Raw genomic sequence first — 72,089 nt, 5'->3', positions numbered from 1 at the left:
AAGAAGGGATCTCGCCAATAACCGCTGAACTGGACAGCCTACTGTGGTGGGGGAGATACGTCTACCTGTCTATCAGGAGCTGCAGCACGACATGCAGCATCCACAAATAAAAAGGACGTCAGTACGAATAAAGTACTAAGTATGTGAGGCAAGAAAGCATAAGTAAGAACAGTAATGTAAACAGGGATAGAGAATATACAACCTGTGACATCTGGGTACCTCTGAGGGCTACTGACATGAAATACATGATACATACATATATATATACATAAACTTTTAAAACATATGCCTTTGTGGGCATCACCATCATCATATCGTACCCGGCCATAATAGGCTCGGTAAAACGTACCCGGCCATCATAGGGCTCGGTAGAATCGTACCCGGCCACGTGGAGCTCGGTAAAACCCAACTGATCAGTGGTTGCACAATAGGTGCCGTACCCGGCCGACTATAGCGCGGCTCGGTAGAGTAAAATAGATACATATATATGATGCATGCTGGACTCATTGGAATCACATTTTGAACCTTTCGGAGTGACATAAGGTTGGTATCCTTCGTACACGTTATTAGGATTAACTCTTCATCAAGAATCTTATAAGAATCAGGAACTACCAACAACATTGATAATATAAGAATAAGAGAAGTAACATCAATATCAATCGTTTCATAAGAAGGGCAGCAATGTAAGTACTGCTAGCTTCTAAGAGTAGAGTATCTTTGGGAGCTCGTTCATTACATTATGTACAATCGGAGTCGTGCAAAAGAATGAAGGGGATAGCCTCACATACCTTGTATATACTGCCCAACCTCAAGCTATGCAAATGTCACGACTCCTTAGTCTACAATAAGACAAATGACACTATTATTATCGTTTAAGCGTCGTAACTATTATGTATCGACCACAACCTATTTTACGATGAAACGGACAGCACCTCCCCTATTTATATGACTTCCCACAAGTCAATACAATCACCAAACAGCCCAAACAACATCATTAATAATCATATTGAGCCTCCAAAACAGTCCACCAACCAACAACATTACTACCAAGCCTTTCGATATATATTTCACAAGTTCTAGCTTCAACGACTTAGCTGCAACTTGGATAATCTTAAATATATATAGAGTAAGAGGTTCCTTACCTTTAAACAGAAAGAACAACTCCAATTTGACCTTAATTTTCCACGAAATATCCCTTCAATTCTGCCACAAGAACAAGGAAGCGAAACTAGCAATTAATTCGGATTTTTCGGCACTAGAATTACTTTAGAAGACTTGAAATCACCTAGGGTTGATATTAAAAACTTGAAGGTGTATTTACAGGACATAAAACACTTAAAATAACCTCCCACACGAGCTGGAACAACACAAAAATCAGCAACAACAAGAAGAACAAGAAACTTACTAGCGCCACGGGATTCCCGACATTTGATTTGTGTTGTTTGCCCTTTGTTTGGGTCTTGGATCATGAGAGAACCTTGAGAGACTGTTTTTAGGGTTATAAGGTCTGAATATACTAAAAAATAATGACTTAAAACGGGGTTGAGGTATCTTATATATGTCCATATGTCTTAAACCGCCTTTGTGGGCCCCATAGAGAGCAGCTTGGCGCACTCTCGCAAAAACGCGAATATCTCTCTATTTCGAGATCGTATCGACGAACGGTTTAATGAGTTGGAAACTAAACTCATAGATCTTCAATTTTATAGGTAGATCACCCCATAATTCCAAGCACATTGAGAGAAAAATGCAGTAACATTTGACCTAAAGTTTAAGTAAAATTATAAACCTAGGTTGCGACAAATTTTATCGACTTTTGTTTCATAACTCGCTTGACTTCAAGACTTATGATGCAGATATTATATGATTCAAATACATTAAAACAAGACCTCTTGGGACAATTAATCACCTCTAGTGTTACCCGAAAATACGGGTTACAACATCCTTGATTCGTTTAACTTCAAATACTTGTTAACCACTCTTATACAGCCTTGTATCGTTTAAGACCAATAGGATTAACTTCTTATCATCTCAAAGATAATCTCTTCTTGGATTTACGTCGACTAACTTACAGCGTGATCTATGGTACGCGAATTTGGGTTGTAACACCCTCTCCCCCTTAGGAACATTCGTCCTCGAATGTAAGGGTTTATGGGGTGTCTAACTCATTGTGGATTCCGATGGAGATTTCCGGATGAGTTTCCCCTATAAAATGGACACTAGCCAAACTTGCAAGCAGTTAAACCTAACCTATGGCCTTACAAGACTATACAAAGCATTATGGATATGTACATTATCTGCATATTACCATTTTGTATTAAAAAAAGAGTATTCACAAGCTATTGCTTACCTCATAGAGCCGTTTCACCTTATAATGCGTCCTTCTTTCCCCCGGCATCCTCGTTATCTTCACTCTGGAATAGGTAAGGGTATTTAGACTTCATCTCCTCTTCTGCTTTCCATGTCATTTCTTCTATATTCTTGTTCCTCCATAATACTTTCACGGAAGCTACATCCTTTGTTCTCAGCTTGCGGACTTGTCGATCTAATATAGCCACTGGCACTTCATCATATGATAGATCCTTTGTAACTTGTACATCTTTGATAGGGATGACCCGAGAAGGGTCTCCAATACATTTCCTCAACATAGATACATGGAATACCGGGTGGACAAATTCCAATTCAGATGGCAATTCTAACTCGTAAGCAACCTGTCCAATTCGTCGAAGAATTTTGTACGGCCCAATATACCGCGGACTCAACTTACCCTTCTTCCCAAAACGCATAACACCCTTCATCGGCGAGATCTTTAGGAAAATCCAATTACCAACCTCAAATTCCAGATCACGACGTCGGACGTCGGAATAAGACTTTTGCCTGCTTTGTGCCGTCCTCAGTCGCTCTTGTATCACTTTCACCTTCTCAATGGCTTGGTGAATCAAATCTGGCCCATATAATTCTGTCTCACCGACTTCGAACCATCCAACTGGTGATCTACATCTCCTCCCGTACAGTGCCTCATACGGGGCCATTTTAATACTGGAATGATAGCTATTATTGTAGGCAAATTCTATAAGTGCCAGATGGTCATCCCAATTCCCCTTGAAATCTAGAACACATGCTCGTAGCATATCTTCAAGCATCTGGATGGTACGTTCAGCCTGTCCGTCAGTCTGCGGATGGAATGCAGTGCTGAGATTTACTTGTGTGCCTAAACCCTTCTGAAAAGACCTCCAAAAGTTAGCCGTAAATTGAGCTCCTCGGTCTGATATAATAGATACCGGCACACCATGAAGCCTAACAATCTCCTTGATATACAACTTCGCATAATCTTCAGCCGTGTAAGTTGTCTTAACTGGCAGAAAATGGGCAGATTTTGTAAGTCGATCAACTATCACCCAGATGGAGTCAAACTTATGATAAGAGCGAGGTAATCCAATAATGAAGTCCATATTAATCACCTCCCATTTCCAGGTCGGAATCTCTATATTCTGAATCAATCCACTAGGTTTCTGATGCTCGATCTTTACTTGTTGACAATTAGGACACTGGGCTACAAATTCTGCAATAGACTTCTTCATGTTATCCCACCAATACTGCTCCTTAACGTCATGATACATCTTTGTCGAGCCAGGATGGATAGAATATCGGGACTGGTGAATCTCAATCATAATCTTCTCTCGCAACCCTGCCACACTAGGTACACATAATCGGCCCTGGTATCTCAGTGTCCCATCTCCTCCGATCTTGAAAGCTGTAATCTTACACTGCTGAATTCCCTCTCTCAATCTTACTAAGGTAGGATCTTCATATTGCCGTGCTTTTACCTCGGCTACCAAAGATGATTCTGCTGTATTCTGTACAGTAACACCTCCGTCATCAGAGTCCAACAATCTGATTCTCATATTGGCCAGCTGGTGAAGCTCTTTGGTCAACCCTTGTCTACCTGCCTCAATATGTATTAAGCTTCCCATTGACTTACGGCTGAGAGCGTCTGCCACAACATTAGCTTTACCGGGATGGTACAATATCTCGACATCGTAGTCTTTCAGTAATTCAAGCCACCTACGCTGCCTCAAATTCAACTCCTTCTGCTTGAAGATGTATTGTAAACTCTTGTGATCTGTGTAGATGTCAACATGGACGCCGTATAAGTAGTGCCACCATATCTTCAAAGCATATATTACTGCAGCCAATTCCAAATCATGAGTCGGGTAATTCTTTTCATGCTTCTTCAATTGTCTTGATGCATAAGCAATCACCTTCCCACGTTGCATCAATACGCACCCCAAACCTATACCTGAGGCATCACAATATACCACATAACCTTCTGTTCCTTCTGGGAGAGTGAGCACTGGCGCGGATGTCAATCGATTCTTTAGCTCCTGAAAACTATATTCACAAGCATCAGACCACTGGAACTTGGTAGCTTTCTGTGTTAACTTATTCAATGGTGCTGATATAGAGGAAAACCCTTCTACAAACCGCCTATAATATCCTGCTAGCCCCAGGAAGCTGCGGACTTCTGACGGTGTTGTAGGTCTCGGCCAATTCTTCACTGCATCGATCTTCTGAGTGTCGACACTAATACCCTCATCAGATATCACATGGCCAAGGAATGCTACTGAGTTCAGCCAGAATTCACATTTAGAGAGCTTAGCATATAACTTATGATCCTGAAGGGTCTGTAATACTATCCGCAAGTGGCCCGCATGTTCCGCCTCCGAACGAGAATACACCAGAATGTCATCAATGAATACGATCACGAACACATCAAGATAGGGCCTGAATACACTATTCATGAGATCCATAAAAGCTGCTGGGGCATTTGTTAGCCCGAACGACATCACCAAGAACTCAAAATGCCCATATCTTGTCCGGAAGGCCGTCTTTGGAATATCCTTCTCCTTAACCCTCACCTGATGATACCCTGAACGCAAGTCAATCTTGGAGAAATACTTGGCACCCTGGAGTTGGTCAAACAGGTCATCAATTCTTGGAAGTGGATACTTGTTCTTTATTGTAAACTTATTCAACTGTCGATAATCGATACACATCCTTAACGACCCATCTTTCTTCCGCACGAACAAGACTGGCGCACCCCAAGGTGAAGTGCTAGGCCTAATGAAACCCTTATCCAGCAAGTCCTTCAACTGTGCCTTCAACTCTCGCAACTCTGCCGGGGCCATCCTGTATGGAGGGATAGAGATCGGTTGAGTGTCAGGCAATGCATCAATGCTAAACTCAATCTCCCTTTCAGGAGGAAGGCCTGGGAGTTCATCTGGGAAAACATCTGGAAATTCATTGACCACGGGGATTAATTGTAGAGTAGGCGGCTTCGCCTCCGCATCCCTAACGCGAACAAGATGATAAATGTAACCTTTTGAGATCATCTTCCTTGCCTTAAGATAGGAAATAAACCTACCTTTCGGCGTAGCAATGTTCCCCTTCCATTCAATGGCGGGTTCACAAGGAAACTGAAACCTAACCATCTTCGTACGACAGTCAACATTTGCATAGCATGAGGCCAACCAGTCCATTCCCATTATCACATCGAAATCAACCATTTCTAACTCAAATAAATTTGCCGAGGTTTGACGACTACAAATCATCACAGTGCAACCTTTATATACCCTTCTAGCAATCACAGAATCTCCTATCGGAGTGGATACCGCAAGTGGTTTACTTATCAATTCAGGTTCAATGCCAAACTTATTAACCACAAAGGGTGTAACATATGATAAGGTAGATCCTGGATCAATTAGCGCATATACATCATAAGAAAACACAGACAATATACCTGTAACAACATCCGGAGATGACTCGAGATCTTGTCGACCTATTAGAGCATAGGTTCGATTTTGAGCACCACTCGAACTCGGCACTGAACCTCTACCTCTACCACGACCTGTCGACTGTTGAAAACCTTGTGCTGGAGGTCGAACTGATGAGGAAGAACCAGACACAGATCCAGTCAGTTGAGCCATACCACCACCTCCTCTGTTAGGACAATCCCGCATCATATGGCCATGATGTCCGCAAGAATAGCACGCATCGGAACCTCGACGGCACAGTCCAAAGTGGGCCTTGCCGCACTGATCACAACGAGGTGTTGGGGGTCTCGTCTGACTAGTATCTCTATGAAATTGTGAGCCTGATGCCCTCAAACTCTGACCTGAACCAGAATAGGTAAATCGATCATACCGAGGCCTCTGAAACTTTGGAGGAGCACTAGCTACAGGTGGCGCCGAACTCCTCGAAGATTGGGGCCTAATACTGCCTCTGAACTCATCAGAATACCCTGCAAATCTCGCCCTCTTATGCTGGCCCCTATCCTGCTCCCTATCTGCCCTTTGCTGGCGCTTACGATCCTCTAGGGTCTAGGCATAAGCCTGAATACGGGAAATATCCATGCCCTCTACCAAGGAGGCTGTTGTGCACTCATTTATCAGATGTGGTCCCAACCCGTTCACGAACAGATGCACCCTATCACTCATCTCGGCCACCATATGGGGAGCATACCTTGCTAAAGAATCAAACTGTATACTATACTCTCGTACACTCATATTACCCTGTCGAAGGTTCAAGAACTTATCAGCTCTAGCTCGTCGTATCTCAACTGGCAAGTAGTGACGAAGAAAGGCCTCAGAAAATTCCTTCCACACGGCTGGAGGAGCGTTCGGACCCCTAGATCTCTCCCAACTATCATACCAGAAAACCGCTAAATCCTGTAACCAATAAGAAGCCAACTCTACTGCCTCCGTATCACTAGCATGCATAACCCGCAATGTACGATGAATCTGATCAATAAATGTTTGTGGGTCCTCCTTGGGGTCTGATCCGGTAAACACTGGAGGGTCTAGATTAATAAAATCACGAACTCTCGCACTAACCGGTTTATCAGCAGCACCGGTATTCTGCCTCTGAGCCTGAGCAGCTACCAAGCTAGTCAACAATTGCACCGCACTGCGCATATCGTGGTCTGTAGTGCTAGACGGAGGAACTGGATGTACTGGGTGCCTCCTAATATCCTCTGGAGGAGACGGAGAGGTATGAGACGGCATCTCACTCTGAGCCTCACTTTGGCCTACTCTGGCTGGAGGCACCTGAATGTTACCCTCTCCCACAGCTGTATCAAGCCGTTTACTAATTGCTTGCTTCCTAGTCGAAAGCATCGCTGAAAGAAAACAAGGTGAATATTAGATATGAACACTTACTACTCAACTCTACGCACGATCTAGATTCAGGAAGAAGGTAACAACCCTAGATGTCACGTAGCCTCCTGATTATAAATGTGGCACGCTACACATCCATAATCAAAACTCTACTAGACACGGCTCATAGACATCCCCTAGGACAGACTTGCTCTGATACCAAGTTTGTCACGACCCAACTGGAGGGTCATGACTAGCACCCGGGCCATACTTGCCGAGCACCAACGTACATTTTATCTAACCTTCCTTATTATCTTTAAGGGCCGACAAGATCAATATAAATAGTAGACATGGATCATGAACATCCAACAATGAAAGATAATGTCATGAACATACATAACATGGGATGACAAGACTGTCAAGAAACTATATATAAGGTACGAGCTATCATGATGCCATGAAAGACTATAAAACAAAAATCAGCCGAAAAGGCATTCTAAACCATACATAAGTCGACACCTGTCTATGAGCCTCTAAAGGAACATAAGTGCTACAACATTGCCGGAACAGGGCCCCGACATACCCATAATGTCTATAACAAAAATGCATACCAAGACCACGGCAAGTCCGGAGAAGGGATCTCGCCAATAACCGCTGAACTGGACAGCCTACTGTGGTGGGGGAGCTACGTCTACCTGTCTATCAGGACCTGCAGCACGACATGCAGCGTCCACAAATAAAAAGGACGTCAGTACGAATAAAGTACTGAGTATGTGAGGCAAGAAAGCATAAGTAAGAACAGTAATGTAAACAGGGATAGAGAATATACAACCTGTGACATCTGGGTACCTCTGAGGGCTACTGACATGAAATACATGATACATACATATATATATACATAAACTTTTAAAACATACGCCTTTGTGGGCATCACCATCATCATATCGTACCCGGCCATAATAGGCTCGGTAAAACGTACCCGGCCATCATAGGGCTCGGTAGAATCGTACCCGGCCACGTGGAGCTCGGTAAAACCCAACTGATCAGTGGTTGCACAATAGGTGCCGTACCCGGCCGACTATAGCGTGGCTCGGTAGAGTAAAATAGATACATATATATGATGCATGCTGGACTCATTGGAATCACATTTTGAACCTTTCGGAGTGACATAAGGTTGGTATCCTTCGTACACGTTATTAGGATTAACTCTTCATCAAGAATCTTATAAGAATCAGGAACTACCAACAACATTGATAATATAAGAATAAGAGAAGTAACATCAATATCAATCGTTTCATAAGAAGGGCAGCAATGTAAGTACTGCTAGCTTCTAAGAGTAGAGTATCTTTGGGAGCTCGTTCATTACATTATGTACAATCGGAGTCGTGCAAAAGAATGAAGGGGATAGCCTCACATACCTTGTATATACTGCCCAACCTCAAGCTATGCAAATGTCACGACTCCTTAGTCTACAATAAGACAAATGACACTATTATTATCGTTTAAGCGTCGTAACTATTATGTATCGACCACAACCTATTTTACGATGAAACGGACAGCACCTCCCCTATTTATATGACTTCCCACAAGTCAATACAATCACCAAACAGCCCAAACAACATCATTAATAATCATATTGAGCCTCCAAAACAGTCCACCAACCAACAACATTACTACCAAGCCTTTCGATATATATTTCACAAGTTCTAGCTTCAACGACTTAGCTGCAACTTGGATAATCTTAAATATATATAGAGTAAGAGGTTCCTTACCTTTAAACAGAAAGAACAACTCCAATTTGACCTTAATTTTCCACGAAATATCCCTTCAATTCTGCCACAAGAACAAGGAAGCGAAACTAGCAATTAATTCGGATTTTTCGGCACTAGAATTACTTTAGAAGACTTGAAATCACCTAGGGTTGATATTAAAAACTTGAAGGTGTATTTACAGGACATAAAACACTTAAAATAACCTCCCACACGAGCTGGAACAACACAAAAATCAGCAACAACAAGAAGAACAAGAAACTTACTAGCGCCACGGGATTCCCGACATTTGATTTGTGTTGTTTGCCCTTTGTTTGGGTCTTGGATCATGAGAGAACCTTGAGAGACTGTTTTTAGGGTTATAAGGTCTGAATATACTGAAAAATAATGACTTAAAACGGGGTTGAGGTATCTTATATATGTCCATATGTCTTAAACCGCCTTTGTGGGCCCCATAGAGAGCAGCTTGGCGCACTCTCGCGAAAACGCGAATATCTCTCTATTTCGAGATCGTATCGACGAACGGTTTAATGAGTTGGAAACTAGACTCATAGATCTTCAATTTTATAGGTAGATCACCCCATAATTCCAAGCACATTGAGAGAAAAATGCAGTAATATTTGACCTAAAGTTTAAGTAAAATTATAAACCTAGGTTGCGACAACTTTTATCGACTTTTGTTTCATAACTCGCTTGACTTCAAGACTTATGATGCGGATATTATATGATTCAAATACATTAAAACAAGACCTCTTGGGACAATTAATCACCTCTAGTGTTACCCGAAAATACGGGTTACAACATCCTTGATTCGTTTAACTTCAAATACTTGTTAACCACTCTTATACACCCTTGTATCGTTTAAGACCAATAGGATTAACTTCTTATCATCTCAAAGATAATCTCTTCTTGGATTTACGTCGACTAACTTACGGCGTGATCTATGGTATGCGAATTTGGGTTGTAACACCCTCTCCCCCTTAGGAACATTCGTCCTCGAATGTAAGGGTTTATGGGGTGTCTAACTCATTGTGGATTCCGACGGAGATTTCCGGCTGAGTTTCCCCTATAAAATGGACACTAGCCAAACTTGCAAGCAGTTAAACCTAACCTATGGCCTTACAAGACTATACAAAGCATTATGGATATGTACATTATCTGCATATTACCATTTTGTATTAAAAAAAAGAGTATTCACAAGCTATTGCTTACCTCATAGAGCCGTTTCACGGTAAAAATAAACCCAAGAAGAAGCCTACTGCACCTAAGGGAGGTGTGACCAAACCCAAAGGCAAAGGAGGCAAAGCTGACCAATCCGATGCTGAATGTTTCCATTGTAAGAAGATAGGACATTGGAAGAGAAACTGCCAGGAGTATCTTGCAACTCTAAATGACAAGAAACAAGGTAAGACTCAAATGAAAAATATTTTCAAAGTTTCTTTAACTACTACTGATGCTTCATTGTGGGTATTAGATACTGGCAGTGGTTATAACATCTGCAATATTTTGCAGGGGTTCCAAATAAGTAGAAGGTTGAAGAAAAGAGAAATTAATCAACAAGTTATAAATGGTGCAAAAGTTGCGACCGTAGCTATAGGATCAATTTCTTTAATAATGCCTACAGGAAAAGTACTTATGTTGGATGATTGCTATTACGTTCCTAAATTTGTTTTGAACATAATTTCAGCTTCTATGTTAGAAAAACGTGGTTTTCACATTATTATAAGCAATGGTATTTTCTCTATTTATTATGATGATAATTTATATGTGAATGGCTATCTCCAACATGATGTTTATATCTTACCTAATGTGAATGCTAATTCGATTAAGCATGTTTCAAGTCTTAAGAGGAAAAAAAATGATCAAGTAAACCATACATGCCTTTGGCATTGTAGGCTTGGTCATATTGGAGAGAAAAGAATTAACAAGTTGTACAAGGAAGGTACCTTGACAAGTATGATTTTGAATCATATCCAACTTGTGAAGCTTTTCTCAAAGGAAAAATGATCAAATCTCCATTTACTAGAAGTGGAGAAAGAGCTAATGAATAATTGGGACTAATTCATACAGATGTTTGTGGGCCCATGAAAATTTAAGCTAGAGGTGGATATTCTTACTTCATCACCCTCACTATTAATATGTCAAGATATGGATTTGTGTATCTTATGAAACATAAATTTGAATCTTTTGAATTATTCAAAAGTTCCGTAGTGAAGTTGAGAAATAGACGAGTAAAAGTATCAAGGTACTAAGGTCTGATAGAGGTGGAGAATATCTTAGTGAAGATTTTATGAGGTATTTCAAATAGAATGGGATTCTCTCATAGTGGACACCTCCAGGAACACCACAACATAATGGTGTGTCTGAAAGGAGAAATCGAACCTTATTAGATATGGTAAGATCTATGATGGGGTTCATTGATCTTCCAATATATTTATGGGAATATGTTTTGGAAGCAGCAGCATACTTACTTAATAAAGTTCCCACTAAGTTAGTCTCTATAACACCATATGAGATATGGAAAGGACGTAAGCCTAACCTTAAGCATATTAAAGTTTGGGATTTTTCAGCTTATGTTAAGAGACTGCAATCTGATAAACTTGACTCAAGATTTGATAAGTGTAGGTTTATTGGGTATCCCAAAGAAACAATGGGATATTATTTCTATCACCCTTCTGAATATAAAGTGTTTATGGCTAGAGGAGCAACCTTTTTTGAAAGGGAATTTATTTTAGAAGGAAATTATAGTAGAGGAATAGAACTTGATGAAGTTCAAGAAACGAATGAATCAATACAATATCAAGATTATGAGACACAAGTTGAAGAACCTTCATTGGATGTTTTGAAGTTGACAAGGAAGTTGCCATCTTCAACGGTTGAAGTTCAACAATTAAATGTAGGTCAAGAACAAGTTAATGAACTAGTTCCAAACCAAATTGAAGAGCAACCAAATCCAACACAAGGTGAGCAAGTTGCACAAGCATCTCTTAGAAGGTCTATGCGAGAACGTCATGTACCAACTAGATTAAATCTAATGGTACAAGATTATGTATTAAATGATGTTGATCATAATAATGATGACCCTAAGACCTATGAAGAGGCTATACAAAGTTCTGACTATGAGAGATAGAAAAAGGCCATGGAATCCGAAATGGAATCCATGAAGGAAAATAAAGTATGGACTTTAGTTGAACCTTCAAAGGATATAAAACCTATAGGTTATAAATGAGTTTTTAAGAAAACGATTGGAGTAGACGGAAAGGTGGAGACCTACAAAGCCCATCTTGTTGCCAAGGGATATCGTCAGAAAGAAGGAGTCGACTATGATGAGACTTTCTCTCCCGTGGCAATGCTCAAATCAATTCGGATTTTTCTTGCTATAGCAGCATACTATGATTATGAAATATGGCAAATAGATGTGAAAATAGCTTTTCTTAATGGTGATCTAGAAGAGGATGTGTACATGACACAACCTGAAGGTTTCACATCTCCGCCTGATCATAATAAAATTTACAAGCTACATAGATCCATTTATGGACTAAAGCAAGCTTCTCGAAGTTGAAATATTCGCTTTAATAAAACAATTGAAAAGTTCAATTTTGTTAGATGCGAAGAAGAGCCTTGTGTGTACAAAAAGGTTAGTGGGAGCACAATCATTTCTTAGTACTGTATGTTGATGATATATTTCTCATAGGAAATAATATACCGACATTGCAAAGTACCAAGATTTGGCTATCTAAACAGTTCTCCATGAAAAAATTGGGAGACGCAGCTTATATATTGGGAATAAAGATCTATAGAGATAGATCTAGGAAGCTGCTTGGGCTTTCCCAGTCCTTGTACATTGATAGCATCTTAAAGAGGTATAACATGGATAATTCCAAAAGAGGCTATCTACCGATAGGCACTGGAATTACTCTCAGTTGGGAGGATTGTCCTAAAACACCTGAAGAGAGAAAACACATGAGTAGGATCCCATACGCTAGCGTAATGGGAGCTATCATGTAGACCATGACATGTACACGTCCTGATGTAGCTTATGCACTAGGAGTGACTAGTCGATATCAGGCAAATCCTGGTGAGGAATATTGGAAGGTGGTAAAGACCATTCTTAAGTACTTAAGAAGGACTAAAGACCAATTCCTCATTTATGGAGATTCTGAGTTGAAACTTGAAGGTTATACTGATGCAAGCTTCTCTTCATATAGAGATGATAGCAAATCTATTTCTAGTTATGTATTCACCTTAAATGGTGGTACAGTGAGTTGGAAAAGTTTCAAATAAGGTACAGTAGTTGATTCAGTGACTGAAGCGGAATATATAGCAGCTAGTGAAGTTGCTAAGAAAGTTGTATGGATGAAAATAAATTTAACTGAACTTGGTGTGGTTCCTTCAATAGAAGGTGAAGTTCCATTATTGTGTGACAATACTGGAGCCATTGCTCAAGCAAAAGAACCAAGATCATATCAAAAATCCAAACATGTCATGCGAAGGTATCACTTGATAAGAGAGATTATTGGATGTGGAGACGTCGAAATTCAAAAGGTTGATGGAAAGGAAAATGCTGCAGACCCATTCACTAAAGCTCTTGGAGAAAAGGAGTTTGACAAGCACAAGTGAAAATTGGGAATAAAGTACAAGAGTAATTGGCTCTAGTGCAAGTGGGAGATTGTTATGGATATCTTAGATATGCCCTAGATCCAATCTCATATTTGATGATTTGAACATATTTTTGTGAATGGCATTTGATATAAAAATATATGGCATTTGATATTCATTAATCATAGTTATTATTAGTTGCTTGATTAATTTAATAAGATCCTTGATTAGATTTTGAGACTTGTCATCATGATGGAGATCATGATAATAAGAGTAAAGTCTCTTACAACTTAATCTAAATTTTGTTCTTGATCGTAGGATTATTAACTTGGACATTAATAATCTGGTTAGATCAATATTTATGTGTAACGATCTGACCGCTCGTTTTGAGTCCTTGTACATCATTTAGTGCTTTGAGTCCTTGAGAAGCTTCACTTTAGGTATTGTGACTTGCATGTGTGGTCGGAATTTAATTTCGAAAAGTTCGAAGTTGAGTAAACAACCTTGGAATCGGAATTAGAAGGTTTCAATAGATTCGTATGATGATCGTGGACTTGGGCGTATGCCCAGATAGGGTTTTGGATGACTCGGGAGCGTTACAGCGCTTATTGTGGGAAGTTGGCATTTTGGAAGGATTTTTATAAATTTGGGTTAAAGTGTATTTTAATGTTATCAAAGTCCGTTTGATATTCCGAGCCTGGGAATAGCTCTGTATGGTAATTCTGGTCTTAGGAGCGCTCCGGATGAGGATTTGGAGGTCCGTAGGTCATTTCGGGGTCATTTGGTGAAAGTTGGAAATTTGAAGGTTTATGAAAAGTTTGATCGAGAGTGAACTTTTTGATATCGGGGTCGAATCTCTATTCTGAAAGTTGGAATAGGTTCGTGATGTCATTTGGAACTTGTGTGCGAAATTTGACATTGTTCCGGATTGATTTGATATTTTTCGGCGCGAGTTGTAGAAGTTGAAAGTTTATAAGTTCATTAAGTTCGATTTGAGGTGCGATTCATAGTTTTGATATTATTTGATGTTATTTGAGGCCTCGAGCAGGTCTGCGTTATGTTTTGAGACTTATTGGTATATTCGGACGTGGTCCCGAGGGATTCGGATGAGTTTCGAATAAGTTTGGGTTGTGTTGCGCTCGTTTTTTATGTTTTGACTTCGTTTCTTCAAGCATAAATGGTACCACATTAAGAAAATGAGCTTCAATTTCTGTTTTGATTGAAACATTAGATCTGTATCGTAATTATGGAGCCATAGCAAAAAGAATTATCGAATTTGGACATCGTATGAGGAAGTTATGCTCATTTTAGTGTCGAAGAATAGAGCAGGTGTTGGTGCTTCGCAGATGCGATGTTGGGTCAGCATCTGCGACCCCGCATGTGCGAAAATTGGTCCGCAAAAGCGGAAATTATAGCTGGAAATGCGCAGGTGCAGATGTTTTGTCGCAAAAGCGAAAATCCTTGAGTATATAAAAATCAAACCGTGTTATTTTGGTATTTTAGGCATATCTTGAGTTCTAGAGCTCCGTTTGAGGTGATTTTCACGGCGTTGTTCTTGTCTCAACAAGGGGTAAATATATGACCTTTATTTTGATGTTTCTCCATGATTATTTCCATTGATTATTATTTTTATCCATGTTTGAATTGTAGAAATTGGGATTTTCAGCCCCAGTGTTGAGAAATGGTAAATCCTTGATTTGAGGGTCGATTCATGGATGAAATTGGATGACTTTTTGGATATAGACCATATGAGTTATGGGTAATATTTATTTTCAAAAATTTTTAGAATCCGGGCACGTTATGGATGAATTTGAGGGTCGATTTTATTGACTTTTCGAGCGGAGTTGGGAATTGTTATAAATTGATTTATTATGAGTATTAGAGTATATTTTTATTGGTTTGCACGTTGTTTGACTAGTTTTGGGGCGACGGGCATCGATTTGAGGTGTTATAGTGGGGTTGGAGCCGGTTATGGAACTTCGGAGTGAGGTAAATCTCCTGTCTAACCATGTGAGGGGGAAACAACCCCTAGGTGATGTAATTGTTATGTGCTACTAGTTGTGCGTGCTACGTACACACAAGATGACGAGAGTCCGTACGTAGCTAGATTCATGTTATTGTCCGGGTCGACTTAGGCTCACATCATGCTATAGATGTACTATTTGAACAGTCTCTTGCCTATTCAATTCCTTTATTTTTTTTTTGTTACGACTTGAGACTAGACTTGTATAGAGTGGTAGACTCGTTATTTTAGAGATCGGACGAACTTTATGAATTGCCACGGAATAATTGTACTCCTCCTACGAATTTTCCCCACGTTACGCGTTCTCATCGAAGGACTTTCCCCAAAGCTTTCCTAAAACTCAAATGTCCCTTCGTGAGTGGGGTCAAGGACCCATCAAAGCTGTCTTATTCTAATGGGATCAAGCCGTTCGCCTCGGCAAGACAAATACATCTATGGTTCGTGTCGTTCGACCCTCGGCAATGCGCACACTTTGTGGGATCGGGCCGTTCGCCTCGGCGGGATTATGTACCACACTCTCATGCGAGTCGTTCTCCTTGGCAATATATATAATATATGTATCTATAGTTATATACCAGATTATGATGGGATCGGGCCGTACGCCTCAACATTTCTATAAAAATCCTTCTATGGAATCGTGCGTATTAATTGTACAAAGGGCCAATGTATCTAGGAGTTTTCCTGATTTGAATTATGGCGCCCATCTGGTGAGGTCCATTACATATATATATATATATATATATATATATATATATACATATATATATATACATATATATATATATACACACTTCGGGGGTGGAGGTGACTGCTAATCGAGAGTTGAGTTTATTGTTGAGAGGAAGATTGTACCACATATTTATATTTGTTTAATTTGCGTATTTATTATGCCCCATATTTGTTTTAGTTCTTACTGTATTTGCCTTATTGGACCACTAGTAAGCGTCGATGTCGACCCCTCGTCACTACTTCTCTGGGGTTAGGCTAGATACTTACTGGGTACGCGTTGATTTACGTACTCATGCTACATTTGCTGCACATTTTTGTGCAGGTACATATATGTCTGGCGGTCTTCTGGGCGCAGAGGCGCGGATGTTGCGGGGACTTACCGTGAGCTGCATTTTATGTTACGATCCGCAGCCTGCAGAGTCTCCATCAGAGTTATTTATACTCTCCTATCTAATTTGTATTCCAAACAGAGGTTGAATTATATTATATTTCCTAGTTGATACTCATGTACTTGTGACACCGGGTTTTGGGGGTGCTTATGGGTGGTCCATTGTTATAGTCGTGAACATATGATCAGTTAACATATAAAATTCTATTTCTTACTACTTAATTGATGAAATTCTGATTTCAAAAATACTAAAATGAGTAATTTAGTTAATCATCCACTGTTGGCTTGCCTGACGGCGGTGTTAGGTGCCATCACGACCTTTAGTGGATTTTGGGTCGTGACAGCTTGGTATCAGAGCGTTAGGTTCACTTAGGTCTCACGAGTCATGAGCAAGTCTAGTAGAGTCTTGCGGATCGGTACGGAGACGTCTGTACGTATCTTCAAGAGGCTACAGGGCTGTTATGAGCGCTTCCCTTCTTGATTCCTCTTCGTGCGGTATGATTTCCTTTGAGGCTTATGCCTTTATTTCCTTCCTACACAATCTTATGCGACGCGAAGTGCTTGTTATCAATTGGGAATCGAATAATTATAATAGTACTGCAGATGTGGTGCTGGATGTTTCTCCCTATGTATTTGATTGTGCTATTGTCGTCACCTTGCGAAAGGATGTTCAGTCGTTTTAGCTCAGTATCAGTATTGCCTATGGTTTTGAAGTTGGGCACTAGTTGTTATGATGATTCGTGCGTGCTACCGCACAGTGTGGTGTAATGGTAGGGTGCTTGTCTATGTGACGGGGCGGTGAATGGCTCAAAAGGAGGTTTTCCTCAGTGTATGATTTAGAGGTTCGGCATTCTATTTCCAGTGGAAGGAAGGCAAACGAACTATGGATGTTCAGGTTTGGGATAATGGCGTAACGAGGCTTGGTATTTTTGAGCATGGTGGAATTCTCATCTTTGATATGGTGTCATTATCCTTGTTGAATGTGTTAAGTTCTCCAGTGTTATGGTCTTCTTCAATTTGCCTTCGGGTCAGGGTATTGTGAAATGGTGCCTGAGGAGTGGTTGTCAGAGATAGCGGTGTGTCGCAGTTAGAATCAAATTGGTGTTTCTAGTATTGATGACTCGAGAAAGATGATCTTCTAGAAGGATTAGAATTGGTAGCGACTCATTTGTTCAGATGATATAGGTATGGATTTGATTTGGGGCAAAATTCAGGCAGCAAAGTATGAGGAAAGGCATGTCGGTAGGTGTCTCACGGTGGTTGAATTACTAGAAGGTCGAGCATGAAAAAACAAAAGTCATGAAGTTGCTTAAAGGAGAGAGTTTAACCAAAGTGGGAGAGTGGCAGAGTAGCATAAGGGTTCTGTGGTAGGATAGCCACACGCTTGAGGAAAATCTAGAGCAATTTGGAAATCATGGCGGACAGTGACTAGATCCACGGAATTTATTTGGATGCAACATGACTTCGAGCTTAGAATGCATTATTGGGCTTTTAGTTGATGTCCATGGGGAAGGAAGAATCTTGGTGGGTTCCAGAGTTATGTAATGGTAGCTTCAAGCTAAGTAGGAGAGGCCCACCGTCTATGACTGGATTGCGTGATTGCCTAATTGTGCGGTTTCTGGTTATCGGTGTATTAGTGGGTTATAACAACTAAGGAAAGAAAACATCAGTGGTAAGTTGAGCAAAGGATTTGAGGAATGCGTGCTATATTTGGCCTTATCGGTTCATGTTCAGGTTTTGGGAAGACTCAGGGTTCATGCTTTGTGTGGATGTGAAGAACAAGGAAAAGACTTTAGTCGGGTACTTCTTTGATAGGGTGTTCATGTGCTAGTAGCGCATTGATGAGTGGTGATTTTACCACTCATTCTAGTCTCTTTTCTTTAGTTTTTGCGTCTTTTAATCAAAATATGAGGTTGTTTATGGTGTGTATTGCTAGATTTTCAGGTAAATGATGCCACGAAGAGACTTGAATTCAAGTGAAGTGGAATTGAGCAAAAATGAGTACAAAAGTGCAAAATCCTTCAGTGATTCCGCATCTGCGGAACATTGTCCGCATATGCGACCTCGCATCTGCGAACTGGAAGTCCGCATCTGCGGAGTTAAGCTTCACTGGGACCGCATCTGCGGCAAAACTCCGCACCTGCGGAGTCGCTGGTGCGACTATTTTGTCCGCATCTGTGGAGAAAGAGAACTCTACATGGGCTCGCACCTACGATGGCTTGTCTGCATCTGCGGAGTCACACTTGCGCAACAATGTCTGCATCTGCGGAGTAGTCAAAATCCCCTGAGTTCACACATCTGTGATTAAAGGCCCGTATTTGCGGAGCTGCACCTACGAGGATCTTTCTGCAGGTGCGGTAAACGGGTTTCTAACCTGGGCAGTATTGACATTTCACATTTTCTCAACTCCAAACCCACAAATACACGAGACAATCATATCTTGGAACATCTTTGGCTTATTTTAAGTCCATATACTAGGGAGAACAAGTTTTGGAAGCTAGGGTTCTTGCACACACACTTGTGTCTTGAAGATTTGAAGCTTTTTGGTTGAGCATTTCTTACACCTTTATGCTCATTTCTTCATTTCCTTGCTTTGTATTGTATATCTAAGTGTGTAGTATTTATTTCCAACACTTGAATCTTGTTTATGGAAATATTCAGATTTAAAGTGTGGATTAAATACCTTGTTGTGCTTATGTATTGAACGATTTTTATTTATTATGAAGCGAGTTGTTGTTTCTTTAATTATTCTTGTTCTTAAATGTTTCCAAAGGGATTAGCTAACCCTAGGACTCGCCCATTCACTTCGGATTAATTTTGGAAAAAATAATTCGGGGTTGGGAAAGATTAATTAACAAGAACTTGAGGCGTTAACCCTCACTTTATAGATTCTACCTAGGGATAGGAATGAACTACTTGTAGCCATATTCGGGTGTGCTTAATCTCTTAATTGTTTTAGGGATAATTCAATTAGGAAGTCTTGTTAGTCTTCGAGAGAAGCTAATTATCCGAGGCTAATAAATAATAAACTCATTCATATTTATAAAATTGTGAAATATATTGGATCGTTACTTGAGTGTAAATCCCGATGCACCCATGCTTGTAGCCATTGATCATTTTACTTGCTTTCTAGGTTAGTTTACGTTTTCGCATTTAGCTATAATATTTTCTCAACAACCATTCTAAGTGTTTGGCATTGCATAATAAGTGATAATTCTCTTACATTCCTAATCGCCTATATATTGTTCTCTGTGGGATTCGACCCTGACTCATAGTTGGGTAAATTATATTGCATGCGACCGTGTCCATTTACTTTTTAGTAGTAGATTTGGACGTCATCAAAATTCGCGCCGTTGCCGGGGATTGTTAGTGTAAAATTTTGGGCAAGATGTGTGCTGAAGTTGATTGAAAAACGAGAAGGAAAAGAGGGCACACACACTGTTTGACGAAATGCCTAAACGAAAAATAGGCCTGAGCGAAGAAGATTACCTTCGCGAACGCGATGGTCTGCACGCGAACGCGAAGGCCAAATTCTGGGCAAAACTTTTTTGACCTTCGCGAACGCGGTGGTACACTCGCGAATGCGAAGGTCTAAATTTGGGCAAAAAAATTTTGCTCTTTGCGAACGCGATTGTTCTCTCGCGAACGCGAAGAGCAATCACTGGCAGTCCTTAAATTGGCAAAAAACAGTAACTTTGCACAGCTCTGCCCGGGATCTTTTTAGCCCATTTCTTCGGCCTAAATACTTCCTAATACATTGTTTTAAGTGCCTATATGAGATTTTAACATTGTTGTTCTATTGTGTAGGTACTTTGGTCATAAAATGGATCCGGTATACAATGAAATTGAGCAAGAACATGCCCTTGAAGCTGAACAAGAGGAACCCTTTGATCATGATTTCTATCTGCAGCATGTGAGCGGAAATATGATGAACTCTTGTCAAAGACCATCATCCGGGAAAGAGGCATAAATATGGAAAAGGTTGAAGCTAAAATGCCGGTCTTCTACATAAGATTGGTAGAAAGCAGGTGGATTTGTTTTTCCGAGCAACCAAATGATGCCAATCATACAGTAGTTTTGGAATTTTATGCAAACACCTTGAGGACCGACTTCCAAGGTACCTTAGTTACTCCTGTGTGGGGTGTGCAAGTCCATTTCAGCCCTGAGGTAATCGATGGAATTTATGGCCTTCCCAATGCCGATAATGAGGTCTACAGAGACAGAGCTAAAGCAGGAGGAAACCAGTGGTTAGTGGACAAATTACATGATGGGGTAACCCCAAAATGGATGACAGTGCACAAGGGAGTTGATTCTCATGATTTCACGGCCGAGGCAAAGACATGGCTCTCTATTATCTGCTTCTACAAATGACACTGATGTGACACCAGAGAGGGCACTGATAATTGCTGCTATCATGGACGGGCTACCTGTGAACGTGGGGGAGCAAATTGTTAGAGAAATCGAGGAAGCCACCCATGGGAGGTCCAAGAGCCTATTCTTCCCATCCTTGATCACTCGACTGTGCTATGATGCTGGTGTGTTAAAATGCCCAGATGATGTTGAGAAAGGTCCGGGAAATCCGATGATCAATCCTTTACTGAAAAGGGGACCCAGTGACAAGCAGAAAAAGAGGAGAATTGATGTGGCATCCTCTTCATTTGGGCAGTTCTCTGAGGCCACCACCGATCCCGTTGGATCCTTTGCACATGCACCAGGATCATTTGACCCCGTGGGACCACTCCAGTCCGGCCCTCACACTATGCGTCACTTATCCAGTCAGATACATGGAGTAGATGCACACATTAGGCAGCTCATAGCTGGCCTTCCTACTGGCCCACCTGGGGCTAGTACATCTACTGGCACTGCTACCCCACTATCCCTGGATGGCGTGGTCAAAGAGCAAAAAGCAATAACTGGTAAGATGGAGGCCATGAACAACAGGTTGGAAAATATGAGCCGCCAACAAGGGAAGATTGAGAAGCGGCAGAGAAAGTTCAAAGAGCATGAGAAAAAGAAAAGCAAATTTTTTGTCCAAAATGATGCACAAGCTGAGTTCATTTTGTGGCTCACATGAATCAGAGGACAATGATGAGGAGGAGTTGGAGCTCAAATTTCCCACCACCCCTAGCTCCGAGTGATGCAGTTTCAGGGAGCACCTCCTTCATTTTATCTTGTTTTGTTTAGTTGCATTGAGGACAGTGCAACACTTTAGGTTGGGGGTGACTCATTTACATGTGATAACTTGTGTAGATTGGTTGACGTAGTAGTTTATTAGTGATAGTTTGAAGTTTAATTCTAACATGTTAGCATTAATTTTTTTTGTTAGTTTTTATTTTTCATAGTAGTATTAATGAAATTCCTTGGTTTTTCTTTATACCGCGGTTCTTTTCCAAGAAATTTATTTGTGTTGAACCGGGTGACTTTTTCCTATGATGGATGGCATGACACCTTTCTTAAGGGATTAGTCTTGTTTAGTTTATTTTTTATTTTTTAATTTTTTTAGTTAGTTTAGTAGCTAGTAGTGAATAAATTGGTTTTTGGGGGGTAATCTTGTGTCCATAAACCAACATGTGGGTGTCCATAACCAACATGTGGCTTGCTTGGTGCCAACATGATTTAAACCTCGGCATATGAATTCTTGATTTTTGAAAAAGAAAATAATTGAAGTAAAGATTATTGTCATAACTTTTAGACTCAATTTTTGGCTCTTTGATTCATTAAATAGTTTCTTAGGCTATATGTGACTCCCTTGAGATTCATTAGTTTCAATTGGATTTTGGATTTGTATTCCACTTGAGTTTTCATGTTCCATGTGTGGTGAGATTTATTGTGAAGTTCTTTTGCATCATTTGTAGTCTAGAACTTGCCCGGAATGTGCTTCAAGGCGAAATCCTAAACTAACTTGGTTGGAAAAATGATGTTGGGCCTTTCTTGGACCGCTATTGTGCCTAAACTTCCTAACCTTGCATATTTTACCTAGTCAACCCCTTTTGAGACTTTAAACCTTTTCTTTGGCAATCATGTTACAAACTATCATTCTTTCTTGATTTTCTTTTGGAACCCTACCTCTTTAAGTACTTTGAAGTATGAACATAGGTTAAAAGCCTAAGCTTGGGGGTGAAGGTTGAAAAAGTTGTGATGTGGAAGTTGGTTAAAAGGTGAAAGGTGAAAAAACAAAAGGGGGGTATTGTGAATAAATGGAAGACTAGGTGATATAAATGGAAGAAATGGTGGAAAAGTTCTTGAAGGAAGTGTACTTTGATTGTTGAAAAATTGTAGTTCTTGGGGAGGTTTTAAGTCACTCTTACCAAATTGTGCCCTACCTTAACCAAAAGCCTAAACTACAACCCTTTTAAGTCCTAATTGATTTTGAACCAAGTTTGTCTACATTAGTGGAGATTACTGTAGGTGAGGGGTCCTCCTCACAGACTGCTCAGGCTGAGGGACCATTTGGGATATTAAATTCCCAGCTTGCTTCCATTCATGACTTAGTGTCACAGCTCCCTAGTGGGCCCTCACACTCCCAGCCTATGCCCGAGTACTTCACCAGGGATGACATGAAGACCTACTTAGATGCACAGAAAAAGCAGGCAGAGTCTAGGGAGAAAATAGCAGCATCTATTGGCAAACTTGAGGCCACCTATGGCAACTTGGCCAAGGCACATGCAGATCTTCAGTCAGACTTTGAAAAGGAGAAAGCGAGCAACAAGAAGAAGGGCAAGTTTATGATCAAAATGTGGAGAGGCATCAAAGCCATCTTCAAATGGGGGCAGCCGAACAGGAAGATACATGTTGTTGATGCTGAGGATAGTGAGAAATACTCTTTCATGTCGAGTGCTGATGATGATGATGCTTCTGACACTAAGGATGATGAGACCGAGAGTTCTCAGCAGTAGTGATTAGCCTTTCTCCCGCAGTCTGCTAGTCTGATGCATACCTCAGGGAGACCCTCAAACTATTCTTATTTTATTTTGATATTGTGCAATGAGGACACTGCAATGTTTTTAGTTGGGTGGATTTAGGGATTATACTTTATTCGTACATTGATGCTATATATTTACCCTTGCCGGGTTTATGTTGTGGTATGGATATTGTGTGCCCTTGCCGGGCTTATTTTGTTATTGATTATCATGTGCTCTTGCCAAGCGTAGTTATGATTGGTTGTACATAGTCAAGATTAGTCACTTTTGTTATTCTATTTTATTTTATATTTTATTTTATTTATTTTTTTACTTATTTTCTTTAGTAGTTTTTAGTTTATGTTATTTTTGTTCGTTTAGTATTAGTTGCTTTTGTTATTTTAGCTTCTTTTAGTAGTTTTGTCCTTTTATTTTTATTTCTGTAGTGTTTATTTTATCTTGTTCAGTAGTTTTAGTTTATATTATTTTTATCTCTTTTAATAGTAATATACTTTTCAATAAATGTCCTTAGATTTTCTTTATGCTACGGTTCTTTCCCAAGGAATATTTATTTGATGAACCGGGTAACTTTTTCTTATGACGGATGGCGTGACGACTTTCTTAAGGAAATTAGTCTTACTTTGTTATGTGGAGACTTTTAGATTATTTGGTACTAACAAAATTAATCTCTTGTATGTGAAGTATGAATTAAGAATACCCCTCCGATTTTTGGTTTTAAATTGAAAAAGTAAGTTGCATGGGGAAGAATAATTTTTGAGACAACTTTTTGGCTCATTTGGTGACTCTTTGCCCACTAGTTGGCATGATATTGCTCTAAATGCTCTTGTTAAGAAGTGAAATTGATCCGGCTTGATTAGTTCATGTGTCATGTGTGCTAGTTTTTGTTATAAATAATCCTTTTGTTTAGTTCTATCATCTAGAACTTGCCTGGTTGGTCTTTCAATGCTAATATTAATTATGTTTGGTTGGAGGGATGACCTTAGGCATTCTTTGTAATCTTTAAAAAAGCCTCTTTAGCCTTTCAAGCCTACCACTGCATAAATATTATCACTAGTTTACCCTGTTTGAGCCTTTAAATTTTTCTTTGGCCACCTCATTACAAACCTTTACCCTTTTGTGAAGTAATCCCCTCTTTTGAACCCGTCCCTCCTTGAATATTGAGAATGAGGCTAAAAGCCTAAGTTGGGGGTGTTGGTGTCAAGTTGGAAATTGGTAAGGTTGTACATTGAGGGTAGAAACATATACCTCAAAGTTGTTCATATGAAGTAACTCAAGCTCCAAAAGAAAATAGTATAAAAAAAATAATAATTAAAAAAAATAAAATAGTATAAAATAAAAAAATAAAAAAATGGAGAGAATAATATGTGTATATATAAATATGGAGTCTTGAGAAGATTAGAGAGGTACTTTAAGGTGGTTCTATATTGGTAACTAGATGCCAATAAGGGCAATGTGTTTTAAAAAGAAGCAAAGTGCAAAAAGAAAGACAAATGTGAGTAGTGTTCAAGGAGGGTGTAGTAACTTGTATCCCAAATGCTCATCCTACCCTTCCCTAAATCTACATTACAAGCTTAAAAAGTCCTGATAGGATCTCCAACCGAATGTTCTTGAATAGGCGGCGAATTAAAATAAGGGCAAGCTTATGGCATGATATTTTGTAACACTTGAAATTCTTTGTTGAGAGTGAGTGTCTTTGTGCATTTGTCCCTTGTGTTGTTATTGTAAATATGGTGATTTTGGGACTTTCTTCCTTGTGAGGGCACATGAATTAAGATGGATTGGTGACATTGATGTATCCCGAAATGAGTAAACTGAGCATATGTAGTAGACTAGTGCTTTTGAGTCACTTCTTGAGGCTTTTTTGTTGTCACTTGATTATTTTGAAACTCCTTTGCATTTCTTAAAGTTGATTTTAAATGAGGGAGTTGTTTGGTTGAGATTCACATGCTTGAGCCTAATTATTAGTACCAACCAAATCCATAAGTATGGTGCTTAATTGGAGAATGTGATTTGTTTATGATAGCAATGCCATTTGTGCTTTAAATGGTAGAACCTCATTAAATTGTTGGTTTTGATTTGCTTGAGGACAAGCAAAAGCTTTAAGTTGGGGGTGTTGATGAGTGGTGATTTTACCACTCATTCTAGTCTCTTTTCTTTAGTTTTTGCGTCCTTTAATTATAATATGAGGTTGTTTATGGTGTGTATTTCTAGATTTTCAGGTAAATGATGCCACGAAGAGACTTGAATTCAAGTGAAGTGGAATTAAGCAAAAAAGAGTACAGAAGTGCAAAATCCTTCAATGATTCCGCATCTGCGGAACACTGTCCGCATATGCGACCTCGCATCTGCGAACTGGAAGTCCGCATCTGCGGAGTTAAGCTTCACTGGGACCTCATCTGCGGCAAAACTCCTCACCTGCGGAGTCGCTGGTGCGACTATTTTGTCCGCATCTGCGGAGAAAGAGAATTCTACATGGGCTCGTACCTACGATGGCTTATCTACATCTGCGGAGTCGCACTTGCGCCACAATGTCCGCATCCGCAGAGTAGTCAAAATCCCTTGAGTTCATGCATCTGTGATTAAAGTCCCGCATTTGCGGAGCCGCACCTGCGAGGATCTTTCTGCAGGTTCGGTAAACGGGTTTCTAACCTGGGCAGTATTGACATTTCACATTTTCTCAACTCTAAACCCACAAATACACGAGACAATCAGATCTAGGAATATCTTTGGCTTATTTTCAGTCCATATACTAGAGAGAACAAGTTTTGGAAGCTAGGGTTCTTGCACACACACTTGGGTCTTGAAGATTTGAAGCTTTTTGGTTGAGAATTTCTTACTCCTTTATGCTCATTTCTTCATTTTCTTGCTTTGTATTGTATATCTAAGTGTGCAGTATTTATTTCCAACACTTGAATCTTGTTTATGAAAATATTCAGATTTAAAGTGTGGATTAAATACATTGTTGTGCTTATGTATTGAACGATTTTTATTTATTATGAAGCGAGTTGTTGTTTCTTTAATTATTCTTGTTCTTAAATATTTCCAAAGGGATTAGCTAACCCTAGGACTCGCCCTATCACTTCGGATTAATTTTGAAAAAAATAATTCGGGGTTGGAAAAGATTAATTAACAAGAACTTGAGGCGTTAACCCTCACTTTATAGATTCTACCTAGGGATAGGAATGAACTACTTGTAGCCATATTCGGGTGTGCTTAATCTCTTAATTGTTTTATGTATAATTCAATTAGGAAGTCTTGTTAGTCTTCGAGAGAAGCTAATATAGAATTGTTATTCGAGGCTAATAAATAATAAACTCGTTCATATTTATAAAATTGTGAAATATATTGGATCGTTACTTGAGTGTAAATCCCGATGCACCCATTCTTGTAGCCATTGATCATTTTACTTGCTTTCTAGGTTAGTTTACGTTTTCGCATTTAGCTATAATATTTTCTCAACAACCATTCTAAGTGTTTGGCATTGCATAATAAGTGATAATTATCTTACATTCCTAATCGCCTATATATTATTCTCTGTGGGATTTGACCCCGACTCATAGCTGGGTAAATTATATTGCATGCGACCGTGTCCATTTACTTTTTAGTAGTGGATTTGGACGTCATCACGCACTAGAGTTTGGCTTATATTCGGGGCCAAGTCTGAGTGGGTGGCTCTCAATAGTGGTCCTAATGGGTTCAAGAAAGTGTTCAATGTTATCATCGGGTATGCAGTGCAGTATTGGAGGAAGGGTAGAAATAACTTCAGATTCACTGAATGTCTTACAGAATGGGTGTACCAGTTGGAGATGCCATTGTGCGCATGAGGAAGGCATGAGATGGTTTGTGGGTTCTGAGGCAACATGGTCTCGTGAAATGGGGTCACTCAGGATGAATGCAGGTTGAGTTCGTTATATTTTTGAATGGAACTATTACTATTTCTAAGGCAAGTTAAGAGTAAATTAGAAGAAGTCAGATCGGTTAGCAATGGTCGAATCGGCATGATGGTGGAAATAATCAATTCCTTCAGCGTGTAAGTTATGAATGTGATTTGTGGCGGTACATACGAGGGTTGACAGCCACCCTAATTTGATTGGTTTGGGAAGTATTTGATTCTAATGGCCTTGTTGTGTAAATGAATTTCTGGAAGAATTATGAGGGTTTAGATCACGACTTGAGGATTGTATTTTCGGCGGTTATCGGAATTCAGTTGCATGTTGCAATGGTTCTTCTGAAATGAGTTAAGTAAAAGGTCTGTAGATAATTAAGTGTTTTATCCCCACTAGTAGTTCAATGGTTATGGTGAATGCATGTATCATCGCATAGCAGCATGATAGGTACAGTGAGCAGCATGGGGACTGGGAGTTGTAGGTCAAGGTTGCGGTTTGGTATTGATAGATTGTCACGAGCTCGGATGAGCAGGGGGTGTATTCAGATGTTAAGAGCAAGCTGGCACTTCTCTTTAATGTCACCTGAGAATGATGTTTGGTGGAAGAGACTTTGTGTACTAACTCGCGGATTTTTGATTTGCCTTACAGAATTGGAACGGTTGGTGGTATGGATGTGCGTACATTGCTACCTGAGCGAAAGGTCGTAGAGGCGTGCCCCACGGGAAGATTTGTATAAGTGTGAGATGTTAGTCACTTGATTTTTTAAGATTGAATGTAATACTTGATTGTTAAAGATTGAATGTAATACTTTATCGTCAGCTATTCCATGTAATACTTTATTGTGCCATGTGGGTTGAGAGGCGGCTTGATTATTTGCACATGTGTTGTGGCCCTGTGTAGCTTGCGGTGTTATATGAGCAGGATGGCTCTCGAGATGCAGTTCATTTATTGCACCGTAGTCATGCTTGATTTTTGTAGCGTATGGCACTATCTGTCTCCCCAGGGATGGTATTATGCAATTGGCGTGCTTGTGGCCGACATTCGGATATTTTGTAGGCATGGGCATTCTAGCTCGGTGAATATTTCCTTATAGATTATTATGTGTGGATCAGGTGGCACGCCGCCATAGGTATGTTGTTTGGATCGAGTTGCACGCCGCAACGGTATCATGTGTGGATCGGGTTGCACGCCTCAACAGTGTGATGTTGAGTACAGTTCCCCATATCCATTCTTGTGTGTCTTGTTTCTCACTTTCTGAGGAAGGTTCATAACATCTTCTCGGTTGTTTAATTAGTTATGTGGGTTGAGTAGTTCTTTCTAGAGTTTGTTTCCCTTATGTATCACATTCGAGTTTGTAGCTTGTTGGCATATTATGGCATCATATGAGATCTTGGTCCATGTTGAGGTGGCGTATTACCAAGCAGCTTGTACTGGGTGAGACGAGATTTTTGGACCTGAAATCAGGGCAATGCAATTTATATAAGGTATATTAAGAGCAAATATCATTATTCAGTTCAAAATGAGTTAACGGTCCTTAACAGGAGAAGAGGCTCCATTATTTGTTGATTCGACAAGTGATTATGAATTTCTACAGATCTCTTCCATCGTGGTAGTATTGCGAGAGTTGGAACAGGGCTTATATATGTTTTGAGGTATACTACGGGCTTCGGGTTAGTAGACATTTCAGCTGTTGTGCTTGGGGGAGATTACCTTGGGAAAATGAGTTATGTGGTACATGGTGTGGTTTCAGGGGAGGAGCATGGTTACGTGGGTTCAGTGTCTGGTGATTGATACGGTGTTTGTGTGTTAGAATCTGGTATCGTGGAGAATTTCGAATGTTGGAATTTGGTTCTAAAGCTTGTTAGATAAGGTAGAATGAAGGATCTTCAGTCTGGCTCGAGCTAATGTGCTCAACTGAGTTGTGGTGGCACGGGTAGGTGCATGAGGTGTTAAACAGTGATTTTGGACAACTCTGGAGCAGTTCTTAGCACGTTCGAGGACGAACGTATGTTTAAGTGGGAGAGAATGTAACGACCCGACTGGTCGTTTTGAGCCCTAGCACGTCATTCAGTGGTTTGAGTCCTTGAGAAGCTTCACTTCAGGTATTATAACTTGCACGTATGGTCGGAATTTAATTTCGAAATGTTTGAAGTTGATTTGGAAAGAAAATTCTCATTTTGGAAGCTTTAAGTTGGAAGAATTGACTAAGGTTGGACTTTTGAATAAATGACCTCGGAATCAAGATTTGAAGGTTCCAATAGGTTCGTATGATGATTGTGGACTTGGGCGTATGTTCGGATCGGGTTTTGGATGACCCGGGAGCGTTACGGCCCTTATTGTCGAAAGTTAGCATTTTGGAAGAATTTTTATAAATTTGGGTTGAAGTGTATTTTAATGTTATCAATGTCCGTTTGAGATTTCGAGCCTAGGAATAGCTCTGTATGGTGATTCTTATCTTAGGAGCGCGTCCGTATGGGCATTTGGAGGTCCGTAGGTCATTTCGGGGTCATTTGGCGAAAGTTGGAAATTTGAAGGTTTATGAAAAGTTTGACCAGGAAAGGACTTTTTGATATCGGGGTCGTATCTCGATTCCGGAAGTTGGAATAGGTCTGTGATGTCATTTGGGACTTGTGTGCAAAATTTGAAGTTGTTCCGGATTGATTTGATATGTTTCGGCGCGAGTTGTAGAAGTTGAAAGTTCATAAGTTCATTAAGTTCGATTTGAGGTGCGATTCGTAGTTTTAATGTTGTTTGATGTGATTTGAGGCCTCGAGCAGGTCCGCGTTATGTTTTGGGACTTATTGGTATGTTCAGATGTGGTCCCGAGGGTCTCGGGTGAGTTTCGAATAGGTTTGGGTTGTGTTGACTTCGTTTTTGATGTGGTCCCCGGTTTGGGTTGTGTTGACTAGGTTTGGGTATGTTCAGATGTGGTCCCCGTTTTTGATGTGTCGACTTCGTTTCTTCAAGCATAAATGGTACCACATTAAGCAAATGAGTTTCAATTTCTGTTTTGATTGAAGCATTAGATCAGTATCGTAATTACGGAGCCATAGACAAAATGAATCGTCGAATTTGGACATCGTATGAGGAAGTTATGCTCATTTTAGTGTCAGAGATGCGAAAACTGGAAATGCGCAGGTGCGGATGTTTTGTCGCAAAAGCGAAAATCCCTGAGTATATAAAAATCAAACCATGTTATTTTGGTATTTTGGGCATATCTTGAGTTCTAGAGCTCCGTTTGAGGTGATTTTCGTGGCGTTGTTCTCGTCTCAACAAGGGGGTAAATATATGACCTTTATTTTGATGTTTCTCCATGATTATTTCCGTTGGTTATTATTTTTATCCGTGTTTGGATTATAGAAATTGAGATTTTGAGCCCTAGAGTTGAGAAATGGTAAATCCTTGATTTGAGGGTCGATTCATGGATGTAATTGGATGATTTCTGGATATAGACCATATGAGTTATAGGTAATATTTATTTTCAAAAATTTTCGGAATCCGGGCACGTGGGCCTGAGAGTCGATTTTATTGACTTTTCGAGCGCAGTTGGGGTTAAATTGATTTATTATGAGTATTAGAGTATATTTTATTTGGTTTCCACATTGTTTGACTAGTTTTGGAGCGACAGGCATCGATTTGAGGTGTTAGAGTGTCGTTGGAGCCGGTTATGAAACTTCGGAGCGAGGTAAGTCTCATGTCTAACCCTGTAAGGGGGAAACCACCCCTAGGTGATGTAATTGTTATGTGCTACTAGTTGTGGGTGCTATGTACGCACGAGGTGACGAGAGTCCGTACGTAGCTAGATTTATGTTATTGTTCGGGTAGACTTAGGCTCACACCATATTATAGCTGTACTATTTGAACAGTCTCTTGCCTATTAAATTCCTTTATTTTTTTTGTTACGACTTGAGACTAGACCTGTATAGAGTGGTAGACTCGTTATAGTAGAGATCGGATGAACTTTATGAATTGCCACGGAATAATTGTACTCCTCCTATGAATTTCCCCCGCGTTACGCATTCTCATCGAAGGGCTTTCCCCAAAGCTTTCCTAAAACTCAGATGTCCCTTCGTGAGTAGGGTCAAGGACCCATCAAAGCTTTCTTATTCTAATGGGATCGGGCCGTTCGCCTCGGCAAGATAGATACATCTATGGTTCGTGCCATTCGACCCTCGACAGTGCGCATACTTTATGGGATTGGGTCGTTCGCCCCGGCAGGATTATGTACCACAATCTCATGGGAGCGGGCTGTTCGCCTCGGCAATATATATTGTAGATGTATCTATGGTTATATACCAGATTATGATGGGATTGGGCCGTACGCCTCGGCATTTGTGTAAAAATCCTTCTATGGAATCGTGTGTATTAATTGTACAAAGGGCCAGTGTATCTGGGAGTTTTCCTGATTTGAATTATGGCGACCCATATATATATATATATACCAAAAAGCGGGCTTCGACATGTGACAACTCTTTTAAGGAGGTATTAAAAGAGGAGAGTCGCCACCTAACGATTTTTAAGATACGTTAGGGCACCTATTTGCAAATGACTCTATTTTAACTAGTCAACGCCACCAAAGATCGGGTAAGGGCTCAAGTTACCTCAAAGAGAAGGTGTTAGACACTCCTCGAGGTCCACAACTATGGGGCCCGACCGAACTTAAATTATATGGATTAGTCTATGTGATCAAGTAAGCAAATAGAGTACAAAATCTAGGAATTTTATTACAAAGAGATCTTGAATAGGGAGGTGCAGCTATTTTTTCATTCTAATAGAAAAGAAAGAAAAAGCGGGGGGGTCCTAAGTTTTTTAGCCTAAAGGATCACCCCGTGTAATATAAATAATATTTCGTAACTCCCTTGAGATAGGGTGTTACTCATATTATCTAGCAGGCACAGACTATCATCTCTTGCTACCCGATTACTATGTTAAATTTGTTTACCTAAGAGCGCTCTAATTCAATTCTAAGTCGAACCCTACGCGTGCACTATCCGTCCCATACCTATGGTCCAGGAGGTTTTGGACCTCTATTTGGATGGTTCTAGACCTCATCTAGGGTGCTCAAAAATGCAAAACTAGGCGACAAACAAAACACATATTGGACTTCAAATATGGCAGTTAAGGGCTCAAGTTAGCCTCCACACTTAAGCAACAAATGCACGCGAGTCAGGTTTTCATGTTAGGCTGTTTCAGAATTAAGAACCTTAAGCCCTATAGACATGATTTCTATTTGACTATGCATTAAAACATACAATAGGTTTCAATGGCTAGGCGCTGCTTATCTCCAAATAATTATACGATTGTTGCATGCTGATTTGAGATTGCGGATTCCAGTTATTTAACCTATAGATGCTGTGTCTAGGTGTGAATCACTAAGTGACAATGAAATCTATTGGAGGAAAACCCAGAATTATTCATGCTTTCTAACAATAGCATACGTGAAATAGTGTTTGAGCGATTTAACTAATTATGGCGAGTAATTATATCCTATAGGTAGGATCTCCAACGTTCAGCACTTAGAGCTGATTTTATCGTCATACCTTAATCCTATAGGCATATTTTCTAGGTGACAGTAGCAAACGGAATAGTCAGAATACTGTAGGCATGATTTCTAGTAAATGTTGATGCGAATTGAAGTCAATGACATTTATTCCTATAGGCAGGTTTTCTAGTAGCACGTAGCAGTAAGCATAATTTGCAGCACTTTGAATTCATGTTTGCTAGCAGACTGTGTGTGTGTGTGTGTGTTTCCCCTAATGGCATGATTTCTACAGTGCACATAGTGATGGAATAGCATACATATAACAAGTAAATCACTGAGTCCTATAGGCATATTATCTACCCATTTGGTATGCAAATACTAAAAATCTACCCATTCCCCACTTTACTAATACCCCAATCATTTATACAAAGTTATTACAGGCCCATTAATGAGTAAAATATAAATGTTATACAAATAATGACAATAGGCCCATAGCCGGCCAAAATGAAATACCCAGCACTGTCTGGGCCTTCAGCAATTCTCACACAGCATACCCATACTTCTAACAAGGAGCCGTATTCATCAACACAACCCCAGAATCCATAGAGGAGCCCAAACTCAATTCATATAACCATATTGCCAAGCATTGCATCATTTAAACAAACCGACTTAGATGCACAACAGATAATAGGAAAAAAGGGGCTGAATGGGGGTTGTTTAAGTTTCAGGGCATGACTAAGGACCCAAATCCTAGTGTGTCAGAGTTCACAAGGGCCTCAAATGGACCCCAAGCAGTGCTCACACTAGGGAGGTCAATAGTAAAGCCTAGGTAGCCTTGGCTTTCAGCCGGCTAAGAATGAGAAATTTAAGAGAGCATAGGCAACAAGTGAAGGAGAGTGGACCAAGGTTGAGAGACAGGAATTGAGGGATACAATTATAACTTAAAACAAACATGGCCAAGTTGAGCATATAGAGCAGATAATCGAACAGGTCACAGGATTTAAAAGCAAGTTTAGTAAAGATTTAGAAGCAGGTTTGACACTTAGCACATAGGCAGTCACATATTGAGAGAGTTAAGGAAAGAACAAGTTTGCAGGATTAAAAAAGATTATCATGCACATATGCCCAATACCAAACAGGTGAAAAGCTAAAGGTCCAAATTATGCTAAGTATATATCCTAGTGTCTTAAAATAGTCATGTTAATTTCACATCAGACAGCAGAACTGCATTAGACATGATGGGGCAACACATATTATGACAATTACTGGTGGATCAAGTGAGCCAAAAACATGCTGAGGGACATATTAACAAGGAACTAGTCATGGTAGGTAGAGAAAGATCTTAACACAGACTTAAAACATACTACATGGCAAGATTACCATTACAGAGATTCAGAACAGAATGGGAAAACTAGCTCATGTCATATAGTAAATGTAAACATTCAAGTTTTGGACACAATAGACTAATTAACTAAAGAAAGTACAAATTATGGAGATGAAGCATATTCAAATAACAGAATTGACATTTTAAGCTGAACTAAACACTAAAGAGATGCTAAAAAGTGCAAAGGTCACACACAGCAGTAGTTCAAAACACATTGGCTAAACGGATTTAAGAGAATCTAAATTTCTCAAATTAGGCAAAAGCATGTTTCAGGGTAGCCACATTATGTGAAATTAAATGCTAAAGAGACCTAAAACTTAGGTAAAGCTAGCAGAATTGCACACAGGGGCAGTCCAGAAACATATTAAGCTATGAATTTCTGAAGTGAGAACGTATGCGAATCACAGACACATAAGAATGAAATTGCAGAAGTCCAGTAACTTTCCAGTTAAACGAATAACAGTAAAGAGCAAAAATTCCACAAGAACCCGTAATCACAATGCGTCAAAGGTCCCAGGAGCTTCGAAAGAACTCCGGGAAATGCTCGCACCAAGAGAAGGTTGAATAACATATTCTTAGTGGCCTTGGCTTTCAGTCGGCCAAAAACAGAATACAGAACGAGAGAAAAGCATAACAAAGCCTTAATAATTTTAGTGAAAATATGTCGATTCAAGTCTGTCCTAAAACGGGAATGGGGAGGGGTTTATATAGCAGTAAAAATTGAACGAACAAACAAGAAAACAAAATAAATCAATCATAGAATAAGGAAAGAAGGCATACAAAATCAGTTCAAAATCAATTTAGGAGAGAAATCCGGTAAACCCTAGTTTTTTTAGAGAAAGTGTAAATCACAAAAAATCAAACGAAACTGGACTCACATAATACAGTGTTGAACGTATGTAGACAAAACATTGCTCAAAATCAAAGATTCGAACCCCTTTTTGTTCGATTTTGAAGATTATTGCTTGCCATGTTTAGGCAAGCACTTAGGTAAAACCACAATCGGACAACCAGTAGTGAGAGGAGACCAATAAGGTAAGTGAATCAGTGATTGATTTCATTTTAGAGCCGGATTTGGAGAAGTTGAGTGATATAGCGGCTAAGGTTTCTCAGAGAATAAGAGAGAGTAGAGAGGATTTAGGGGCGGTGGGTTAAGAGAAAAATGATAGGGTTTGGGCGAGTTTGGTTAATTAATTAAGGAGAATGAACGAAGGTCGTTGATCTTGAGAGATCAACGGCTAGGATTCAAAAACGAACGAGGCGGGTCATAAAAACGGGTATTACAGGATCGCCTGGTTTGGGCTTGGGGTCTATTGGGCGGGTCACAAATAAGTAAAAATATTATTTATACACTGAAATGCTTTAAAATAATAACTTTGTATTATAAAAATATAAAATGATATTTTGACACAAATAATATAAATAAAGAGCATTTATGTACAGATATAGGCTATTACTGCAAAATTACGCAAATAGCTTAAAAATATTAATGTTATTGCATAAAATGAAGTAAAATATTTTAAACATGTATTATAGGTGCAAAAATAATAACTTTAAGTAGTTAAGTCATCATAAAATAATTTGAATGAGTAATTAATAAATATTCAAATAATTTAAATATAGAAAAATCAATTTTAAAGCTCTAAAAATTATAGGAAGTTATAGAAAAATGATTGTATAGATTTGTAAACTAAATGATGATGTAAAAATGATGTTTTGAAAGTATATATATTTTTGAAAAAATATGAGGGCAAAATTGGGTATCAACAGCTGCCCCTCTTTACCCGGGAATGATGAAAGAGTTATCGGGTAAAGAAAATGATGACCAATTTTGGCCGAATTAAATGAGGGATGATGTAATTTGGAAAAAGTGGGGGCCGAACCCAGGTTCCTGAGTTGCCTACATATCCCCGGTGTTACGAGAATCAGGTCGTGTGTAGTTTTGGATCCAACGGTGAACGGAACCGATGGAGTTGTTACAGGAATGGTCGTATGTTTCGGAAAGGGTTCCTTTGGGTAGGATAGTATCGGATGAATTTATGCGAAGTCATGAATGCAAATTTGGAACGTTATGGGTGTATCACTGAGCAAATATCTGAACAGTCATAGAGTAAAAAGCGGGTAATTTATGGTGGTTGGTTACGTTTGAAATAATTGTAGGATGTGAACATTGAACGGAAACCGGAGCAAAGATTGCTCCCGTTAGGAAAACGGTTACTTTCTGGATTACCTGCAAAACTTAAAACACGATGCATGCAAGTATATATGGATTATTGCGAGAATTTAAACATGATGAAGATTCCCTTCGGACCATGAGGGTTGTCTCTGGACGGTGATGATGGTGTCCTTAGACCATGACGTCTTGGGCTATGAATCATGTGATAAGGGATACGCAGGCCATGAAATGATGTCCTCGGGCCATAAGATTGATGCCTCCGAACCATGACACCTTTGAATAATGATGTGCACTTTTAAGAGATCCTCGGGCCATGGAATGGTGTCTTCCGGCTATGAGGATGATGCCTTCAGACCATGACGCCTTTGGATAAAATGGCGATATTTCAGCCCATGAAATGCAAAATATGATGTTTGGCCATATACGAAGATGAGACAAGACAAGGCTTAGTCTTGGGTAAGATGAGGGCAATGCTTAGCCCTGGGTGAGTAGAGGATAATGCTAGGTCTTAGATGGCGTAATGGAGATAATATTTAATCACGAGGAAAAAGCAGTGCTTAGCCTTGTTGAATTAGGGAGGCAATGCTTAGCCTCATGCAGGAAAATAAGACAATGCTTAGTCTCATGCAAGTAAGGGAAGCGGTGCTTAGCTTCATGCAGGAAAGTCAGTGCGTAGCCTTATGCAATTAAGGAGGAAGGGCTTAGCCTCATGCAAATAGGGAGGCAGGGCTTAGCCTCATGCAAATAGGAGACAATGCTTAGTCTCATGCAAAGAAAGGCAGTGCTTAGCCTTATACAGTTAAGGAGGCAATGCTTAGCCTCATGCAAATAGGATACGATGCTTAGTCTCATGCAAAGAAAGGCAGTGCTTAGCCTTATGCAGTTAAGGAGGCAATGCTTAGCCTCATGCAAATATGAGACAATGCTTAGTCTCATGCGGAAAAGGCAATGCTTAGCCTTATGCAATTAGGGAGGCAATGCTTAGCCTCATGAAAATAGGAGACACTGCTTAGTCTCATGCAAAGAAAGGCGGTGCTTAGCCTTATGCAGTTAAGAAGGCAGTGCTTAGCCTCATGCAAGAAAACGATGAGTGATAGTGAGAAAGTAGAGTATTTCTTAGCTGGAGATGCTTGTGATAGATAATTTGCTGTCTTGAAGGTAGTGACCTGATGTGTCTGCAGATATTGTTGTCTTACTGTGCCTGCATCCAAAGAAAGATTGTGAGTTTTGTGGGGGAAGGTTGGTCTGTGCTTTCACCTTCTTGCTTTGCTTTTGCTCCTGTCTTGAGATCCTGTTTGAGTTACCCTGGGCAGCATCTGGTTGTTATAGAAATAATGTTTTTTCGAAAAATATGTGTTCATTTGATGAGTGTAGTTATTTGAAATATGGTAGTATGCAATATTAAGTAATCTAGATGAGCCAATGACAGTGACATTTTTTAGAGACATTGCGACCTCCTTGCTTTAGAATTTTGAGGGTCCTCCTCAAAATTTTACCCCAGTTTTAAAACAATCCTTTGACTCTTCTGCGTATGACGAAGTTGGCTGGACTAGGTTTAGAATTTTGAGGGTCCTCCTCAAAATTCTGCTTACTTTCTGACCATGGCAAAAATGAAGATTTTATTAAGATGTGACCGAACCCACAGGGCTGCCTACGTATCTCCTCTTAAACGGGAATCAGGTCAAGCGTAGTTCAGTTACATCAGATGAAGAAATGTAAATAGTCTAAACATAGTATCTCTTGATTGCGTCTGAGTTAATAGGTTTTGGCCAAATTTCTCCGTCTATTTCTGCAAGTATAAGTGCTCCTCCTGTTAGTACTCTGTGAACCATGTAGGGCCCTTGCTAATTGGGTGAAAATTTCTCTTTGGCTTTATCTTGATGTGGGAAGATCCTCTTTAGCACCAACTGCCCCGGTGTGAATTGTCTAGGCCTGACCCTTTTGTTGAAAGTTCTGGATATTCTGTTCTGGTAGAGTTGACCATGACATATCGCATTCATTCTTTTCCCATCAATGAGAGCCAGTTGTTCATAGAGACTTCGTATCCATTCTGCATCACTGATTTTAGCCTCTTGTATGATTCTTAAAGAATGAATTTCTACTTCGGCGGGAATAACGGCTTCAGTACCATAGACCAGCAAATAAGGAGTTGCCCCGGTTGATGTGTGAAATGTGGTACGATATCCAAGTAGGGCAAATGGTAGCTTCTCGTGCCATTGTTTGTGATTATCTACCAACTTCCTTAATATCTTCTTGATGTTCTTATTGGCGACTTCCGCAGCTCCATTCATTTATGGCATGTATGCTGTGGAATTCTTATGCTTGATCTTGAAGGTTTCACACATGGATCTCATCAAATCGCTATTTAAATTGGCGGCATTGTCAGTAATGATTGACTAAATCGCTATCCTCATGTTGCGTTGTCTTGTTACATGTCACAGTCGTAGGTTCATCGGATAGGTAATACAATAATAACAATAATAATCCAGTATAATCCCACTAGTGGGGTCTGGGAAGGGTAGTGTGTACGCAGACCTTACCCCTACCCTTGGGTAGAGAGGCTGTTTCCGATAGACCCTCGGCTCTCTCCCTCTAAGAACTCCCCACCTTGCTCTTGGGGTGACTCGAACTCACAACCTCTTGGTTGGAAGTGGAGGGTGCTCACCACTAGAGCAAACCACTCTTGTCCATCGGGATAGGTAATAATAATGCTGAAAAGAAAAATGTAAAAATAATAATAAATACGAAAAGCAGTAACGCATTAAAAAAAATCTTAAAAACGTCAACAAGTGTGGCTTGATGGCTCGAGCAATTATTTTAAAACAGAATACTGAAAAATGTCTCAAATGCTCAAAACTATTTTTTAAAGTAATTCATGCTAATTTGCCAGGCTACTCAGGTACTCGACGGGCTCGGGATGGTGCAGCGGTCCAGTTCTTGAGAAGATGCCAGTATGCACGAACCAACCTTTGGGAATGGGAATAATCAAAAGAAAGAAAAAGCAAAAAGTAACCAAGTTAGTAAGGAATATTAAAAGAGTGTTTGCGATATTAAAACATGTTTCACAAAGTCATGCAATAATTCGCGTCCTAATTTGAGGACCTTATTGTGCCCGAGGTAGGACTAAGCGACACATAGACTTGGAGACAATTGATGCCAATAATTGAGTCATTTCATTAATGAGAAAATGAGTCAAATCTTTACTAAAATGACAATAATGAGAAAGTCACTAATGGCATTTGTCTTATTACAATCAAAAAATTTGAACAAATCTAGAAAGCAATAAACACATTGTTTCCTAATCTATTTGGCCCCAGAAGGACCTTCTCCATGCTTCGCCTTCTTGGATCCGTCGATTAGGTTCCCCAGGTCGCGCATATCTAATAGTAAGTAAGCCCTTGCTAGATGCCCTCCTTCATTGCCTTTCGTGTTCTAACAATCCGAGAGTCTCTTTCTCATCTTTCCCTCAAATTCCATTATCCCTTGCTCCAAATATTTCAATCTCTCTGTTGATTTAGTAGCAATTTCTCTCCATTCGTTGATCGCTTCCATATCCACTTTCTATTGTTCCAAATGCCTAGCTTCAGACTCGAAGACCCTCTTGCGCAGCATCCTATACTTGACTTATGCTTCAGCAACGTCATCTATAACCCTATTTTTCATATTAATTCCTGGCTTGACATCCCCCACTATATCATCTATCAACCATGATGGGTAGAAGTACACATGGCTGGCATGATACCTGTCTGGCTCGATAGTATCTTTCTCCACAATGACCTTTTGATTCCACATATCATGTGCCTCGAACTTGAACAGAATGATGTTCCCTTTAAAATCTGCTTTGTATTGGACCATGTTGGAAACCCGAGATATAACATGTTTTCTTCCCGCTTGCCTCATTACCCTTATAGGAGCATAAGGATGGATCCCTCTTAACCCAATCAGCACTAGATGAGTAGTTTCTCTTGATCTTATGATGAACTCATTGCTAGGGAATCATTCAGACATCCAATGTACCTTTTCGTCAGTCAGATTGCTGATAAAACGCACCTAGCTCATAGCACTTCCAGGTTGCGCAAACCTATATGGGATAAATGTCATTCTCTTTGGATGATGGTAAGTTATGTAGTCATTCAATGGTCGTCACAGAAGCTCTTGGCGATATTCACCTCTCTGGAAATGTTCTAATAACCAAACCTGTAGCAACAGATTACAGCCCTCGAAGTGTCCATACCCTTGCTTGCATCGATCTAAAGCGCGATACATTTTGGCCAAGATCATGAGGATGATAGTGTAAGTTTGTCCCTTGATTCCTTCCATTAGAGTCCTAGCGACCATGGCTAAGCGAGTGTGGATCCTTCCCCCTTTCATCGGAAATATCAGCAATCCCTAGAAACAGACAATGAACACAAAAACTCGACGGTGTGTCCAACCCAAGGAAGTAATGCAAGTTCATCATGATGAAAGCGATATGACTTGCTATGCCCATAACGTTCGTAAAGGAATTCAAATAGGATGTATGACTTCTTCAGATAGAGTAACTCATAATTTTTCTTGAAACCCAAAAAAACCACGGGGAGTGCGATTTTCTGGTACTAATAAACCCGGACTATCCCATGGTAGCTTAGCGAAGCCTCCTATTTTCTCTAAGAGAGGAGTTATTTCTATGTCACCAAAGCAGAAGACAGCTCTTTTCTCATCCCAAAACATAGTGAAGGCCTCAATCAATGCCCTATTTGGCTGAATGTCCAATAAGGAAGGTAAATTACCAAGGACCCTTTTCACATGATTCTTGTCACTAGGTGAGAGGTTCTTCCACCAATCAAGCAGCAAAGGTGGGATGTTTTGAACCATGCCGAACCTGGGGACTTCGTGCTTCATTTTCTGCAAACAAATAGAGTAGCCCTTTCCCCCTCCGGATCTAACTATTTACATATTAATGATCAACATACCGGCATGTTTTCTCCAAGTAATGCACATAACGTGATGGTGTCCATTAGGATTATGGAAATCCCGTCGGACTTTGGACAAGGCTCATCTTAGTGGATTATCATGTGGACAACGTTCTAAACAATACTAGATTTGACATGATGCATGCACAACTGATATTGGAGTGAGGTTTCTAGAAGGGTCTAGACTGGTACTCTCAAGTGGAAAACTTGAGAGGAAAAGGCACGGGACCGTCGATTGCACCGCTGATCGACTAGTTTACCGCAAGTAAGCCTTTCCAATTTAAAAGGGTAATTTTGGAAGAGCGCGGACACTCATCAAGTGCCGCTATGTTATTAATCGAACAGAATGGAATATGATGTGGAGCACGCTTTATGCAAAGATAATAACACGTTGCCAAGTATTTGCATGATAAATATGTAAAATCAATAACTACAGTATTAAGGTAAAACATAAAAGACGTAAAAAGGAAGAAAAAGGAAGAAGTTAGTTCATGGAATATAGGGAATGTAATAAAGTAAGCATGGGAGTATGGTGGGAGATACATGATGTAGCAATCTTTAAACAAATGAAGAGCAGTTTAGAGCAAATAAAGGTAAATAAGAAAGGGATATGCATGTTATAACCAATTTAAGCAAAGGGAGGTGGGGCAGGGAAGGGATGTGCATATTACAACGAATTTAAACAAGTAAAAGGAAAATCGGAGAGGGATGTGCATGTAGTAGCAAATAAAAATAGAAAAGGGAAGCGCATTTATATCAAAGAAGACTAATCCATATAAGCCAAATTCGCTATGGTAATAGCCTAAGGGTAAATCCCCAGCAGAGTCGCCATGCTGTCGCGTCCCTATTTCTTTTCTCACGAAAAGCGGGCTTCGACATGTGACAACTCTTTTAAGGAGGTATTAAAAGAGAAGAGTCACCACCTAACGATTTTTAAGGTGCGTTAGGGCACCTATTTGCAAATGACTCTATTTTAACTAGTCAACGCCACCAAAGATCGGGTAAGGGCTCAAGTTACCTCAAAAAGAAGGTGTTAGACACTCCTCGAGGTCCACAACTATGGGGCCTGACCGAACTTAAATTATATGGATTAGTCTATGTGATCAAGTAAGCAAATAGAGTACAAAATCTAGGAATTTTATTACAAAGAGATCTTGAATAGGGAGGTGCAGCTATTTTTTCATTCTAATAGAAAAGAAAGAAAAAGCAGGGGGGGTCCTAAGTTTTTTAGCCTAAAGGATCACCCCGTGCAATATAAATAATATTTCGTAACTCCCTTGAGATAGGGTATTACTCATATTATCTAGCAGGCACAGACTATCATCTCTTGCTACCCGATTACTATATTAAAGTTGTTTACCTAAGAGCGCTCTAATTCAATTCTAAGCCGTACCCTACGCGTGCACCATCCGTCCCATACCTATGGTCCAGGAGGTTTTGGACCTCTATTTGGATGGTTCTAGACCTCATCTAGGCTTCTCAAAAATGCAAAACTAGGCGACAAATAAAACACATATTGGACCTAAAATATGGCAGTTAAGGGCTCAAGTTAGCCTCCACACTTAAGCAACAAATGCACGCGAGTCAGGTTTTCATGTTAGGCCGTTTCAGAATTAAGAACCTTAAGCCCTATAGACATGATTTCTATGTGACTATGCATTAAGACATACAAGAGGTTTCAATGGCTAGGCGCTGCTTATCTCCAAATAATTATACGATTGTTGCATGCTGATTTGAGATTGCAGATTTCCAGTTATTTAACCTATAGATGTTGTGTCTAGGTGCGAATCACTAAGTGAAAATGAAATCTATTGGAGGAAAACCCAGAATTATTCATGCTTTCTAACAATAGCATACGTGAAACAGTGTTTGAGAGATTTAACAAATTATGGCGAGTAATTATATCCTATAGGTAGGATCTCTAACGTTCAGCACTTAGAGCTGATTTTATCGTCATACCTTAATCCTATAGGCATATTTTCTAGGTGACAGTAGCAAACGGAATAGTCAGAATACTGTAGGCATGATTTCTAGTGAATGCTGATGCAAATTGAAATCAATGACATTTATTCCTATAGGTAGGTTTTCTAGTAGCACGTAGCAGTAAGCATAATTTGCAGCACTTTGAATTCATGTTTGCTAGCAGACTCTGTGTGTGTGTGTTTCCCCTAATGGCACGATTTCTATAGAGCACATAGTTATGGAATAGCATTCATATAACAAGTAAATCATTGAGTCCTATAGGCATATTATCTACCCATTTGGTATGCAAATATTAGAAATCTACCCATTCCCCACTTTACTAATACCCCAATCATTTATACAAAGTTATTACAGGCCCATTAATGAGTAAGATACAAATGTTATACAAATAATGACAATTGGCCCACAGCCGGCCCAAATAAAATACCTAGCACTGTCTGGGCCTTCAGCAATTCTCACACAGCATACCCAGACTTCTAACAAGGAGCCGTATTCATCAACACAACCCCAGAATCCATAAAGGAGCCCAAAGTCAATTCATATAACCATATTGCTAAGCATTGCATCATTTAAACCAACCGACTTAGATGTACAACAAATAATGGAAAAAAGGGGTTGAATAGGGGTAGTTTAAGTTTCAGGGAATGACTAAGGATCCAAATCCTAGTGTGTCAGAGTTTACAAAGGCCTCAAATGGACCCCGAGCAGTGCTCACACTAGGGAGGTCAGCAGTAAAACCTAGGTAGCCTTGGCTTTCAGCTGGCCAAGAATGAGAAATTTAAGAGAGCATAGGTAACAAGTGAAGCAGAGTGGACCAAGGTTGAGAGACAGGAATTGACGGATACAATTATAACTTAAAACATACATGGCCAAGTTTAGCATATAGAGCAGATAATCGAACAGGTCACAGGATTTAAAAGCAAGTTTAGTAAAGATTTAGAAGTAGGTTTGACACTTAGCACATAGGCAGTCACATATTAGCAGAGTTAAGGAAAGAACCAGTTTGCAGGATTGACAAAGATTGCCATGCACAGATGCCCAATACCAAACAGGTGAAAATCTAAAGGTCCAAATTATGCTAAGTATATATCCTAGTGTCATAAAATAGCCATGTTAATTTCACATCAGATAGCAGAACTGCATTAGACATGATGGGGCAACACAGAATATAACAATTACTGGTGGATCAAGTGAGCCAAAAACATGCTGAGGGACATATTAACAAGGAACTAGTCATGGTTGGTAGAGAAGGTTCTTAACACAGACTTAAAACATACTACATCACAAGATTACCATTACAGAGATTCAGAACAGAATGGGAAAACAAGCTCATGTGAGATAGTAAATGTAAACATTTAGGTTTTGGACACAATAGACTAATTAACTAAAGAAAGTACAAATTATGCAGATAAAGCATATTCAAATAACAGAATTGATATTTTAAGCAGAACTAAACACTAAAGAGATGCTAACAAATGCAAAGGTCACATACATCAGTAGTTCAGAACACATTGGCTAAACGGATTTAAGAGAATCTAAATTGCTCAAATTAAGCAAAAGCATGTTTCAGAGTAGCCAGATTATGTGAAATTAAATGCTAAAGAGACATAAAATTGAGGTAAAGCTAGCAGAATTGCACACAAGGGCGGTCCAGAAACATATTAAGCTATGAATTTCAGAAGTGAGAACGTATGCGAATCACAGACACATAAGAATGAAATTGCAGAAGCCCAGTAACTTACCAGTTAAACGAATAACAATAAAGAGCAAAAATTCCACAAGAACCTAGAATCTCAATGCGTCAAAATTCCCAGGAGCTTCGAAAGAACTCCGGGAAATGCTCGCACCAAGAGAAGGCTGAATAACAGATTCTTAGTGGCCTTGGCTTTCAGTTGGCCAAAAACAGAATACAGAACGAGAGAAAAGCATAACAAAGCCTCAATTTTTTTAGTGAAAATATGTCGATTCAAGTCTGTCCTAAAACGGGAATGGGGAGGGGTTTATATAGCAGTAAAAATTGAACGAACAAACAAGGAAACAAAATAAATCAATCATAGAATAAGGAAAGAAGGTATGCAAAATCAGTTCAAAATCAATTTAGGAGAGAAATCCGGTAAACCCTAGTTTTTTTAGGGAAAGTGTAAATCACATAAATTCAAACGAAATCGGACTCACATAATACAGTGTTGAACGTATGTAGACAAAACAGTGCTCAAAATCAAAGATTCGAACCCCTTTTTGTTCGATTTCGGAGATTATTGCTTGCCATGTTTAGGCAAGCACTTAGGTAACACCACAAACGGATAATCAGTAGTGAGAGAAGACCAATAAGGTAAGTGAATCAGTGATTGATTCCATTTTAGAGCCGGATTTGGAGAAGTTGAGTGATACAGCGGCTAGGGTTTCTCAGAGAAGAAGAGAGAGTGGAGAGGATTTAGGGGCAACGGGTTAAGAGAAAATGATAGGGTTTGGGCGGGTTTGGTTAATTAAAGAAGGAGAATAAACGAAGATCGTTGATCTTGAGAGATCAACGGCTGTGATTCAAAAACGAACGGAGCGGGTCATAAAAACGAGTACTGACCGGGTATTATACAAGGGTCGCCTGGTTTGGGCTTGGGGTCTATTGGGCTAAGTATATTGGGCCAATTTAGTTCAAAAAATAGTTTAAAGCTAGGCTATTATTTAAATATAAAAATAATTTATAAAATTGCTTGACAAATAATTAATAATATTATTTATACACTGAAATGCTTAAAAATAATAACTTTATATTATAAAAATATAAAATGTTATTTTGACATAAATAATATAAATAAAGAGCATTTCTGTACAGATATAGGCTATTACTGCAAAATTACGCAAATAGCTTAAAAATATTAATGTAATTACATAAAATGAAGTAAAATATTTGAAACATGTGTTATAAGTGCAAAAATAATAACTTTAAGTAGTTAAGTCATCATAAAATAATTTGAAGTAGTAATTAATAAATATTCATGCAATTAAAATTCAAGAAAATCAATTTTAAAGCTCTAAAAATTATAGGAAGTTATAGAAAAATGATTGTATAGATTTGTAAACTAAATGATGATATAAAAAATGATATTTTAAAAGTATATATATTTTTGAGAAAATATGAGGGCAAAATTGGGCATCAACATATATATGTACTCCGGGGGAGGAGGTGATTGTCGAGAGTTGAGTTTATTGTTCAGAGGAAGATTGTACCACATATTTATATTTGTTTAATTCGCGTATTTATTTTGCCCTATATCTGTTTTACTTCTTACTGTATTTGCCTTATTGGACCACTAATAAGCGTCGATGTCGACCCCTCGTCACTACTTCTATAGGGTTAGGCTAGATACTTATTGGGTACGCGTTGATTTATGTACTCATGCTACACTTGCTGCATATTTTTGTGAAGGTACATATATGTCTGGCGGTCTTCTGGGCACAGAGGCGCGGATGTTGTGGGGACTTATCGTGAGCTGCATTTTATGTTACGATCCGCAGCCTGCAGAGTCTCCATCAGAGTTATTTATACTCTCCTGTCTAATTTGAATTCCAGACAGAGGTTGAATTATATTATATTTCCTAGTTGATGTTCATGTACTTATGACACCGAATTTTGGGGGTGCTTATGGGTGGTTCATTGTTGTAGTCGTGAACATATTATCAGTTACCATGTAAAATTCTACTTCTTACTACTTAATTGATGAAATTCTGATTTCAAAAATACTAAAATGAGTAATTTAGTTAATTATCCACTGTTGGCTTGCCTGACGGCGGTGTTAGGCGACATCACGACCTTTAGTGGATTTTGGGTCGTGACATTATGTGATCGTCTTTATGGGATAAATATTAGTTGATCTCATTAACTAAATCACATAAATAAATGATGCATATAGAGATATGATTATTGAACCGATTCATTGGATAATTTCTAATGGTTAGAATTACCATAAACTGTCAATAGGATATTCTCTTGAAGAATGTGATGTAAGAGTTTCCTTTGACCTGATATCATCATAGTAATTGACAAGTTATTTATTGTGCTTTGATACTAGACACCTATAGCCCTAGGGCGATAGTTGAAAGGATATTGGGTACAATAAAATACTTGTAGAATTAGTGATTGATCAAGATGGAATCTGTCAACTCTTGGTAATGAGTTTAAGCTTCATGTTGTCATAAATTATAACCGTTCATATTAAGACCTTGGCCACAGCGATTGAATGAAAGAAGAAAAGAGTTTCTTAGGTCATTCAACGGTCGATTATATTTGACATGAACACATAGTTGGTCGCCTATTAGGATTTGACAGTTGAACCATATCCTAGGGTGACCCAGAGCTATAAGGACAGAAGGAATTAATGCATTATTCTTCTACGGCTTCTTGAGAGTAAATTGTATACTTCATGCTATCCGGTCGTTAAGGAATATTGCTAGACTTTATATAATTAGTATTGTGAACAAATTGAAGCTTTCTATTTAGAATAGAAAATTGAATAGTATCTCTTGATTAAAATATATATGTGATATATATTAATATTGATTTATATAAAGGTTGTATATATAATATCAGTTTATTCTTGTAATCCAATTTTGAATTGGATCAAGTAATTGACATGAAAGTCCAAATTTGACTAACGTGATATAAAAACGTGTTGGCTGCCGTATACCCATTTGAAATGTGATTCAAATTTTTCCAAATGAAAAGTTTCCATAATTTCAATGTTGGAATGGACTTTGAGAAGGAAAAAACAAACGCTTGTGACTTTTCCTTACCTACCTATTGGAAAAGTATTACAAACGTGATACATATATGCATATATATAAATCATGGTGAAAAACTTTGGCTGAGCTACACACAAAAATAAAAGAGAGCAATATTCATTATAAGGAAAAATACTATACTTACATTAAGGCTGAAGGTTTTTTAGAAAAACTTAGCACTGTTTTTTTCATTCAATTGGTTCGCGGGTTTTATTGATCAAAGAGTTGATAGAAAAGATCGATCTCGGTATGGATACACATATAGTGTTTGCACTATCGAAGAAATTTTGAAATGAGACTCTCTTTACCAGGTACGTCTTAGATTCGATCTTTGACATGTAAATAAATTTTAAATACGAAAAGTTCTGTCTAGGATTGTTATTGTCTTTCACTGCGTGTTATGAACACCTATATTCAATCCTACAGATTGTTGGGTTTTCCGATTTACGCGTTGATACTGGATTAGTGGCTGGGATGTTGGTGGAGCAACAATAGAGCATACTGGATCAGTTGGGTGTTGCGTGTCGGAATTAGAGACAGTGGCAGGAGCTGGCGCGGCCGTGAGAGATGGACTTAGAGATGAGCCTACAGAGGAAGCCGCTGGAAATTGTAGAGCTACCTTAATTGGCAATGTAATCTCATTTTCAGACGGCATAGATTTGGGGCTAGAGTCATGTGACTCTTTTTGTAGGATATCCTAATCTATACTTGAAATTGTTTTCTCTTTAAAGGATAAAAAAATATCAGAAAAAGGAAATTTATTTTCATAAAAAATAACATCTCTTGAAATATATATCTTTTGAGAGATAGGATCATAACACTGATGGCTGTGACAGGTATTAGAATAGCCTAGGTATACACAAGGAGTTGACCTGGGTTCTCATTTATGTTTTGCACATAGTTTAAGTCATGAATAACAAAGACAACCAAAAGTACGAATTGTATGGTAATTTGAAATTTCTTCAAATAACCGTTGGTATGGAGAATTATTATTGAGTGTTGGGGTAGGCAGTCTATTAATCAATAATGTGGCTTGTTGACAAGCAAATGACCAAAATACTGGAGGCATGGAGGCTTGATGTAAAATGTTTTTTGCTGTTTCAATAATGTGTATGTGTCTACGTTCAGCCATGGCTATTCTTTGTGGTATGTATGGTGGTGATACAAGGTGTTCAATGCCATTGGTATGAAGAAATGGTTTGAGGCCTTCAAACTCACCACCAACATCAGTGTAGACCGAGAGTATTTTTGTATGAAAATAATTTTCAACAAGGGGTTTGAATTTAGAAAAAAATTGTTTGGACCTTGCTTTTGTTTTTAATCGTATATAATCAAATATATTTTGTGAATTGATCAACAAAAATTACATAATATAATTGTTGATCAATTGACAAAATAAGTGAGGGCCCCCAAAGATCACTAAAAATAATTTGTAAAGGCTTCTTGCACAATAGTGTTTTGAGAAAAAGGTTGCATGTGGCTTTTATTGGAGCAACGTGAATTACAATGATCAAACTTTGAAGAATTTGAATCTGGAATTGAAAACTTGTATAAAAATGTTTTGAGCACTCTTTTATTTGGATGTCCTAATTTTCTATGCCAAGATTGCTGAGATTCCGCCTTGTTGGGTTGGTAGCTCAAATTGCATTGGTATCCTCCGGAGGGCCACTCATAAAGTCCTTTATTCTGGCCTCGTGCCAACGGCACCCCGTGCTCAAATCCTTCACAAGAAAATCATAGGGAAAAAATTCAATTGATGTCAGGTTATCTTTACAAATTTGAGACACAGATATAAGGTTACGTTTAATATCTTGTGCACACAAAGTATTCGAAAAGTTGAAACCTTTTGTTTGAAGTATTTATTTGAACATGACCAGTGTGAGTTATAGGGATTTTATTACTGTTACCCATTGTAATGTCCTCTGCACCAGTGTAATTATCTGAATGTTGAAGATTCTGATTATCAGTAGTCACATGATATGACACACCTCAATCAACAATCCAAGGCATAACAGCAATGTATTGCGGATCAACTGGTCCTGACGAAACCAGAGTTTATATTTGGGATTGAGTTCCTCTGAGTTGTTGACAGTGACAATTCTTGGCGGTGTTGTCATAATTCCGTCAAGTTAACCATAAATGTCGTGTCCCAACATCAGAGACTCGACTTGGGCCTTTCAATTGACAAAATTGATTGGACCAGTGAGCTTTAGAGGACATTGGGAACCTGGATTAAATTGAACCAATTAATTGGTGTTATTAGCAGGGATGATGGAATCGCTTGGATTAACCATGGATGACATAGAAACTATGAGGTAGGTTTAAAAGAGATGAGCAGACAATTGTTCTCGTTGGAGCTTTGAAAACCCCTAATACCAACCATAAAGGTGCACAACGGAAAGAGTATGAAGGCTCATTTGTTTATTCATGATGTACAAAGCTCTTTAAATATAAAGGATGGACCAAGAATTACTCCTAAATTATATTGCTTACTGGTGGTGATTTTCAGAATCTGAAAACTTTTAAGACATATGACAATGCCGAAACTTTTTCAATCAGATATAGAGTTCTTTGTGACCATTACGAAACAATATTATGGGCAAAAGAGACATCTGAAATTCACTACGAAATGCCTCCTAAAAATCAAAAGCTTATCTTCTGGGTGCCATTCTTAACATCCACGCTGTATATTTCAAATTTGTGTTAGTTGGGTATTCATCAGTGGACAACATAGTTCAATAACTACATATAAAAGAAAGAAGAAGCCGATAAGTCTTGTGCTCATGACCTTTAGCCTTGACATATATCTTAATGCCATATTTCTATTTTGGAAATGACACAAACTATAAATATTGCTTGCAAAAGTATCCTTGGGGGGGGTTTTGGGGGGGGGGGGGGAGGGAGGGGTGAAGCCTGCAACCTTAAAAACAAATAAAGAACCTTTTGCAAATTAGACGGCTAGTTGAACGTTGTGTTGTTCACAGCAGCCAAACCACTAATTGAAATTAATGCAACTATTTGTTGTATTATAGCAGCAAAGCCTAAGAATGAACGAAAATGGAAAAATGGCTAAAAACAGACAGAACGAGAATAAAAGTTGATTTCTTGAATTCATAAGTGTATCCATACAGTCAATACTAGTAAAATGTAGGAACGAAGATTAGGATGGCCAGCTGTCACATGGGGAATTAACAATAGGGGTTGCTAGTCATTTGCAAAAATTAAAGGGCCAAATAAAAATGATTTTGTAACGTTTGGCAGCTTATTGAGCTATTCGGTCCTTCCATATTTTTGATAATCTTTAGCTAATTTTGCAGCACAATTAATCAAGAGATGACGTCCTAAAGCGCCGTTTGTGCATTTTGTTTCTGCCACTGGTATAGCTGAAGAAAATAGTGTTTCATCCAACTTTTTTCTGTCAAAATGTTTATCTCATTGGCAGTGCATAAAGCTAAAATTGCTTTTGCAGTTCGCAACTTAAACTAAAGTAATTGACTTTAGGTGAGGGAAGTTTAAATTGTTGGGAAAAATAATAATCTCGCCCAAAAATAATATCCACAGCAAATAATAATAATACCACAAGAGAGTAACAATGACACCACCTCAATTTAACGAGGTAAAATACAATACCTGAACCGAGCAGTTTAACACTATAATATTACAACTTAGTAGTGTCAAGAGATAACTACAATTTTGAAAGAAATAACACCCTTTATTTTAAATACATCACTATAATATTACTCACACACTATTTATCTCACAGACTATAATCCGTGGATTACTCTCTCTAACTTCTATTGATTCTCTCTTATTTTGGTGTGATTGAAATGGAGAAACGAGACATCTATTTATAGTAAGGGTTGATGTCCAAATAGCCGATGAAAATGGCTTGTTCTTGATTTGGTCATACAATTTGCATGTGCAATTTGCCTATAATTTGTCAACAAAGTTAGGCAGCTACCATCCCATTATTTCTTCTTTTCTTTTTGTTTTTCTCAATATGGCCCTCACAAAACTCTCCCTTAATTTTGATTTTTCTTTTTCATTTCAAGACTTGATCAATTTCTGAAAATCCTCAAACTTAAGAGGTTTTGTAAAGATATTTGCAGCCTGATCATGAGACTTCACATATTTGAGCTCGACTTCCTTCTTGGCAATGTATTCTCTGATGAAATAATACCTTGTATCTATATACTTGCTTCGATCATGATACACCGGATTCTTGACAAGTGTATGTTGTCACACCCCTTTTTACCCCAAAAGATATATGTTATGAATTATTGTGGGTAAAAGAGTTTTTCTGACAAACTTGAGTAGAGATTATTTTATTTACATAATCGCCACTTGGAATTGAGTTTTTGGGTGTTCCAAGTCACCTTTTATTTGAATCCCTAGTCAAAGGAAGGTTTGACTCTATTATTATTGGTCTGTGAAAACAAAGTCTGGGTAAAAAATTATGTTGATCGGGAAGAGGGTGTAAGGCATTCCCCGAGTCCCGTGGTTCTAGCACAGTCACTTTATTGACTATATTTGGCTTATATTATTTTTGGATAAACTGTGTTGTATTGGTTTTCATGTTTTACCTATGTCCGCTTTTATTGCTTGATTAGATTTATGAAAATTATCTTGAATTAAGTCGTGTGTACGTGTACTCACTTTATTTGGTGTGTCAAGAATCATGTCACACGTACGTACACAATCAATAACACATTTATTACTATTCGAAGTTGATTGGTCAAGTCGCGTGAACGCGCACTTGTATTTGGGGTTACATATCACAGCTATGCCATGAAAATCGTACCTATAGGCTATAGCCAAGATAATTTATGTAACCGCGCCTACGACAACTAGCGCATTTGAATTATTTTCCTAAACTAATTTGAGATTATTGTGAGGCTAACAACAATGAATATTATTGTGGAAGAAATGAAATAAATTATTTATAAAAAGGTGGGCTAGCATATTAAAAGGAAGGATGGGCCAGCTATCTTATTTAAAGAAATGTCTGATGGACTTAATAACTATTTAATGCTTCGTGGCCCTAGCAGAATAAGAAAAATTGACTCGTATGTATTAATGGCCTGCCTACAAGTAAGAAAATGACACACTTCATTATGTGTCTTATACATCACAAATATCTTAGTCAAATTCACAAATAAAATCAAACAACTGATTAGCTTTCATATCCGAACCTCATCAAACTAATCAGGGTAAATTAAATCCATGCCATCAAAATGCCAAATCAAGCAAGCCTTCAATATATTAAACAATAAGATAAAGGTAACGACATCATGAATAATCAGTGAATGGGAACAAATATGGACCTTATAGTAAAATCTTTCTTCAATATATTGAATGAATCTTTAGCTAAACATACAATAGCCATGAACTCCAACACTCGAAATTTGACCCGCAAAAATGGTAGCAAAGGACCACGAACGGGAACTTTTCCGGCGACCTCGACTGACCTTGTTCGACTATGATTTTTCTTTTCCTTTTTTTTTGGGGGGAGGGGGGGTCAGCTGGGTTTGGGGCTGATTTTTGGCTGTTTTGAGGCGATATTTCAACTAGTTTCTGGCAGTGTTGTTTTGGTCGGTTTGGATCTGTTTAAGCGGCTATTTTTGGAAATTTTATGGAATTTTTGTAGCCAGTTTCATGGATGTTTGGTGGGGTTCATGGGAGGCTATTTTACTGGTTATTGGGGTTGATTTATTAGTCGTTTTTCAGCTGATTCGGGGCTATGTTTGGGATTGATTCGGGCAGTTTTTGGGCTGTTGTTTGGCAGAGATTTATTGCTGTTTTTTGGCTGTTGATGGATGATATTTTTGTGACTGTTTTCAGCTCATTTTTTAGCTATTTTGAGAGAGTTTTGGGGCTGGATTTGCAGTAACTTTAGGCTGTGTTTTTTTTGGAGGAAGATGAGGTGGTTTCGTGTGAATTTTTGGGAGGAAAAAAGGGCTCCCTTTGACAGTGTTTAAATAATAAAAAAATAAGAGAGGAAGAGTGTAAGAAGAGGGTGATGGGACAAGGGAATATAGTGAAAGGAAAGTTAGATTTGACATGCGAATAGTATAGTAGGTGGGTGATGGGACAAAAAAATAGTATAAGGAAGGTAGAAAATAATTTTATTAGATTTGGTCTGTGATTGAAAATAATTCTTTCGTCCTCTATGTAATAGACTTTTTAAAAAATATTACATATTCTCTAATAAAACCTACTAATAAAAATAATATAAAAGTTAAAATATCAAGATTAAACCTAGAAAATATTAAATACAAAAAAGTGATGAAGATTCAAAATAGTAAAAAAATTAGATGCTCACAACATGCCCTTCTGTGTTTGGAAACATGAAGAATTTTTAAACAAAGAAAAGGTGATGTAACGACCCGACTTAGGTCTCGAAAAGTTTCGCAATATGTATTATGACCCGTGGGTGTGGTCAAGTTTGATTTTCGAAAGATTCAGAATTAAATTAAAAGTTATGGTAGATACACTATAGGCTGTCTGGGAAGAGTTTGGAAATCTTTGTTGCACAGGGCTAACTTTTAAAGCTTATATCTAGTAATATATAAGGAATTGGGATATGATCAATAAATATAAGTTATAGTCCTTAGTGTCTAGTTTTTATAAAGTTAAACCATTTGCAATTTGGAGCTTTCTATAAAAAATTATGACCATTATACTAGAGGTTGTCTGGAAGAGCTGGGCACTTGTTCTTCGCGATCGCGAAGCATTTTCCGCGATCGCGAAAAGTCAATTTTGGGCTGAGAAATGTTGTGCTTCGTGATCGCGAAGCATTTTTCGTGATCACGAAGAGTAAATACCTGGGCAATAGCTATATTTCGAAGTTTCAGCCATTTTTAACATATTTGGAGCTATGGAGCTCGGATTGAAGCTATTTTTGAGGTGATTTTCACCATATGGATTGGGGTAAGTGTTCTATATCCTAAAGTATTTATATTTCATGAATCTATGATTATATTCATCGAATTCAGATTTTAATAGAAGAAATCAAGATTTTTGGCAAAATCTTCCAAAAATGAATATTTAAGATTTGGAGGTCGAGTTGTTATCGGAATTTGATAAAATTGGTATGGTTGAACTCATATCGGAATGGGTATTCGGATTTCATAAAAATTATGTCGGTTTTCGAGAGTCGGGCCCCGCGTTGACTTTTGTTGACTTTTTAGAATAAATTTTTAATTCGGCGTATTATTATCTGGAATTATTTTCGATGAATTTTAATGAGGTTGTACAATTAATTTGGATAAATTTGAGTTGTCCGAAGGCCAATTCAAGCAAGAAGGTTTTCTTGGAATATCGGCCTAACTTCAAAAAGGTAAGTATCTTGCCTAACCTTGAGTGGGGAGAATTACCCCTTAGGCATTAAGTCTTATGTAAAAATTATGTGATTGGAAGCTGTATACGCGAGGTGACGAGTATGTACTCGGGCTTATATGTGAAAAATATATTGCGTTAAAGTCTTAGGCATATTGTGTAGTAAATTGGATAACCGTTGGCATTTATTAAATCATCTATTTGCCATGCCTCAATTCGCGTTTGTTGAATTTATTTTTATATGACAATTTGATGTAATTATTACTTGTATATTTATGTGAATTCCGTGAGTTTGATGATTTGATATTCCTTAGAATTTAATTTTATTATGGATTTTTAATCTGCAAATAATTAATGAAATAAGTTTAAACTGAGGCTTTATATAATTATCAAGAATTTGAATTATAAAGGTCGTGAATCATATTGAGGCAAAGTGCCAAATTATGAAATATTATTCAGTTGAGTTGTGCACTCCCAAATATTTTGTTAAGATATTGTGCTCATTATGGCCGAGCCATGGGCTTCTTATTGTGGAAAAAAAATAATATATTGTTGAAATTTGTGATATGTTGTAATATTTGAGCATTTGATGAGCCATTTGTAATATGTGAGCACTTGATGTGCAGTTGTTGAAATCATATTTACTTTGGGACTACGGAACGGTATTCCGGGAGATCCCCTGCATATTTACTTTGGGACTACGGAACGGTATTCTGGGAGATCCTCCTACCCTGCATATTTACTTTGGGGCTACGGAACGGTATTCCGGGAGATCCCCTGTCTTGCATATTTACTTTTGGGACTACGAGGCGGTACCTCGGGAGTGCCATTTTGTTGATATTTTTCCATGGATGCACTTGCCTTTGGTTATTTTATTTTTTCGTGATATGTAAATTTTTGTCTTCTTCGGTGATATACTAGTTGACTTTATTATTATGTGTTTTGTGCTCCTTGTTGTATTGTGTTGGCTTCGGCTTTTTAGTACGAGACTCTGAAGATTTATATTTCTGGTTTTTACTGATTTTTTATGACTGAATTGTTTTAAATAAAAGAAAATTTCTATTATGTTTTAAATAAATAAGTATTACATCCAAATCAGTAGTTTATCTAATGCTTTAATTTAAGTGCAAATGTCATTTTCTTCACTCAAACTATTTCTAAAGTAAATTGATCATGCAGATTCTTTTATATATTGATATTTTTGGCACGCGAGTTGTCTGTGCAGTTGTGATAAAAATATGGGCACGAGGTGCCGTGGAAATATGAAAGTAGGCTGAGACCCATATTTTTATGAATATGAAATGAGGTGTCACCAGGTGACTTTTACTTGAAGGAATTATATTCCAAAATTTTATTCGAAAGAATTATATTTGAAAGATATTTATTTGAAGGAAGTATATTCGAAATAAAATTATTGGAAAGTATTATATCCCGCAGATTATTATTTGAAAGATTTATAGGTGAAAGAATTATATTTGAATGACTTGATTAATTGATTGTACTTGTATTCATTATTTGTTGAGCAATATTTATGGTGTTCTTGCCGCCCTACTGTTTATATCACTGGTTGATTATTATTGCCATCATTGTTATTTGTTTGCTATTATTTTTGTATACTATATTATAGAGGTTATTAGACTAGTGAGTGTCTTGATTGTACCTCATCACTATTCCACTGAGGTTAGTCTTGATACTTACTGGGTACCGACTGTGGTATACTCATACTACACTTCTGCATATTTTTATGCAGAGTCAGGTATTGGAGATATCAGACTCGGACAGAGTTAAAGTGTGATCGCAAGGATTTAAGATATAGCTGCTTGGTCGTCGCAATCCCTTGGAGTCTTTCTATTTTATTGTACTGTTAATTATTATTCGACCAGTATTGAGTATTCAATCCTTGAGATCATTCCATGTATTCAGTTAGAGTTCGTGACTCAGTATTACCAGTCTTCGCAATCCCTTGGAGTCTTTCCATTTTATTGTACTGTTAATTATTATTCGACCAGTATTGAGTATTCAATCCTTGAGATCATTTCATGTATTCAGTTAGAGTTCGTGACTCACTGTTACCAGTCTTGGGAGGTTGTTATATTTGTAATTATTTCCGTTGTTGATATATATATAAAAAATGGCTTAAATTATATTTAAAATCGGCTTACTAATATAAATAAAATATTAAATCTCTCTCTAGAAAAAACGCTCTCTCCTCTCTTTTCTTCTTTGTCCGACTGCTTATGGAGATTGAGCAGCCATGTCTGCGGTGATCTCTCCCTAGCCTTTGGCTGTGGAAGAGCAAATCCAGAACCGAAATGAAATAATTCCCAGCCTTAATCCAAAACAATCTTATGCTGCGCAACTTCACCCAAAATAATTTGCCCCAATATCGTCAAAAATCGAGTTGTTTCCGGTTAAGTTCGTTCATGGAGAACCAACAATAGAATTTACAATGGAGGAGTTAAATGATTTTACAAGAGAAGACGGACTGCATCAAGCAGTTGCGGTGAAGCTTTCATACGGAAAACCCGATTTACAGGAGAATAGAAGGATTTTTCCATCGCAATTCGAGATTCAAGGTTGCTGTAACATTGGACAGCTTGAGTTTCATCATCTGTTGGTAAGGTTTGATTTGTATAACGATTATGTTCAGTTCCTTTCAAGGTCGACTAGATATATTAAATCCAAATGTGATGAATACTTCTTTAGATCTTTTCCATGGACGGTAAGATTTAATCCAAAGGAGGAAACGTCTCTGGCAGTTGTATGGATTTCCCTTCCTGGGTTGCCACCTAATTTTGTTTGCTAAGAGGTCGTTAATGTCTATTGCTTCAGCTGTGGGTAAAGCTCTAGCTGTGGACAAGGCAACACAAGAGAGAACGAGACCTAGTGCTGCTAGGGTCAACGTTATACTTGATCTTCTAAACAAACATCCTAAAAAAGTTAGGCTACATATTGTGGACAAAGTTTCTTGTAAATCTGTCGTGCATTACCAAGAGGTGGTGTACGACAATCTTCCAAAGTATTGTACTTATTGCAAACATCAAGGGCATGAGGAAAGAGTTTGTAGATCGATGAAAGCAAAATCTGGAGAGGACGTGAAGGCAAAGGAGGCAACAATTGATAGTAATCTGCTTGATATTGATGTGAGTAATATTGAGCAATTAGAAGGGGATGCTAGAGACTTTTTGAATGCTAAAAGAGCTGGCCAAATTGTTGTGGAAATTCCAGAAAATGATGCCAGCAGTGGTAAGCAGCAGGTGGTGCAGATGCAACCTAATGAAGGTAAAATACAGTCTACTGTGAGAAGTAGGGGTGTGTTTATTGTTGAACAAAATCGTGAAGTTCAACTGGAGCAGGGGATGTCTCATAATAAAACAGGTGATCGAGTTGTGCATACAGCGCTCAAGGAAGCTGTTTTTAGTGTTCCTAATGAAACTATAGTTCAAATTGAGGCTAGACAACCTGATGGAGGACACAAAAATGTTATAGTCATTGAAAAGTATAATGTAGCTGATGTCGATCGAGTTTCGCATGGTGTACTGCCTGAAGCTACTGATGCTATTAGTCATAAATTTATTGTTGCTTCAGGTCAGGTTAATGCTAGGCAGAAGATGGAGGGTTTAAGTGTGGAGCAGATCCAGAAAAATCCAACTGGAGAGGATAAAAGGTTGAATGATATTCCTGCTGCGACGATTTTCGTGAGGATGTACACGGCTACTGCTGGTGCTTTGAACGCTGCTGCGGATCAAGCTGCTAACTCAAACATGTCTAATATGTATCAACAACAGGTAGGGACATTAGGTGATGAGGCAGTTATTCAACAAATTCAAGTAGTCAATCCTCACAATGCTAGTGCACAAATGACTAGTCATGAAGGGCCATAGGTGCTTGTCAATGATGTTGTTGCTGCTTCGGGTGAGGTTGCTGATAGATCATACATGGTCAATAAAGTTGAGGTTGTAGCTGAGCAATCAAGCAACATTAACCAAGGAAAAGCCAAGGATCAACAGGTTACTAAAGTAACTTCTAAACCTACTGCTGCTAACAGGAAAGTACAGGAACTTGGCAAGGGAGATGTTGCTACTGGAATTATTGGCAAGGGAGATGTTAGTGCAATTGATGGAACATCTGCTAACAAGAAGGTTGCTGATATGTTAGAAGCAGCTTCTCAACATGGGCAACATTCACATGCTAAGGGTTGGTCATTAGTGCATCGATCACCTAGAAAGAAGGTGTCTTCAGATAATAAAAATCTGGAATCAGGAGCAGAAACCTTTAGGTGTTCTAACTCGTTTGATGCCCTAGTCTGTGCACATGAACATGGTGAGAAAGATTTGTATCATAAAGAAATAAGTGCAAGTTCAAAAAATAGGCAAGAGAGGTCTCCGGGCAGTACAAAAAACCAGCAGAATTCTGGTGTTCCAGTAAATGCATCAAAAGACATTGTTCCAGTTGTGGAGGAGCTAACGGGCAAACAAGCACATAGCTCCAATACTCCGACGTTGCATTTTTAAATTATCAAGAATGCCCAGAATGCAATGATGTTGCATACTACTATGGTTAAACAACCATTGGTCACGTTGAACACCTCTGTGTTTGAAGTTCCCTCACAATCAAGGGAGTCGTTTGGTGAGTATGGGGGTGAGTCTAGGCAGTTGATGTTGTCCACTGGAAATAACAACGAAATTATACAAGCAAATGTGAGGGAGATGGTTATTAAATCCAAATTTTTGGCTGACCAATGTGAGGAGGATGAAGATGAGGACTGGGGTGTTGAAATTGCTGAGGAATCGACTGATGTTACTGATCAAGAAAGTGCAGATGAAGATGTGCTATCAGTTGCCTCACCAACACTGCCAAAAACATATGCAAAACTCAAAAGCAAGCTGAATTTGAATGCCCCAGAATTTGTTCCCAGAAATTCTCCAATAATGCCTAAGCCTGGACAGCAGCAACATATTAAATCAACTGCTGGGCAGTAACATGTTGGAACAAGCATGCCAGGGGGTACTTCGATGAAAAATGCAGTAACGCCCAACACTGGGGCAGCAGCAGTTTCTTACAAACACTCCAGCAGCTGCTTGTGTGGATGATCAAAATGCAGCAATAACGTCAATCTCTGGGCAGCAGCAACAGCGTGAAGGTACTCCAGCTATATCGTTGGAGGACAGAATGCTTTTGGACGCATAGGTAAATTCTAAACCTCTTCTTTCTTTAACTCCATCATAAGCAGTTAGCACTGGACAGGGGGTTAAGAACAGGAAAAACATGCAAGCTATTGAGCAACATCAAGGCAAGGTAAATGCTTTGATGACACAAGATTTTGTTCAAGACATGCCACATCCAGTGAATGTGGGCAGAGATATGTACGAAGAGGGAGAGGAAGATTACATGTTACAACAATGCCGGGAAGAGGCAGCAAAAAAAGGTGATTTATCACCTATGCATAGCGGAAAGAGCAAGAAGTCTTATACAAGGAAGAAGAGTTGGGACGGCAGGGTCAATGAGGAAGCAAATATTAGGCGACTCCCAATGAGAGTTGCCAAACAAAAACAGGCTGCCCCAACCACATCTACAAGGTCGAACCGTTCGAAAAAGAAATAATGAATTTTGAAGACATATTGAAGAGATGTGATGAAGATGACAAAGAAATAATGAATTTTGAAGACATATTGAAGAGATGTGATGAAGATGACAAAGAGTTACAACTTGAAGAAGTTGCAAGTTTGGGCAAGAAGGGACAAGACTTTAATTCCTACTACATATTATTCTTTCACTTTATTAGTATAGTCATTTGTAATATCATCACAGAGTATGTTATAAACTTTGTGATGATCTTAGAATATTTAGTGCTCCCTAGTTCTTACTTTTTACATGCATGCTAGTAGGTGAGGCTATTTTATGCCTCAATAGGATTAGTAAGGTAAGGTTTGCCCAGTATATGATTGCTCATATCCTATGCCTTTGGGAAAATATCCAAACGGCAATGAGATTATATGCCCTCGTGAGACTTTGCCGGCAGCTACACCATGATCCTCTACAAGAGGTTGCCATCATAAGGCAATGTGAGGCGCAGAGGAGTGATTATATAGCCAAGGCATAGAGGCAACACTACTGGTGCTATTGTCCCCCTTATTTGTACTCTTCCTTTGTGGTTTTTATTTTTAGTATTAATAAAAAAAAAAAGATGAGTTTTGCCTAAAAAAAAAATCGGCTTACTTAGTCTTAGAGACTAAATGCCATCACGACGCCTGTGGTGGGATTTTGGGTCGTGGCAGATGAGCTATGTGACTGATTTTTTGACTATACCATTATTCAAAAGGGAAGAAATAAAAGTGAAAAGAGTGCAAGAGTGCAACCGATTTCTAGTTTTGGACAACTTACATATCCAGGGTTATAAGGGAATCAAGTCGCGTGTAGTTCAAGGAGAGTGGCAGAATAATGATTTAGAGAGCCGAGTGAGATTCCGTCGAGACTCCGGTCCGCGGTCTTGTTTATTACATCAAAATAAAAAGGAAATTACATTAAAGAAAAGAAAAAAAAAAATAGATCCTATCTACTCTTCTTATCTTGAGTCTTCCAGCTTTACTTGAAATCTTGTAAACCCGCATTGGTACCTTGAGATCAAAGATTGATTCTTGAAGCTCGAACTTGAATTAAGACTTGGATTGAGTCTTGAATGCTCACTTCTTAATTAGAAGCCGAGAAGATGAATTTTGAGATGCTGGTCGATGTGTGCATTACGTCAAAGCTCGCCCCCAAACGTCTTTGCGCTCGAACAACCATCTTTTTTCGATCATAGTTTGGAGCTTGATTCTTGGAAAACCGAGTTGTTGATACATTATCAAGGCTGACTCCGACTATCTTGTGATAGAAAGACTTCTTTCTTCTGATGGGAATTGGAACTGCAAGATTTAAATCATCGCAATATGTGCTCTACGACCGGGGCCTGCAAAGCTATCAAAGACGAACATAACGAACAAAATTTTCTGCCCCAGTTTTGCACTAGAAAAATTTTGTTAGTTATTAGAGAAATCTATAAACTAACTATGTGAGGATATGCAACCAAGAGGGTAGTACCATGTGTTACCAAAAGGGAATGGAATTAGGGGATGGTACCCTATATTACTGAAAGGAAATGTGACCGGGGGATGGCGCCCTGTATCATTGAAAAAGAAATGTAAACAGGGTTGGCGCCTTGTATCGCTAAAGGAAACATAACTAGGGTTGGCGCCCTGTATTACTGATAAAGAATGTAACCAGGGGTTGGTACCCTATATCATTGAAAGAAAATGTAACCAGGGATTGGCACCCTGTATTACTGAAAAGTGAATGTAACCAGGGGTTGGTACCATGTATTACTAGGATGGGAATGTAACTAGGGGTTAGCACCTTGTATTACTGAAAAGGAATGTAACTAGGGATTGGTACCCTGTATTACTGAAAAGGAATATAACCAGGGGTTGGTACCCTGTATTACTGATATGAGCTGAATCCCCCTAGGCGAAAAGGTTCTACCCGAGTTAAGCTACAAGAAGCAAGCCTGGGCGAAGAGTACTTCTACCCGAAACTATAAGCTGAATCCCCCTAGGCGAAAAGGTTATACCCGAGTAAAGCTATGAAAAGCAAGTGTGGGTGAATGGTACTTCTACCCAGAAATATGAGTTGGATCCCCCTAGGCGAAAAAGGTACTACCCGAGTTAAGCTACGTAAAACAGCCTGAGCGAAGGATACTTCTACTCGAAAATATGAGCTGGATCCCCCTAGGCAAAAAGGTTCTACCTGGGTTAAGCTACGTAAAACAGCCTGAGCGAAGAGTACTTCTGCTCGGAAATATGAGCTGGATCCCCCTAGGCGAAAAGGTTCTACCTGGGTTAGGCTACGTAAAACAGCCTGAGCGAAGAGTACTTCTACCCGGAAATATGAGCCAGATCCCCCAAAGCGAAAAGGCTCTACCTGGGTTAAGCTACGTAAAACAGCCTCAGCAAAGAGTGCTTCTACCCGGATATATGAACTGTATCTTCCTAGGCGAAAAGGTTCTACCTGGGTTAAGCTACGCAAAACAGCCTGAGCGAAGAATACTTCTGCTTGAAAATATGAGCTGGATCCCCCTAGGCGAAAATGTTGTACCTGGGTTAAGCTACATAAAACAGCCTGAGCGAAGAGTACTTCTACCCGGAAATATGAGCTAGATCCCCTTAGGCGAAAAGGCTCTACCTGGATTAAGCTACGTAAAACAGCCTGCGCGAAGATTACTTCTACCCGAAAATATGAGGTGGATCCCCCTAGGATAAAAGGTTCTACCTGGGTTAGGCTATGTAAAAACAGCCTGAGCGAAGAGTATTTCTATCCGAAAATATGAGTTGGATCCCCCTAGGCGAAAAGGCACTACTTGGGTTAAGCGACGTAAAACAACCTGAGCGAAGAATGCTTCTAGCTGGATATATGAGTTGTATCTTTATAAGCGAAAAGGTTCTAACTTGGTTAAGCTATGTAAAATAACCTGAGCGAAGAGTACTCCTGCTCGGAAATATGAGCTGGATCCCCCTAGGCGAAAAGGTTCTACCTGGGTTAAGCTACGTAAAACAGCCTAAGCGAAGAGTACTTCTACCTGAAAATATAAGCTAGATCCCCCTAGGCGAAAAGGCTCTACCGGGATTAAGCTACGTAAAACAGCCTGAGCGAAGAGTACTTCTACCCGAAAATATGAGCTGGATCCCCCTAGGCGAAAAGGTTCAACCTGAGTTAAGCTACGTAAAACAGCCTGAGCAAAGAGTACTTCTACCCGAAAATATGAGCTGGATCCCCTTAGGCGAAAAGGTTCAACCTGGGTTAAGCTACGTAAAATAGCCTGAGCGAAGAGTACTTCTATCCTAAAATATGAGCTGGATCCCTCTAAGCGAAAAAGTTCTACATAGGTTAAGCTACGAAAATGAGAGGTACGAATAGTAGTGATGCATGATAAAATAAAGGAAAGTGGATATTTTGAGGAAAATTACTTTTGGTGATATTTTTCCTTTAGGAGTCACCATTCTATACTACTTTGTTCCTGTGCAACCAAAGAAAAATTGTGAGTTTTCAATGTGGTGGTCGGTTTGTGGCCTTGATTCCCTGAGTGGCTTGAATTCACAGCCACTGATGTCGAAGAACTGATTATGTCAGTGTGGTACCGAGATGCTCGGATACTCTATATCGCATTCTGGAGACCTGGGCTTTCCGATGTTGCCCCCGACGGTTTCATACCCGGATGTCCATGGTATTGTTAACCCTTATCCCCAAGGCAAGGCAATTTTTCCTTTAAAATCAAACTTAGTTGTCTTGCACCCAATACCAGTTTGTGTCCGTAGTGCTATCAATTTTTCTATGAAGCAAGTCTTGCTTAGCGACCTTTTCGATTTGATTGAAATACTTTGTTCGGCTTATCGTAGGAGATCACATACGTGCATGTGCCTTTGTCAATGTTGCGTATGCCCCACATCCTTTGTTTTGCACTTTTGGGAAAACGGTAATCAATTTTGTGGACCTTTCTTTGTTGGCTTCTAAACAAATAGACCAGCAAAATTTTCTCTTTGGAACTTCCGTATGCATGAACCCTGAGATCTTGTTTAACTTCAACAACTTATTGTTCATGTTGCTTCCTGGGTATGTCCTGTTGATGTGCTAGGATAGAACTCGCTTTGTACAGTTAGAAAGCTGGTAACAGATTTGAAATTATTTCTTGTTTGTTTTAATAAAGACTAAATCAAAAGAATAATGCAAATGCACACAATGGCGCGATATAGAAGTGAGAAGGAATAGTTTTAACTAAAAATGCCATTTTATGGGAGTAAGAAAGAAGAAAAACAAAAAATGATCTTTTGAATATGGTAGCCAACTTTAATAATCATGACATGCATTTTGGACTGAGCGGCTAAATCTAATCCAACCAATCTACCTTTTATTCTTATTGTTCCCTTTCATCTTTGAAGTTGGCCTCTTTGAGCCAATCATTTGCATCAAATCACAGCTCACCTTCGACCGGTAGTGCCCCGAAAGGTTTTTACCAACCGAACTCTCTCATTTTTATCTATACTTACCATTGCCTTACAGTGCCCATGAGATTTTTCACTAGTAAGATTCTCTCTCTCTTTTTTTTTTTGCTTTCTTGTGTGAGCAACTTGACATTGTTCTATGTCATTTGACAAATGCTGCTTATTATGTGCTTCGCTTGGCATTCGTAAAGACTAATTATGAGGTTTTTATTTAGAAGGCTTTTGGATAGGGTTAGAAAGAAATGGTTGCATAAAGGCTCAAAATAGATTCAAGATGAGGGGGTTGTATCTTACAACTCTTGGAATCGACTCTTCATAAAAACATAAAAAAAAAACTCCTGCCTCAGTTTCAGATACTGGAGAATTTTTATTTTTGATTTGGTTGGACTGAACCCTAGTATAGAGCTGCTTACGTATCCTTTAAAAGAATCAAGTCAATCGTAGTTCAAACATCTCACCTAAAGATTTGTTGTTTTGCTTTTTTTTTTTACTTGAACTTTTTAAAAGTTGCCCCAATTTATACCTTTTGGGATATAGACCTTTGACTATATATATATATATATATATTGGACTTTTGACTCTAGACTTGATTCCAAGATAGGGGGTCAAAGAAAATTACACAGGCTCAAAAGGGGTGACGAAGGATATAAAGTATTTGGATAGAAGAAAAAGGGTCTCCTAGCCTCGAGAACACCAATTATTCTATCCGATGGACATGTCGCCTTCTGAGTCTTGTCTAGTTGTATAGCTCTATAGTCAATATTTGTTTGCAACAAATGACCTTTGACAATTTGGAGCCACCCTTTCTTGGTCTTTGTCTTGATATGGAAGGACGCACTTCAGTACCAGCTAATCCATTCAAAAATTCCCTGAATATACCTTCTTTGGAGATTTGGGTTTTCTTCCCTAATATTATTAGATTATGGTAGGTCGTGGCCAAAACTCTTTCATCGATTAGTCCAACCAGACTTCAAAACTTTCAATTATCCTTAAGCTGGTATTCATGATAGGTTTGAGATAAACATCTTTAACCTTTACGGATATGACTGTTTTGGTTTCATGTGTTCTTGACAGAGGCTTATCATCAAAGTTTTTCAACCTCTTACTTAAACTCCGAGTGTTTTTACTCGATTCAAATCAAGATTAGATAAGCTTTCTAAAATCTAGCCGAAAACTCCGCATGCATGGCATGTCACTAAAATCGGCATAAAAAGAACTATATATGTAAGAAGAATTAAGAAAAATGGATTAAAATGGTACAAAGCAAAAACTTACATTTTATTGATTACAGGATAGAGAGGTTTGATGGCACGACAAACAAACAATATCTGGATCACAACCTCGAAGTAATCAAGATGATAAAAATTATGACAAAATAAGTTACCAAGACTTCTTCCCGGCAAGGGGGGTGACTTTCCAATTACCAAACTCGATATTTTAGCTATGCATTTGCACATCAGCATTACTACGACATTCAAATATTTGATTGCTTTGGATTCAACACTCAAATTTTGATCTTTTGATGAAATTGTTGCCAATATGGCCATCGGATTTCAGGATTGACGGCATGAGAAATTTCACATCAACTGATTTACCAAAGGACTTGGAAGAATTCTCGTGTTCCTTGTCATCACAGATCATCCCAAGCATGGCACGTCCTATTGTTCCAATCCGATAGAAGTCTACCAGTATTTACCTCATCTTTTGATTTCCCACCACTAACTCGTCTACTTGCTTTTCGTGACCTTAGTTGGATCAATGATAATGGTACTTGTTCCACTGGTTGAGATGATATTTTATTTCTGAGGGATCCTAAATTATTTTCGTGATTCACCATTGCAAACTAACAAACCGACCACCTTTAACTAGCTTTTATTTTAAAATAACAAGCATGTTAAAATGAACACTCTCTTCTTCTCTTTCTTCTTCTTCTTCTTCTTCTTCTTCTTCTTCTTCTTCTTCTTCTTCTTCTTCTTTTTTTCTTTTATTTTCCCCTATTTCACTTTTTTTTTTTCAAAATACTCAATCAAACCTGATGTGGGTTGCCTACGTATCATGTGGGAACATGAATCAGATCTTGCGTAGTTCGGGAGGATCAGGAATAAAGTAAATAAACTAACTCTTTCTTTTCTTTTTTTTTTAGATTTTATAGAAAGAAAGACTTCTAAAGAGGAAAGAAAATTTTTTGGAAATTGAATTTTGCCTTTGAATTTTTGAAAATATTTTTGGATTCAGAGTTTTCTTTTTAATATTCGAAAGAAAAACTTCTGAAGAAGAACGAAAATATTTTGAAAAAAATTCCTTTTTTTTAATTTTTTTTCCTGGATTTGATGTCTCAAAGATAAATTTAAAGAAAACTATTTTTGAATTTTTTAAAATTGGGGATTGTTGAAAGAAAGACTTCTAAAGAAGAAAGAATTTTTTTTATTTCGCTTTTTGTTTTGTTAATTTTTTTGGAATCTTCAAAAGAATGACTTCTAAAAAAGAAGAAATATTTTGGATTTTCATTTTTTTTGTAAATTTCAAAATAAATAAAATATTTTTTTTGGATTTTGATTTGTTTTTTGAATTTTGGGAGAAATACTTCTAAAAAAAGGAAGAGAATATTTTTGAAATTTTGGATTTGACGTCTCAAAGAAAGACTTCTAAAGAAGGAATTAAAGAAAAATATTTTTTTGAATTTTTGAAAATTGGGGCCGGACCCGATAAAGGTTACCTACGTATCTCACATTCGGTCAGAATCAGACCCGCGTAGTTTGATTAAACCAACTATTTTTCTCCTTTTTTTATGAAAATTAATCTTTAAAAACCATACGCACTAGACCACATCATTTTTTTTTTGTTCAGTAAGTGATTTATACTAAAGTCGGTTAACATGCAAACCTCCCAAATAATGCATCAAGTAGCATATAACATGACATAATGGTCTCAACAAGGTACATGTCCTAAAACAAAACTTGGCTCATGTGCCGACCCTTTCTAGGTTAAATGCACGTGATGCAAATAAAGCCAACCTACTAGGGATATCCGGCATGAGGTTTGTTCTTCTAGAATTACATCCTGATGGAGAATGTATCTAGACTGTCATAAAATGAGAGTTGGGAAAGGGGTAGCGTACCGGGAGGAATACTTCTCCGGCTTAACTACTGGGCTCGCCCCGTTCTTAAACATGGGTGACTAACAATCCTTTACCGGGAGCCCAGGCCCACCGGCTTTATCTCAAAATGAATGGGACGCGTATCCGCGATTCCTGGGGTTATATTCAGAAAACTCAGAGGGGGTGTGTGAGAAGACAGTTTATATGTACAGTTCATCAATATCAAAGTGGTAAAAAGTGGACAAGTAGCACATTAGGCCCAAATAAATCATAATATATGCAGAAATTAATAAAGCCAAATAAAGTCAATGTACAAGCTCGAATTCTTGAAGTTCTCCAGCGGAGTCGCCAGAGCTGTCACACCCCCTTTTACCCCAAAAGATATATGTTATGAATTGTTATGGGTTAAAGAGTTTTTCCAATTAAAGTGACAAACTTGAGTAGGGATTATTTTATTTATAGAGTCGCCACTTGGAATTGAGTTTTTGGATGTTCCAAGTCACCTTTCATTTGAATCCCAAGTCAAAGGAAGGTTTGACACTATTATTATTGTTATGCGAAAATAAAATCCGGGTAAGGAATTCTGTTGACCGAGAAGACGGTATAAGGCATTCCCCGAGTCCCGTGGTTCTAGCACGGTCGTTTTATTCACTATATTTGGCTTATAAATTTATTGCTTGATTAGATTTATAAAAATTATCTTGAAATAAGTCACGCGTACGTGTACTCACTTTATTTGGTGTGTCAAGAATCATGTCACGCGTACGTACACAATCAATAATATATTTATTACTATTCGAAGTTGATTGGTCAAGTCGTGTGAACGTGCACTTGTATTTGGGGTTACATATCCCAGCTATGCTACGAAACCGTACATATAGCCATGATAATTTATGTAAACGCGCTTACGACAACTAGAGCATTTAAATTATTTTTCTAAACTAATTTGAGATTATAATGAGGCTAACAACTATGGATATTATTGTGGAGGAATAAAGTAAATTATTTATGAAAAGGTGGTCTAGCTTATTAAAAGGAAGGATGTGACAACTATGTTATTTAAAGAAATGTTCGCTAGACTTGAATGACTATTTAATACTTCGTGGGCCTAGCAGAACAAGAAAAATTGACTCGTATGTATTAATGGCCTGTCTACAAGTAAGAAAATGACCCACTTCATTATGTGTCTTATACATCACAAATGTCTTAGTCAAATTCACAAATAAAATCAAACAACTGATTAGCTTTCATATCCGAACCTCATCAAACTAAACAGAGTAAATTAACCTATGCCCTCAAAACGCCAAATCAAGCAAGCCTTCAATATATTAAACAATAAGATAAAGGTAACGACATCATGAATAATCAATGAAGAGGAAGAAATATGGACCTTATAGCAAAAATCTTTCTTCAATATATTGAATAAATCTTTAGCTAAACATACAATAGTCGTGGACTCCAACACTCGAAATTTGACCCGTAAAAATGATAGCAAAGGACCACGAACGGGAACTTTTCCGGCGATCTCGACTGACCTCATTCGACTATGGTTTTTCGTTTTCTTTTTTTTGGGGGGAGGGGGGTCAGCTGGGTTTGGGGCCGATTTTTGGTTGTTTTGAGACGATATTTCAGCTGGTTTCCGGCAGCGTTGTTTTGGTCAGTTTGGATCTGTTTAAGCGTCTATTTTTGGCAATCTTATGGAGCTTTTGTAGCCAGCTTTCATGGATGTTTGGTGGGATTCATGGGGGGGCTGTTTTGCTGCATATTGGGGTTGATTTATTAGTCATTTTTCAGTTGATTCGGGGTTATTTTTTGGACTGATTCGGGCAGGTTTTGGGCTGTTTTTGGGGTTGATTTGTTGGGACTATTTTCAGCTCGTTTTTGAGTTATTTTGAGGGAGTTTTGGGGCTGGATTTGCAGCAGCTTTAGGCTGTATTTTTTCGGAGGAAGATGAGGTAGTTTAGGGTGGATTTTTGGGAGGAAGAAAGGGCTCCCTTTTAGGGTGTTTAAATAATAAAAAATAAGAGAGGAAGAGTGTAGGAAGAAGGTGATGGGACAAGGGAATAGTGAAAGGGGTGTGAGATGTGACACATGAATAGTGTAGTAGGTGGGCGATGGGGCAAAGAAATAGGGTAGGGAAAATAGAAGTAATTTTATTAGATTTGGTCCGTGATTGAAAAAATTCTTCCGCCCTCTATGTAATAGACTTTTTTAAAAATATTACATATTCTCTAATAAAACCTACTAATAAAAATAATATAAAAGTTAAAATATCAAGATTAAACATAAAAAATATTAAATACAAAAAAAATGATGAAGATTCAAATATAATCAAAAATTAGATGCTCACACCTGTACGGATTTGTTGTCAATACAAATATTTGTAACTTTAATTTGTGGCATATTGAGCTCCTTCAATAATCTTCTCAGTCAAATAACATGACATGTACAAGATGTTGCTGCTATATATTCAGCTTCACAAGTCGAGAGAGTAACAATGGATTTATTTCTTTGAACTCCAAGAAATAACATAATCACCCAAGAAAAACACAAAATCAGTTGTGCTTTTTCTATCATCAATATTTCCCGCATAATCACTACCACAAAATTCCATAAGGTTGAAGTTATTAGTGTAACACCCCGAAAAATTTTGAAGTACTTAAGTGTAAAGCCCGGTAAAGTTTGCAAAGAAAATAATATTTCATGGTACCGGACTAGGCTTACGTGTTTAAGGATTGTAGAAATTTTTCGATGCTCGCAAGCTCGCGGCAGCTCAGACTTTTTAGGTTAAACAATGCACCGAAAAGTAAAGGAAATTTTTTGGCAGAAAAGTGCATTTCTGCGGTCCATTATGCGACCGCAGAACCACTCTGCGGACCGTATAATGGCCGCAGAGTGAGGCATTTAATTGGGTCAGTTGGAAGCAACTATGCGATCGACTATGCGATCGCATAACTGTTATGCGGTGCATTATGCTACCGCATAACAGTTATGCGGACTGCATAGTGACCGCATACACAGACAGTTCTTTTAGCTATTTTGTAACCAATTATGCGACCGATATGCGGTACGCATATCGGTTATGCGATCGCATACCTTGTTCCGGAGCTTCATTTTTGGATTTTTAAAATCCGACCCTATTTCGTTAAATACGCTCTTTGGGCTATTTTTGAGACATAATCTGATAGTCTAGAGTGAGAGAGAGTGCCCTATAGTGAGAAGGTGTTCTTCAATAATTTTTCTTCAATTCTTGCTCAAGTTTTGGAAGATTAAGAAGGGAAGCTCACTAGGTCTTCATCCAAGAGGTAAGATTCTACACCCTAAACCCTAATTTCGAAATTTTCTAGAAATGGGTAACTAGTAAGTTAATTTTGGGGGTAAGAGTTGTTTATTTTACA

The 72,089-nt window shown here is 38.5% G+C and overlaps 1 long non-coding RNA gene across 1 annotated transcript; it reads left to right on the top strand.

Moving 5' to 3' along the window:
• Positions 1-48,315: 48,315 nt before the first annotated feature.
• On the top strand, positions 48,316-49,032 carry LOC104105288 (uncharacterized). Its single transcript, XR_688326.4, has 2 exons — positions 48,316-48,536; positions 48,652-49,032. It is a non-coding gene; the product is annotated as an uncharacterized lncRNA (long non-coding RNA).
• Positions 49,033-72,089: the final 23,057 nt, after the last annotated feature.

Source organism: Nicotiana tomentosiformis, chromosome 3, assembly GCF_000390325.3.
Source record: "Nicotiana tomentosiformis chromosome 3, ASM39032v3, whole genome shotgun sequence".
In the NCBI taxonomy this organism is placed as follows: Eukaryota; Viridiplantae; Streptophyta; class Magnoliopsida; order Solanales; family Solanaceae; genus Nicotiana; species Nicotiana tomentosiformis.
The sequence above is the reverse complement of the archived record's forward strand: the minus strand, read 5'-3'. Positions and strand labels throughout refer to the sequence as shown.